Below are 72,089 nucleotides of genomic sequence, written 5' to 3' on the forward strand. Positions count from 1 at the left end.
TGGAAAGCGATGATCACACGGCAAATAAAATCGTGAAGACTGTAGCAGCCACGTCTAAGGAGGATGAATCCACATTCAATATTTTTTATTTATTTTTTGTTTGATATGTAAAAATGCACGTCAATAAGGTGGCAAACTATTATTAACAGAGACCGGAATTATTGTGGCATTCTTGAACTGTCATAGAGAGTTCTCATTTATCGACTTCGGGTACACATATATCGATACAACGTAGAACACAAAATATTAAAAAGTTATAACGTTAATGGATATTTGACTGTAAAAGAAGTAACTGCTTTTTTGCATTTCTTTTTACTTATTAAAAAATAGCTCTATAGTTAGGGAGTACAAGTCCAGTAAGGGTTGCTAGATAGCATCTCTCCAGCAACTCTTACTGAGTTTCAACATAATTACTTATATTTTCAAGAAATGAGAGGAGTAAAAAATTATAACTAACCATATTATTCTCAAAATGTTGGATTGTTTTAAGCATGACATCAGTGGAATACATTTTGAGCGCTGGGATTCGGTGGTTAACAGTCATAGTCGGTCTTTCGCATGTATTGCCGTTATTCTTTAAAAACGGATGGGAAAGTTACTTACATTTTATTCACAAGAAATGCAAAGTAATTTAATCATTCAAATTTTGAAATATTTCATCACCTAGGAATGTAAAATTAACGACGACGACGACTTGTGATGATTTTGAAGTTTAAATATTTTTTGGCGTTGGTGTGGTAATTATACATTAATTCATAACGAGTTCAATTATTCACAACCAGTGGCAGTAAATTAAAACACGATCGAAAGGAGTGTTTTAAATCGAAACGAGTTGCCAATTATCTATTCGCACATATACAACGTTTTACAGTACATATGGCACTTTAAGTTTTCGACATAGGCGCGTAAAGTGCTAATTAACGCCCTAGTGCGGTAAAGTAGTACCATAATGTACTATAAAAAATGTTGTGTTTCAGTTGTTAGAAAAAATTGTTTAACCCTCGTGTCTTCAAACCCCCGAAACGCTCAAGATTTCCACTTCTCTAAAATACATAACTGTTTTAGCCAAAAATATTAACTGTTGAACTATATTGAAGGCCCGGTTCACATTGAGTGGCTGCACCACTGTGCACATACAAAGTTTATTCTAACTGTAACTTTTTTGACCACATTATTTTCAATATTTCTCGATTTTTAGCGAGGTAAAATTTTTTTGATGTCATGTACCAAATAATACAAAAAAGATACTAAAACTGGGAGTAAGCGTCAGGATGTCAGGACCATGATAGCTATTTATATCGTTATAAATAGCTATCATGGTCCTGACATCCTGACACTTACGATACTACAATACAGTAAGGGCTATAACCGCGAACCACTTCATTAGTTCATCTATTCGCCTCTCTATCACTGCGCGATCTTTCTTTGTGCGAAAGAGAGGCACATAGGCTTCCCCTTCCCCCTGACGAAATTATGCGTTCCACGTCTTAATCATTAATTTAAGAACAATAAAACATACGAAGAGTATTATTGTATTATTTCAGTAGTTACAGTAATAATAGGCATAAAATAGGGAATATTACGCAAAACTCTGCGTAGAGGGCGTTACTAACGCACACGGGGCCTACCGCGAAATGGAAAATCTAAATTGTGGTTTCTGCCTCCATCATTCTTGCATATTCGATAGACAGAGAGGCAGATAGGTAACGAAATTTCGTTTCGCGTTAGACCATCTGTAACCAAAACGCCTTGATGCATCAATGCCATAGTGAAAACTTGTCAAAAAACTGTTTAAGGCATAGTATGCATAAGTTACTCTCAGGTTTATAATACATGCTAGTGCTGCTCTACAGCCTGAAAAAATAACGTAGTGATTATATGCTCTTTGGAAAAAATGTATGGCCTATCTATTTCAGGAGAATGCATCGTACGCGAGCAGTTAGCAATAATATCGCCAACGACAGATTGCAAATGAAATATAGGCACCTTTATGAGTAATTCAATAACTGCACTGAAATATGATGTTCGTACTCTCTGCAGGCAGATTTACAGAAGATCAGTTGGACTCTAAATTAAGTAAAAGAAATAGTTTCGCGTAATCTACAAATTTATTAACGAGATATTTCATTATATATAACTTCGTACGAAATGAAAAGTAATACGTGGGAATATGAGAAAAAATTAGTATATTTATAACCTACATGCTCATTAATGAATAATTTTTACAAGCAGTAACATTACTAGATATCTCATTTAATATAATCCGACTAAATTACATTTCCGCAACACCTCCGTATTTCACAAAATAAATCAAGACATTATGCAACTTATATAATTTTGACGTATATATCCGAGTCGCCCGTGTTGCGACCGTTGCGACTATCATGTAGTAACACCTAACATGGAAAAGTAAATAATAAAGACTGAATCTTCACGGATACCGCGTTGTTCGGGAAATATATATAGGTCAAATAAATACTTAACTAAGTCGCTTGTAATAAACCTTGCGTAGATAGATAGATGTATAAATAGAATACTCTTTATTGGAACACCTCAGTAAAAAGATACAAAAGAAAATAAAAAACAAACAATTGATTAAATGTAGAGGCAGACAACAGGCGGCTACGTAACGACTTATATATACTTATAGTACGTTATTGAAAAATGAAAATGAAAATGAAAAATGTTTTATTTGTTAATGATACAGGGTTCAATTGTAAAGGTTGGAGTCTTCTAGTAAGTATAAAATACCTGTGACAGAAGACCCCGCTCTTCCATAACAACACGTGTGGAATTGAATTAACAAATAATATAAACAACAAGCAGTTTTGCTGAGTAAAAAGAACAAATATAACAATCTTGATATTTATAATATCAATACATTTAATTTTAATTTTAATTTTCGTTATTCTTTTGTTATATAATTTATTTCATTGTCAATAATATGATAATCCGACAATATGTACGAAACGGCAGTATTTAGTTCTTAAAGCTCTGCTTCTTCTGAACATTTTTTTATTCCCCTTCATTTACTATTAAAATTGGTAACAAATTCTTAGGCAACTTGTCTGGCGCTATCAACTATCTCAAGTAAAATGTGGAGCCAGCGTGACTAAAATAAATATAAGTACTATTTTTTTATTGCTTTCCACAAAACCTGCAATATGTAGAATTGTGTAGCTTTATTTACAGAAATTTGGTTTCATATAGAGATTGGCAGTCATTGTTAATTAACTTCTCTCTGCGCCGAGTAAAATATAACCCGACCAAGTAATGTATTGGCTATACCATCCATATTTAACAAACAAATTTATGACGTTTTGTAACCTTCTTATTTTGGCAAATATATACCGACACATCCGAGCGTGCACATTGCGAAGGGTGGTATTCTGGTTTTTCATCTTGGTCCAATGTGTATTTGCGTCTGACATTTTGCTTAATGAGAGAGTGAGACGCAATGCACATTGGACAAAGATCTTAGACTAGTGGAATATCACCCGAAAGGAAGAATTGAGTCACCGGGTGGCCCGGAGGCTCCGGGAAGTCCGATTTTTGCTCATAGCATGACCGGCTAGTCTCCGGTCCGAGCCCGCACCGGGCCACTACAGAGCTCCGGTGATGACGTAATGCTTTCCATAGAAAACGAAGCGCCGGAAGCTCCGGCCCGGCCCTGCCCCTGTGTAGCGTGAGTCAACCTTTAGAGTAGACTTACGATCGGTCTGGCCTAGTTTGTAGTGACACTGCCTATGAAACCGATGGTTCCAGGTTCAAAACCTGGTAAGAGCAAATTTATTTGTGTGATGAATACGAATGTTTATTCCTGAGTCATGGGTGTTTTCTATGTATTTAAGTAATATATAACACAAGCCTTAATGAGCTTACTGTGGGACTTAGTCAATTATTTATTTATTTATTACTAAAATAAAGGAGAAAGCTAGGAGCTAGGAGGCCGGAGAAAGCTAATTATAGACCTATCTCCTTGGCCACGATAGTAGCAAAGGTACTTGACAGTGTGCTCAACTCGCATTTAAAAAAACACATTAAGCTCCACGATGCGCAGTTCGGCTTTGTACCTGGCCTGTCTACAGAAGCTGCTATTCTTAGTTTAAAGCACACTGTCAGGTATTACACTGACCGGGATACGCCAATTTATGCTTGCTTTATGGATATCTCGAAGGCTTTCGATACAATTTCGTATGACATACTTTGGCGTAAACTGGAAGGTGTGGGGCTGCCACCAGAGTTGATCTCGCTGTTTAAGTACTGGTACTTGAATCAGGAAAATCGAGTGAAGTGGGCAAACGAGCTTTCGACGCCATGTCGGCTGGAGTGCGGCGTAAGGCAGGGAGAGTTAAGCTCGCCCTTGCTCTTCAGTTTGTACATGAATGCACTGATTGAGGAGTTCAGTAGCACTCATGTCGGCTGCTTTGTTGACGGAGTCTGTGTTACGCAGATGACATGGTGCTGCTGGAGCATTGCGTCAACTTATTGGTGTCTGTTAGAAGTACGCGACATCGCATGGTTTGTCTTACAATGTGAATAAAACTAGCTACATGGTGTTCAGGGCGGGAAATAAATGTCCTTTCTTTTTTCCACCAGTGACACTTAATGGTGTTCCCTTAGAAAGAGTGACACAGTTTAGGTACTTGGGGCATTTGATGACTGACGACCTGAAGGACGATGTAGATATGGAGAGGGAGCGCAGGGCATTGTCAGTTCGAGCGAACATGCTAGCCCGCAGATTTGCTCGATGTACAGTTGAAGTTAAAACTACACTTTTCAAGGTTTACTGTACATCGTTGTACACGTCAAGTCTGTGGGTTAGATATACTCAACGTGCTTACAATGCCCTGCGCATCCAATACAATAATGCGTTTAGGATGCTGTTGAGACTCCCGCGGTTCTGCAGCGCGTCTTCCATGTTTGCGGAGGCGCGCACAGATGGCTTCGATGCCGTCTGGCGCAAGAAAACTGCCTCACTGCTTGACAGGGTGCGCGGGAGTGGCAACAGCATTTTAAGCATGATAACCAATAAGTTTGATTGTCCTCTTATGTGCAAAATGAGCCAGAGGACTAAATCACTTTTATTAATTTATTATTAGCGTTAGTAAACTAACATGTAGATTAAGTTCAAAACTAACAATTATGTGGACCATTATGTTGTCTATAATTAATAAATAATAATAATAATAATTACTTATGTTACAAAAATGCGGTCTTACAAATATATGTATGTATAATTTTCTATATATATATATATATATATATATATATTTACTGTTTCGGTTCCCTTTTAAAATAAAGCACGTGTCGGAAATGATTTGTAGATACATATCAATGAGAAGATAACATTTGCGTTTTCTAAATTTAAATTGAAAGGTTCGGTCGCCCTGGGGCCGTAAACTGACCCGATCGGCATGATTAAACACACAGCCAATCCGGTATGCAAATACCGTATCTGTACCTACGCAAACCTCTAGTGTTGGTTGAAACCCGAGTCTTTGAGTCTAAATTTGTAATGCTCGTCTCGTTTTTACGTGTCTTAGCGCTAAATAAACTTCAGAAACTTTAAATCCGGAGCCGAGTTCTTTATTGAATCTTTTTTAAGCACAATTCAAAAGGACTCTAACTTCGCCAACGATTTTATAGATTTGCCTAAATAAAACAGTATATAAAATAGGCGTTATTGTATGATTTGTTAATATTGTCTATTTCTAAAATTTTGTTCTTTTTCAATGACAGTTCTCTGAAAAGGACTCAAGTCTTTACAAAGGTATCAGTACCCCTAGTGTAACTTTGATCGACATCATAACGTGACGAACGCGTTTGCGTTAAGTCTCATTTTGTATAGGATTTTGAGGTTCCAAAACGTCCCGCTTGGCGCGCTCTTTCGAAATCCAATACAAAATGAGACTAAACGCAAACGCGTACGTCACGTTTGGAAATCGAATTTATTTACACTAGGGGTACTGATCTCTTACAAGTTGGAAACTCGAGTCGAGAATAGTTATTTGTACAACAAGAGAGCAAAGTTTGATATTTCTTCGAGTGCTTATTTTGAGTCCCATGCAAGCAAAAGATTCTATAATAATCTAATTTAGAATCTTGAGCGTAGTAACTTGAAAGATAATCGGGTACCTTTGCGGTTCTACCTTGAGTTTTATCGGGCGATTCTACTTTTTACTCCTATCTTACGGTCAGCTTTAATAATAAGAGCCTGTGCCTATAGATACAAGCTTGTCAGGCTTTACCTATAAAGCCTGAAAATATTATTTTTGGCCCTGAGAATGACTCCATTTATAAAAAAAATATTTATTAAAACAACAAATTCCTGCGATAACATACCCTCTCACCAACTGGTTACATGTCTGTTTCTTTCTCTGTTCAGGCAGCTCGCCTTTGGAATAGTCTCCCTGTCACAATTAAAAGTGTCCCAACAGGCAGACTGCGTGAGTTCATCTGATTTCATATGTATGTTAGTATATGTAAGTATATATATTTGTGTATATATACATATACATGTTTTGCACCGCCTACAACTTATCTGCTTTGCCTAAAGGTTGAGTGGTAGAGAATGCCTTATGGTTTACGTTCGCCTTTTGTACAGTAAAGATAATATTATATAATGTATGCTTATGTGCAATAAAGATTTAATAAATAAATAACTTTGAACGTGACTTTAATATATCCAATCCATTTAAACAATATACGCATGACACTGAAGGAAAACTCATAACTTGTGAGACAGTAACCGTAAGTGAGATTTTCACAGATATATCGATTACATATTGACAGCACATTAAAATGTCTTTAGCGAATAACGTTTGTTTTAAAATACGTATTCGCGCTACAAAATACTAACTTCCTAACAAAATACATAATTGAGTCAACTTTACCCATAATTATTTTTCTATTATAATGGTTTTTTATTTATTGCAAAGCAGCGCTCATAGCCAACATACCATAACAACAGATAGGTATCTACGAGTATTCAAATACCTTCATACCATAAATAAATCAATAAATAAATAAATATTATACGACATTATTACACAAATTGACTAAGTCCCACAGTAAGCTCAATAAGGCTTGTGTTGAGGGTATTTAGACAACGATATATATAATATATAAATATTTTTAATACTTAAATACATAAAAAACACCCATGACTCAGGAACAAATATCCATGCTCATCACACGAATAAATGCCCTTACCAGGATTTGAACCCGGGACCATCAGCTTCGTAGGCAGGGTCACTACCCACTAGGCCAAACCGGTCGTCACAACAATAAAACAATGAAGGCCAACTAACAATAATGTGTACGGCAGCTCGTCAAACCATATTAATAAATTGATATCAGCACGGGCAGTGAAGCTAATAGCGGTATTGTGAGGCTTGAATGGTGTAGTTATTAAATTCCGATTTTAAGCTTCATGCGTCAGAGCGATAAGGGAATTGCGATTCCCGCTCGGTGTCTGTTCAGATCGGCGGAAAAATGTCAGCGCCGTCAGCACGTTTGTGACGATGCCAATCTTGCTGCAGGGAATATTTCAACTACCGAAAATTTGTTTAAAAAATGTGCTATGGCGTAAACCCATTTTAAAATACTCAAGGTAAATACTTAGCATATGAATGAACAGTTTATATTTACCATGCAGTGGAATTAAAATTAAATCTTTTAAACAGATACTCTTATACCACGTATACGGCATTTTTGTCATATGTAATGAACTTGATTAATATAAATATATTGACAATAACAATATACATAATGGATATATACAGATGATTACTATAACTAGCTTATATCTAAAATAGGCCCTTGAGGCATTGTACCAAGGATGCTGGCGGCATTTCCTCGTTGTATCGCAATACTGATACGTTGTGCGAGGAAGCCGCCAGCTCTTCGGTCACCAGTTACGTCAAAATAACAATATATTTGTTAACATAATAATATTGTTTATTATCTGTTAATCAGCCTACATACATTTGATAACATTTATGAGAGTGTTGAGAAGTGTGTGTGGTGTAAAATTACAAGATAGAATTAGGAACAGTGTGATAAGGGAAAAGTGTGGACTGAACGAAGATGTAGTGACAAAAATTGAGAAAGGTATGTTGAGATGGTTTGGACACGTGGAAAGAAGGAAAGTGAAAGAAGGTTAACAAAGAGAGTGTATAAGGGAGAAGTAGAAGAGGGAGCTGGAAGGGGTAGACCTCGGCGGACTTTCTCTGATCAAATCGGGGAAATCCTGAAGAAAGGCCAGGTCAAGAGCACCCTAAACCGACGAGCGTGTATGAGGAATATCATGAAAGTGAAGGAAGCGAAAGAGGTATGTCAGGATCGTAGCAAGTAGATCCGTGGTCTCTGCCTACCCCTTCGGGAAATAGGCGTGATTATATGTATTGTATTGTATTGTAGTTCGGGCGATTTTCCGCAACTCGACGACTGGCGCCTATTTTGCGTGATTATATGTATGTATGTATGTATAAAATAACTAATATTCGGGTTGGATTTTAAACCTGTGAACTGCTCGAATATTCCCCTGCTACTAACACTACTGTGGGTCTTTCGGGGTTATATTAACTAAACAAAGTTTGACTTGGATGTTTAAAAAATTGGAAAACAAAAAATCGCATTCACTGCTTGGAGTACATTTTCAACCTCTTCATCTTAATGATAAACAAGATCAAGTGCGGGTCGTTCAAGAAACTCGCGCAGCTAGATGTTGATGTGAATGGTCATTCTCAGAGACCACGGGCCCAATGCCGTTGCCATACACACACACTTGCTTGTTGCTTACACATTGGAGGTAATTTTAAAGTTTATATACAAGTACGCGGTAAAATCTCGTTGAACTAAATAATATTCTGTGAGAATCGGGAAAGTTTAAATCAGTGCTAAATTTGATTCAAAGTGTTATTAATATTAACAGCCAGTAACTTTATCGGAAATATTGCCCGCAAGTTTTCAATAAGCGCGTCACAGCGCGTTCCGAGGATTACTGTGTCGATGTAAACAAGATCAGTGAAAATATTTTTCGCGCGAGCAGCGCAAATGGTACTCGTTCCATCATTTTCCTCCATCTTCGTTTCGCATGCTAACATTTTTTTTTTCCGTGGGGGTAAATTTCATTTCATTGTTTTGTTATTTTACGCCAGAAAATATTCGTGTTTGTATTGTTACTTCATAATGGGGAGGCTTTTCTTTTAAATGGACGGAGATAAGTAGGCGATAAACGCGTCCGACACTTCAGTTTTCTGTACGAAAAGACGGATATTTGGCCCCGGATCCGGACCGTTCTAACGTAAGCCATCCTTTACTTATTAGGTATCTAAGATACAGTACTATCAATTACCTGCAGCGCAATTATTTGTTCATGAAAATAGATGTCAGTAAAAACGACAAATAATGATTGCCATACATTCGAAAATAATGATTGTGTGGAAACACGGATTGAAGTTTTAAATTAGCCAAAGTTTATTGAACCATTTTGCAGTTTTAAGGACGACTCACGCTAGACCGAGCCGAGGCCGGGCCGGAGCTTTCGGCGCTTCGTTTTCTATGAAAAGCGTGATCATCGATCAGCCGTCATAGAAAATGACGTGTCGGACGCCTCGGCCCGGGCCCGGCCCGGTCTAGCGTGAGTCATCCTATAAGCTTCGTTTGCAAATTACGAAGCCTGGATGATACATAATCGGTCGGGTTTTCTAAACTAACGTTTTGATTTAGTAGTTAAATGCTGACACGTTTAGTATACTTTAGTACTGCCCTGGCTATGGCTGCTAACTGATACATTTATCATTTATCCAATAATATGCTAGATCCGCGTCTGTAACAAAATGCCAATGGCCATTTCGTGGCACTTTATACTTCCTTTGTTTTTGTTATATCATGTAATTTAATGTGTCTTGTTTGTGTCTACGAATAAAAATTATTCTATTCTATTCTATTCTATAAAATACTCGTCAAGTGAAGATTAATTATGATATCATATTATAAACTTCCTATTACGTACTTAATATTTAATATTAATTAACATGTCACTTGCAGTCTAATTTATTAGATCTTTTGCGAATTACATAGACGAGTTAAAAATAAAGAATATTAGCCCGCAATCAAGCGGGCAAACGTTCTCAGATCGTGCGTTGTTTCATCTGGCTAGTAGCTGCGGTCTTTATCGCAAGCTGTGTAACTATACAACGATCTTCAAGTAACCGAAGTAATGTCAACATATACTAGTTCTATATACTAGTTCACGTTCTTAGTCGCGTTAAAAAAAACACTAATAAAGGGAAAAATGAAAATGCCATTTTGTATGCAAAACTCTTAACAACGTTGCCCGTTTCAAGTGCGCATGAATGTATTCTAGTTAGTGATACAACATAAGCGATGGCGGTTATAGCATCTATCAAATTAATACTACAAGAGCAAAACCTTGCTAGGTGACACTATCTATCCAGAAAAAAAACATTCAACGTTATAATAGTAATCATATGCGGACTAAGACTTTGTCAAGTAGCCCCCTCTACAAAGAATCAGATTCATACATAAAGTTTGCCAGTCTCTACTACTTACCATTCTCTGGTACGCATCCAATTATTTTTCCCGTTTTCACGACACATTGAAATGGATCGATACTAATTCGGGAAGGCGCATCGGTAAATTAGATCATCACTGGGCTGTTCACTCCCTTCAGAAGAGCCAGAATAGATCTGACCTCTAGGTCCATAACAGTAACGTGTTATTGGAGATCAATAATGTTGGTGAGCGACATTCCCATCAAATAGGTCCCATGGGAACCAAATGGCGTCGCTCAAACCTATTTATGTTTATTTTCGTTTTTATTGACTTCTGACCGACTGAAACACTATATTCAATATGATTATTGTTGTTCGATGGGTCAAGAGGGTGTATTGATGGATATGGGTCCCGTAGCCTTAATATGGTTGGCTTTATGAAGAAAAAAACTAATAGATATAATAGTTGCATTGCTTGTTTAGCAAAATTAGTATTTTTTTTCAATTACGTTAACATCTCATAAGTACTTACGATAAAATATCTCTAGAGTTGCAAGCGTACATAGGGTACGGAGACTACTTACCATCAGGCAGGCCGTATGCTTGTTTGCCACCGACGTAGTATAAAAATATTCGTCACCGGGCTGATTATTACACTTAATTATCCCCGCCCTGGCGTAAAACTGGCTAAAGAATAAACAGAGAGCTCCCGAGCTGCATAATTTGTTAATTAGCAACAAATAACTTCAACTTGCTTCACTCAGACAATGTTCCTGTTGCTCTCGATTGCATTGGCGAGACGAACCGACCGCCGCAACTGAGGGCCTATCTCGCGGATGGCCGAATTTACAAGTGCCTCTCTATCGCACTTGTAAATTCGTACGTATATGCGAAAGGGACGCAACACGTCGAACGTGGTTCGGGTAGACCCCCTGCTGTAAATGTACTTATGTGCGTGCGTTATTGGTACAATCTGTTTAGTATAATCGGTTCAGCCGATTGTTTACATTGCCGAAAACTCATTTCGATTCCTTCTATTTTGCATAACTTCTATAACACAAAACGCATGTCATAAGATACATACCTACATGTGGTAGTACTATTTTTCGACAAATATTAAAATTTAAGAAAGCGTCAGTGTGTAATGGAATATACTTAAATGATCAGCCATTTTTAAACTGATTTGCAATAAATAACCATTCAATCAAAAGGTCACCAAAATGTCAAGGTCATCTAAAACCGAAACAGAGCACCCCACTATCCACGAGGTCTTGTCTATCCTACCCCTAGAGAGCATTTGCTAAAGCGGAGGCGCGGATGGAGGGCAGCCCTTGCCCGCTGTGACGGAGCGCGGGAACGAGCAAAGTGAGCGGCTGAGGGTTGTCGCCGAAGGCGACCAGCAAGCCAAGTTGCGGAGCCGAGTATAGTGACTGTGCTTCGTCACGCGAGGGGGGAAGGGCTGCTCTTCCCCAGCGCCGTAGCTACCACCATCCAAGAGCTTCATGTAGTCATGAATTGCTAAACATTCGTCAACTTTATTTGTGCCAAAATATATTTACTTATATATTTTCTGGCAAAAGATACTTCGATCAATTAAAAACATGCGTACTCTACGTACGCGCAACTATCCAGTACCAAGTGAGTTTATGTTTGATGACAAAAGATATTATGCAGGATAGAATTACTACAAAAAAAATATGCCAAAGAACCCATTAAAATTACTGTGACATATGAACACACAGACGAATGGACAGACGGACATGACGAAACTACAAGGTTTCCGTTTTTGCCACTTTAGGTTCAAGCGTTCGACTCGCCAGCTACTTGTGAGCGATAACATCTCCTGGCTACAACTTGGCAGGAATATTTTCTTCGCCGATGAGCTCCGACACTGTTTAGATGCTGGATTGAAGTTCTCCGACCGACCGATTCAATTAAAGTTTCATTTGCAAACTATTGTGGTGCTGCTTTTGTGCTAAGCTTTGTTCATCGTGCTGCAGCTGTTGAAGTTTGGGTGCAATTCATTTTTTATAATTACTTTTCATATAATTATATGAGCGGGCACCATAATGGGGCAACACAAAATGTTAAAATACAATAAACTTAGAAATTGTATTGGGCCAAGTTCAGTCGGCTTTAAATATTTCAACTATGGAAAATCCAATCGGTCCCATGGGAACCAAATGGCGTCGCTCAAACCTATTTATGTTTATTTTCGTTTTTATTGACTTCTAACCGACTGAAACACTATATTCAATATGATTATTGTTGTTCGATGGGTCAAGAGGGTGTATTGATGGATATGGGTCCCGTAGCCTTAATATGGTTGGCTTTATGAAGAAAAAAACTAATAGATATAATAGTTGCATTGCTTGTTTAGCAAAATTAGTATTTTTTTTTCAGTTACGTTAACATCTCATAAGTACTTACGATAAAATATCTCTAGAGTTGCAAGCGTACATAGGGTACGGAGACTACTTACCATCAGGCAGGCCGTATGCTTGTTTGCCACCGACGTAGTATAAAAATATTCGTCACCGGGCTGATTATTACACTTAATTATCCCCGCCCTGGCGTAAAACTGGCTAAAGAATAAACAGAGAGCTCCCGAGCTGCATAATTTGTTAATCAGCAACAAATAACTTCAACTTGCTTCACTCAGACAATGTTCCTGTTGCTCTCGATTGCATTGGCGAGACGAACCGACCGCCGCAACTGAGGGCCTATCTCGCGGATGGCCGAATTTACAAGTGCCTCTCTATCGCACTTGTAAATTCGTACGTATATGCGAAAGGGACGCAACACGTTGAACGTGGTTCGGGTAGACCCTCTGCTGTAAATGTACTTATGTGCGTGCGTTATTGGTACAATCTGTTTAGTATAATCGGTTCAGCCGATTGTTTACATTGCCGAAAACTCATTTCGATTCCTTCTATTTTGCATAACTTCTATAACCCTGTAGTGTTTATAATAAAGGGTAGTTTTAAAACTAGTAATGCAAGTCAGTTTGTAACCGACCAGTACACGCTATACTGCTACTCCTGTGTTTTATTCTGAAGTCTATCCTGAAACTTCTCAGTGGCGACGAAAAATTAACACACGCGTATAATAAGTGAAGTTTTTTTAATAAAAATCAGTTAATCACAAGTGAGAAGATGTTAGCAACGAATCTGGTGTTAGGTAACAGCCCGGTGTTCGACCACCGCACGCAGGAGTGGGCCATATTTAAAAGTCGTTTTGCTCAGTTTTGTTTGGCGAACAAATTTACGGAAGAGACCGATAAATCTGGTGCTACACGTCGAGCGGTACTACTTTCTGCCTTGGTGGAGGACACTTTCCGCATCGCAAAGGACCTAGTGTTTCCAGCCGACCTAGAATCGGTCAGCTATGACGACCTTATTGCGAAGTTGATAGCGGCAGCGCAGTGTCCGTCTTACCCGCCGATGTTTACGTAAAAACATTTAAAGTAAATTATGCTTTATGCAAGTGTAACGTAAGGCTCAATTGTTACGATGGCAATAAAATAACACCTGTGGGGTATATCTTATTACCTGTTAAGTTTGATAATCGTATAATTGAGATTAAATTTTTTATTATTGCCACGATTGATTCGCTAATGTCGCCATTGCCGTTGCTGGGACGCGATTTTATTAGCAAATTTGACTTACATTTGTGTAACCGTAATTGTCATAACATAAAGGAGGATCAGTTGTTTAAAAAATTGCACGAAAAGTACTCGGAGGTATTTTCGGGGGAACTTGGCACATTTACTCCCTATCAAATTCATTTAAAAATTAAAAAAGATGCCGAGTTTAAGTTTTGCAAGCCGCGGACGGTACCTTTAGCGTTAAAGCCTAAAGTTGAAACCGAATTGCAGAGGTTACTAGACTTAGGCATTTTGGAGAAAGTCGAACATTCCGATATAGCTACGCCCATTGTTCCCGTGTTGCGTTCGGATGGAAATATTCGTATCTGCGGAGATTACTCGGTAACCTTAAACAATATTTTATTTATTGACAATTATCCGTTACCGCGAATAGAAGATTTGTTTTCTAGATTGCATGGCGGGGTGGAATTTTCAAAATTAGACCTATCCCGAGCTTACAATCAGCTGGTTTTAGACGAACCGTCGCGCAATTTAACCTGCATAAATACCCATAAGGGATTATTCCGGTATACCCGTTTAGTTTTTGGTTTATCCAACGCTCCCTGCATTTTTCAGCAATGTATGGACAAATTGTTAGCTGGCATTGAGGGCACGTGTATATTCTTAGATGATTTATTAATTACCGCGCCAAATAGGGAATCTCACGTGGCTAGGCTGGAACAAGTTTTAAGTAGACTAAAGGATGCCGGGTTACGCGTCAAACAGGAAAAATGTGAATTCTTTAAGGATTCCGTAGAATATTTAGGATTTGTTATAGACAAAAATGGGTTACACAAGTCTAAAAAGAAGGTTAATGCTATTCTAGAATGTCAACGACCTAGGAACGTGACGGAATTAAAATCTTTTCTAGGTATGCTAAATTATTATAGGTCGTTTATTCCGGATGCTGCCAGTATGTTAAATCCTTTAAATTTGTTATTAAAAAAAGATTGCAAATGGCAATGGGGCGTTGCTCAGAACGACGCGTTCGAAGCTATCAAAAAGGAGCTTGCGTCTGATAAGGTATTGGCTCACTACAACCCTGATTTGCCAACGATTGTCACTGTAGATGCGGGCCCCAAAGGTCTGGCAGCCTTATTGGCTCAAACGCAAGCGGATGGCACCGAGCGCGTCGTGGCTTACGCATCTCGGTCATTATCTAAGAGTGAGCAAAATTATGCTCAAATTCAAAAAGAAGCGGTTGCTATAATTTTCGGAATAAAAAAATTCCACCATTACCTGTACGGTAGACCTGAGCCTTTTATTTTAAGGACCGACCATAAGCCTTTAATTTCGATTTTTGGCAGCAAGAAAGGGGTACCGGAGTTCGCGGCCAATCGTTTGCAACGATATGCTCTGTTTTTATCGGCGTACAATTTTAAGATCGAGTACATTAAGAGCGCAGATAACGTAGCCGATTTTTTATCACGCGCAATAAAAGATTCGCAACTGGTTGCTAATGAAGATAATTTAGTGGAGGATGAAGCATTGTTTATAAATTTTATGTATCATGACATTCATCCTATTTCTGTGGAAAATATACAAGAAGAAACCCGTAATGATCCCGTGTTAAGCATAATATCAAAATATATTTTGCAAGGTTGGCCTAGGAAAGTAGTTGATAGCGATCTTAAGCCATATTTTAATTGCCGTTTGCAGTTATCTTTAGAAAAAGGCTGTCTAATGAGAGGTCATAAAATCATAATACCCGTTATCTATAGGGAACGTTTATTGAATGAACTGCATAATTCACATTTCGGAGTGGTTAAGACAAAAAGCAACGCGCGTAAATATATGTGGTGGCCAAATATTGATAAACAGATTGAGGAAAAGATAGGTTCTTGCACTATTTGTTCATCGATCCGCGCTGCGCCACCGCGCGCACCGCTCGCGGTGTGGCCGCGACCGCGCGCGCGGTGGCAGCGCCTGCACCTCGACATGGCGGAGCTGGCAGGCCACCGCGTGCTCGTAGCAGTGGATGCGCACTCCAAATGGGTGGAGGTTTATTTTATGTCGAGTATCGACTCGGCGAGCGTTATAGCGAAACTATGCGATATGTTCGCTAGATTCGGTTTAGTTAGAACGTTAGTAACGGATAATGCTACGAATTTTACTTCGGCGGCATTTGAGGACTTTTGCAAAAGTAATGGCATAAAGCACGTAACAATTGCGCCTTACCATCCCGCGTCGAATGGTATCGCAGAGAATAGCGTTAAGTTTATAAAGAAGGGTTTAAAAACAATATTAGCACAAAATCTGTCGAAAGTCGATTTTTATAATAAAATAAATTATTTTCTTTTTGAGTACCGAAACTCTGTCCACGGTACGACTGGACACTCGCCCGCCGAGCTGATGCTAGGGCGGCCGCTGCGCTGTCGTTTCGATTCGCTCGTGCCGATATCCGACGACGCACCCGACGTCAGTCCGTCAGTATCCTCGGCTGATAAAAATGTGCTCCAAAAACAGATCTCACAGCGTAAATATTACGATGGAAAGAGGCAAATTAAATTTAAAGTCGGAGACAGTGTTCTCGTAAAATCATATTTTAAAAATGGCACAAAACATACGTGGTTACAAGGAACAATTTTAAGTACCATCGGCTCGTCAATGTACAATGTATACATTAAAAGTCTTCAAGTAACTGCTAGAAAGCATATTGACCAGCTGCTTATGTTCAAAGGCAGTAAGGCTTTGGAAGACGACGGCTACGACGGCGATGTGCCCGTCCTAAGACCCAGTGAGCCGAGAGAGGAGGTGCCTTCAGAAACGGCAGCACCGCCGCCGGCGCCGCTGCCTGCGGCTGCGGGGGAGAAGGTCGACAACGCCGACATGTCTGATGGCTCGTTTTCAAGTGTCGTCTCGCCAACGTCATCGCCGCAACTTCAGGGTACCACGGCTGTCCCTGACGTACCACCTTCTTCTATTACACCCCGCGGAGTAAATAATGACGACGAGCCGTTGGAATCAGATGTTTATGTACGACGATTTCCATTAAGAAGCACAAGAAATCCAAAACCCGATTATTAATACTCGTACATAACGATGTGTTTTACTTATAGCTTGTTATTAGTTATATGGATTGTCTTATAACTATTGGTGGAGGGATGTAGTGTTTATAATAAAGGGTAGTTTTAAAACTAGTAATGCAAGTCAGTTTGTAACCGACCAGTACACGCTATACTGCTACTCCTGTGTTTTATTCTGAAGTCTATCCTGAAACTTCTCAAACCCAAAACGCATGTCATAAGATACATACCTACATGTGGTAGTACTATTTTTCGACAAATATTAAAATTTAAGAAAGCGTCAGTGTGTAATGGAATATACTTAAATGATCAGCCATTTTTAAACTGATTTGCAATAAATAACCATTCAATCAAAAGGTCACCAAAATGTCAAGGTCATCTAAAACCGAAACAGAGCACCCCACTATCCACGAGGTCTTGTCTATCCTACCCCTAGAGAGCATTTGCTAAAGCGGAGGCGCGGATGGAGGGCAGCCCTTGCCCGCTGTGACGGAGCGCGGGAACGAGCAAAGTGAGCGGCTGAGGGTTGTCGCCGAAGGCGACCAGCAAGCCAAGTTGCGGAGCCGAGTATAGTGACTGTGCTTCGTCACGCGAGGGGGGAAGGGCTGCTCTTCCCCAGCGCCGTAGCTACCACCATCCAAGAGCTTCATGTAGTCATGAATTGCTAAACATTCGTCAACTTTATTTGTGCCAAAATATATTTACTTATATATTTTCTGGCAAAAGATACTTCGATCAATTAAAAACATGCGTACTCTACGTACGCGCAACTATCCAGTACCAAGTGAGTTTATGTTTGATGACAAAAGATATTATGCAGGATAGAATTACTACAAAAAAAATATGCCAAAGAACCCATTAAAATTACTGTGACATATGAACACACAGACGAATGGACAGACGGACATGACGAAACTACAAGGTTTCCGTTTTTGCCACTTTAGGTTCAAGCGTTCGACTCGCCAGCTACTTGTGAGCGATAACATCTCCTGGCTACAACTTGGGAGGAATATTTTCTTCGCCGATGAGCTCCGACACTGTTTAGATGCTGGATTGAAGTTCTCCGACCGACCGATTCAATTAAAGTTTCATTTGCAAACTATTGTGGTGCTGCTTTTGTGCTAAGCTTTGTTCATCGTGCTGCAGCTGTTGAAGTTTGGGTGCAATTCATTTTTTATAATTACTTTTCATATAATTATATGAGCGGGCACCATAATTTTTTTTTTTTTTTTTTTTTTTTAATTAAATTATTTATTCACGACCAACTTGGATCATTATGTGTTAGTGACAAATTTTATCTTAATGCTAATGTTAATATATAAATATGTATTTAATTATAGCAAACTATATACTATATTTGAGTTTCTTATAAATAAATAAATAAGCGGATTCAAGAAAATCCGCCTAGGTACTCACTTATTCCTGCGCACATGAGTCATGCAGCAGTTATTTAAATATAGGCCATCAACCCTGTCCGCAAGCATGGTCAGGATGCTGTTGGAGCTGGCCCGTACTCTGCGCACCAGGGATGTGGCTCGCTTGCGCATCGTGGTGTAAAAGCAGTCTACCCGCGCTTCCGCGAACATCCCTGACGCGCTACAGAATCTAGACAACCCCATCAGCACCCTGTACGCGTTGTTATATTGAACGCGCAGAGCATTGTACCGTTTATACGTGTAGTCTGCCCACAGGCTGCTTGTGTAAAAACTAGTACAGTAGGCTCTGAATAAACTGACTTTAACTTCTTTTGAGCAATGAGCAAACCTGCGGGCTATCATATTCGCTCTGACGGACAACGCTCTGCGCTCGCGCTCAATATCCGCATCGTCTTTAAGGTCAGCGCTCACCACATGTCCTAAATATTTAAATTGATCAACGATAGTTAGCGGTTGGCCATTTAATCTAACAGGTGGGAACACTGGCGGGCATTTACCCTTGACCTTAAAAATAACGCATTCGCTCTTGCTGACGTTGTAGACCAACCCATGGCTCGCTGCGTATCGTTCACAAATAGAGATAAGTTTGGCGAGCCCACACGCCGAGGCGCTGAGCAGCACCATGTCGTCGGCGTAGCTTAAATTGTTGACGCACACTCCATCTATGTAACACCCAACACGGGTACTGCTCAGCTCCTCTATAAGGGCGTTTACGTACAAGTTAAACAGTTTAGGCGAGGTCAGCCCGCCCTGCCTCACGCCACATTCGAGGCCGTACGGTTGCGAATATGCGTCCGACCATCTCACGACATTGACCTGGTTTTGGTACCAATATACATACTATAAATATACCTTGCACATCAACTGGCATTTTTAGCTCATCCAGCTTTTGCCACAGAATGTCATAATGAACCAGGTCAAATGCCTTGGATAGGTCTAGGAAGCACGCATAAATCGCCGTTCGTCGGTCCGTATAGTACCTGACGGTCTGCTTCAGTGCCAAAATAGCACTCTCTGTAGATAGCCCCGTTTTGAAACCAAACTGGTTGTCGTGGACCTTTAAATACTTGTCTATTTGACAATTCAGCAGACCGTCAAGCACTTTTGCAACTATCGTAGCGAGCGAAATGGGTCTATAATTACATTTGTCACTAACATCGCCGCTTTTGTTTTTGACTATTGGGATCACCACAGTCCTCATCATGTCGGCGGGCAAGTAAGTGTGTTGCATACAAAAGGTGTATAACATCGACAGTACCCTAGCCAGGTGTGGGCCGGCATGATGCAGGTGCTCGATGCTGAGGCCGTCGTGGCCAGGAGACTTCCCTCGCGCGATAGACCTTAAGGCACTCCTAACGTCCTTTACTGTAAATGGAGTACTCATCTCCTGTCCACACGACCCAGAGCCTCCAGCACCAGCTGTCTGTGATGGTCCCAACGGTGATTTAACCGTAAAATGCTCTTTAAATAATTGAGCTATAGACTCATTTTCGCCCACTCCATCGATATTTACAGGCAGACCCGGCTTACCGCTCAACTTGTTGGTAGACTTCCAAAATTTACAGAAATCTCGCTTAGAATGGTGTTCCGCAATAATGTCCATTTTAATCTGCTCTTCGTGTTTCTGACACCATTTTAGACGAGACCTGAAAATCCTTCGAGTCTCACACATTTCGTCATAAATCTGACCCGACCTAGGTTGGCCATGCCACAACCACAGCTTAAACTTACATTTAGCGTCCATGTGAGCATTACGTACATATTTGTTCCACCCTACTACCGGTTTTTTCTTTTTAAACAACTTAGGGTCGTGGTCATAGCTTATAGTTGCGGCGTCGCTTAGGGCCTTTATGATGTCATTATACAATTTATCTATAGCAGATCTATGACTAGACTCGTTACACATTTTGCCACAACAATTGCGAAATAAATCAGGAAAATTTATAACTTTTAACTGTCTATTACATTCTTCAGTATAAAGCTCTATCTGTTCCCGCTTTCTATCGCCCCACACAATTTTGTTAACTATTTTGTTTGGCTGACATAAATATTTAGGCCTAACAAAATTTAAATCACATTCTATTATTAAGGGGAAATGATCGGACCACATTACATCCAGTTTGACGTAAATATTAACAATAGAACGTGCGGCTGCTTTTGTTACCACACAGTGGTCTAACCATCTTCTGGACCCGTGCGCGTCACTAATAAAAGTATATGTTCCAGAATGTAAACCCAACTCGTTGACGTCAGCACATGTCCATTGTTGATCCGCGCAGAAACAAGTCAGTTCATTGTAAAAAAGTTCACCTGGGTGCGCGTTGAAATCGCCGAGTACGTATACAGACTCCGCAGTGTTATTATTAGCAATCGCACTTACCACAGCTAAACAATCCGTAAAGTCGATTAAGTTTTCCAGCTTATCCGTCGGCATGTAGACGTTTAACACCAATAATGACCTTTGACCTATAGTAATATTAATGCCACACACTCGCGGATTACCACACTGCACGACGGACACATTTTTAAACACTGTTTTGTTCCATAAAAGTGCGACTCCCCCGTGTGGTCGCCCCTGTAGCATACCGGCCGCTGCATCCACTGCCGATGTTCCTGTATAGCCAAAAGAATTGTCGATACTGCCGAGAAACTGGATATCCCACGGCGTCAACCATGTCTCTTGCAGACCAATAATGTCAGACGAAAGACATAACTGTCTTATACTGTCAATCGATCTCTTAATACTCTTACAATTGAAGCTAACTAATTTGTAATAATGGGGCAACACAAAATGTTAAAATACAATAAACTTAGAAATTGTATTGGGCCAAGTTCAGTCGGCTTTAAAGAACCGTCGACATCGTTTAAGACTTTTGGGTCGTAAGAGACCTTAAAAAAGTAACTCTGCATACGTAGGTGGTAAAGTAAGCCGGTGAAATGACGCGACAGGGAGGTCGTAATCCTTTGGAAGGATTATTATTCGCACCGATTTGGTTGTGTCGTCCTCTTCGGCGCCCGCCGAACGAATGCCGCATCATACCTTTGGGGATTGTCCGCCACCCAACAGTATAAAAGATTTTTGCCTGCGTATTCGCTACTCGTTCATTTCATCTTTGGAGAACAGACTGGACTGCATCATTCGCTGGAGTATCCGTATATATTTTTCTGCCGTTTCCTGCACGTGCATCCTCCAGTCACCTATTTCTTTGTTGCAATGGTTTTGCTAAAGCTAACGTTCTAACCATTACACCATTTGGCTTTTTATCGTTAGAGTTGATTTTAAAATATGTGTCGGGGATTTTTGCCCGCGTTAGCCAACGTGCCTATCGTTCACGCTCCGTGGCGAACGAAACGCAACTGTCACACTCGCACTAATATGTAATAGTTATTTACGATACAAGTTAAATAGGAAGACGTTTTAAATGAATGAATGAATGAATGAATGAATGAAAATCTTTATTTTCAGGCAACTATGGGCTCAGAGATAAAAATACCTTATAAACTAGCACTATAAAATATGTCTAAAAACTAAAAACACACAATTATGGTTGCGATGCAGTTCGCAACCCCGCAGCGTTTGATTTGATGTCGCAAAGTGACTTTTATTTGTATATACATGCGTTGCTCCTAAGCTTCGCATTCATATTTTTACATTATTATTATGCTTGAATCAAAAAGATAATATTCCAAACTGATGTCTCTGTCCAACCTTTTCCTTCTGGATATCTGTTCAACATAATTCGAAGCGTTTCGAAGCCTGGAACCCGACTCAGATTTAAGAGCTTGTTACTGTGTTCAACTAGTTTTGATGCAAGCTTGACGATCGTCTTATGATTGGCGCGCAGCTCACGCACGGCGACATGCACCAAACAGCGTGAGCGATCTTAAAATGTATCTAAGGATCTCTAAGGTTGTTAAATCTGATTCGGGCTCCAGATATGTTTCCTAGCTAACTCGGTAAACAAGCCATTTCAGGTAGCAACACGACAGGAGCGAGGCTTTCCCACCCTCCTAACGATCATCCAAGAAGCTCTGAGATTATCTAATCTTCCTACTATAAAATTCCCAGGAAATGTTCTCCGCTCGACAGTAACCGTGGTTACAGCGTGGTACATATCGCAGCCGCGACGCCTCATTAACTCCCAGGTTGACGCGTCTATATAGTCTTTGATAAGTTTGAAATTTTACGGCGCTCGCTAGAAGCTACGTTTTAATGTAAGCAACCCTAATGAAACAACGGGTAACGATGCCTATTTGCGCTAATAACGGGAGTTTGGAATACAAATAAACCGGCAAATAATTGGTAGACGTCGGTTATTAGGATACTTGATGCTGCTGATGTTTGGTTTGGATGGAAACAAAATTGTGTATTTGGGGTGTTACTCTTTACTAAATATGATAACGCAGTAATTAAACTCTACCTACATTAAACTGGTACAGTCAGCATCAAAAGTAACGGATCAAATAACGTTTCATATGTATCTACCATTCTGTAACAGCGTAACAAAAAGTGAAGTCTTTAATATAGACCAACTAAGACTGTAAAAGATATACTTTTGAGCGCGAATTTTAGATTTTTATCTATATTTGGAAAAGTTAACCGGAATATCAGATACATTTGGCGCGTTGTTTCATCCGCTACTTTTGATGCTGACTGTACCTGGTTATTTCCATGGAAATTATGTCTACATTTTCGGTGCATTACGTTAATTCCTGGTACTAACGAATACGGTAAAATGTGTTCTCATGCTGGGGCATCCCGATATTGAAATATACTACGAAAAGTTACCTAAAAGCACACCGTCGGTTTTAAGCCGGAGTGAAATTTGTTTTTGAAAAGATTTCAGTGCACAGCAACAATAATGACGCTAAATCTAAAAACATTATATCAAAGGTTTTATAAGAAAAGAAAGAAGTGCGTAGATGTATAGTGAGGGTCGTGATAAGGGCCACGTTAGAATTAGAACCTAATGAATACTCGTCGCGGATTAGCCCCTACAATATGAGCACAATTTCACACGAGAGGGTCTAGGGTGACAAATAACGGCATGAATGCTTCGCAATTTTTCTGCGGTCTTCATGTGTGATGTTAAGTGTATTTTCAAATAAAAAATGGCAAAAGGCGTTCATTGGACTTTAGCTTTTAAGCTATTACCTTAGGGTTTAAGTGAGCTTCGGCTATGAATCTCTATTTAACCGCTAGAAAATTAACTGTTTACAAATATCAATCAGCTTAACCAACTATGAGGTATCACACCTATTTGAAGAACGGATAAGATTGAATGGATAACAGAGAGGGAATCTCATTACGAACGGTTGACTACAAATTGGATTAGTTATAATGGCAAATAAACCCTTGAACGTTCATTGCGTCAGCCGTCAGCAGTCAGCAAATAAAAATAAACCAAGCTTAAGTTGCCTTGCAAGCGAATTAAAAGCCAGAATATCATTTCAAGTTCGTGATGTTGACGAAAACGTTACGCTTGGCAAAAACTTTAGCTTTTCAAATGGATGCGTCCCGCCAGGATGACCGGGAGTGTCATTCCAAACCTCCAGGCACAAGCGAGACGAAGGCATACGAGAATCGTGCTTGATAGGTAGCTATTATAAAACTCGAGGCCAATCTTTTTTATTCAGCAAAAGTGGCCAAATACATCGGTACACACCTTTGCTTACTATAGAAATAAGGCTGTGCTCCGATATACACGTTTATTTTATTAGGGGATGGGACATGGGGCCAGGGATAACCTACTGTGATATTTAAACATAAGGCTAGACCGAGGTAAATGCAACATTGAGATTATTGCGTCTATTCCTTATTTCTTGAATATAATTGGTCGAAATGTCCTCTATGTTACATTTTATTCTCCATGTAGCTCAGACTTTTATCAGTAGATAACGGGAGCAGCTCTTGTAATTCACGTTGTTAAAAAAATAACTTAATGGACCCAATAGTTTCATTTATCCTGCTCAATCTTATAGAAAACATCTACAGATATATACCTAGTTATATTGTTTTTATGCTAAACCACGTTATTGCCACGAAGAAACTCAGACCCTACATCTATATACCTATAGATAGCTACCAAAGATTTATGCCTTCATGTATTTAAGAGCCGGAAACTTTAAACGTATTTCGCAGGCGTTGTCTAAATCAATACAAAGGCTCTACTACCACTTTTAAATGATATATCAAATATGAATTTGTGAATGTAATAATATCGTCAAAGTACCATCACTTCATCTACCATCGAATACGATTATTGATAGCTTATTGTCCGTATAATGTTATATTAAGTTGAAATACAACGAACTCGGTTCTCGATAACAACAAAAATGTCGTCGTCAATGCGTCTCCCCTCAATCTTATATAGAGGGCCATAAATTAATTAGACATTGTTGTTCAAATTCAAAGGAATATAATGATATTATTCGACGGATAGGTACGTTAAGTATTGACCACATTGAACATTTTCATGATTTATTTTCTATAATGCAGCCGTCGCAAGTGTATGGTTTTAAAATCAAAATCTATACAATCCGTAATGTACAAAAATGTCATCGTCAACGTGCCTCTAATCAATCTTCTATAGAAGGCGATGAATTAGACTTTGTTGTTCGAAGGTATGCTACTACGTTTGACGGATCACGCTCGGGGCCGATGGATGGGGCTAGCACGTGCCGCACCGTGATGAATCGACGACTTGTAATCGGCGGACTAACACGGATCCTGTAATTTGTAAAGAAAAATTCGAAGGACGAAGGGACCTGTGATATACTGCGCCTCTTATGAAGCACCCGCGGTGTTTGATTTATCGTACACGTTGAGTTATGATACTTATGATAAATATAGAAACACGTCACTCGTTTAATATATTGTTAAGCAGTAATGAAACTAACCACAACATTTTACATACTCATCTTTGTAATGATTGTATTCATCATTTGTTCTATTTATTTCAATTGAACCTGGGTATAAAATTTCACGAAAAATGTATGTAAACTTTTTCTCGATCGATATAGGTAATAATGTGGCTACTAGTAGCAAGGGCCCATGTTAATGCAGCTGCAGTTGTTATATGAAGTTCACCTTTATAACCGTCTTTAATAGCTATTGTTTTTATTGAATCCATATAATTATTTCTCACAAAGAACTTCTGTACAGTTGACCATGAAAAAAAAATTCATCACGTGACACGTGATTTTAAATTTAGATCTTTCAAAGAAAGATATCTCAGTTACTTTCTTTTCCTATAAGCTACGTATTGAAAACGAAATATATTTGGTCATATATTTTCACGAACTGACATTTATAGGTATCCATATTTAAAGAAAAATCCGCATAAGGCGAGCATGCCGAAGAAGCATATACAAGTTATATCAGAATATACGGGACATGAATGTAACGTCGGACTACAAAAATCTTGCATGAGACTATTTCGGGCTATCGGAATGTTCATAGATTATACATACATATATTACCGGTCAGTACAGGGTGATAAGTAGTAGCCGAAAAATAATCATAACGATTTTTACCTTAGTGGGTTGGCAAGTAAGGTTTCAGTTTGCTTTCTGCCCAAGTCATCTCCGATGTGAGCATAAAAGGTATCAATGGATTCAACGGAACGAACGCACGGAATGGAATACGATGTCCTGCATACAAATATTTGAGACGACTAACGCACAAATTGTGGGGTTAGTCATTGTGACGTCATAAAGTCAGCAGCACAAAGAAAAAAATGTTTTTTTCTTTTAAACATATCGTGTGGGGTCTCAAATGAAAGAACTTAGTGATGGAATAATATACCTCCACCATTATTAAGGTTTTAAAACACGGCTTAGGCGACAGCTACAGATTCAAAATGCACTACCTATTGCGTTAGAGCAATACCTTCTTATCTTTGGTAATAGCCCAGCCAAACATAATATATACACTATATTTTTAATAAATACGTATGCACTTCAAACTTAACTATATATCCTACCCTATATACAAAAAAGTTGCTTTTAAAAATAAATAATTACATATATTTTTTAAATATGATATTGTACACCAACAAAAAAACACATGAAATACACAGTGGTTTCACAAATATTTTTATAACTTGCACTCCGTTCCGTCACACATATACGTATACACCGAGCAAACGTTTTTATTTTCTCCTCTTTTTCCTACAAAATCTAATAACAGCAAATGGCAGCAGCTTGACCATATCCACTGAGGCCTGAGGTAATGTCATCGAAATGGGGCCGATGCTCACGAGAGGCATCAAAATTGGAGGCCCTCTCAAGCCAGAGATTTGTGACATTTTGCACGCTTCGATTTCTATACCCTATAGTTAAGCTGCGACTGCACTGCAACGTTTGTCATAAGAGCTAGCAATATTTTTGGTAAATTTCCCAACTATTAAACAAATGCGAACTGCAGCAGCACGACGGTGTAGGCGGCGAGTAGCTGCAGCAGCCGCAGCGGCAGCGCCGCGTCCACTCGGAAAAGGCCGCCCGCGTGCACGCCGCGCGTTATGGTCCAGGCCGCGTTCAGGCGAGACACTTGCTTGGACAGGCGTCGGACACCCACTAAACAAAACGAATTAAAAGGTTAGGCCGGGGACTGGACGCATGGACGGACTGGGTGAATCAAGACCGTTTATACATTTCGAGCGCAATGTATGAATGGCCTTGATAAGCCGCTCGCCGCGCCGCGCGCCACTTACGTACAGTCCACGGCCTTAAGGAGCATCTAGCGGCAAATATTGAAAAAATTCCTAGGAGTAGGAAAAAACCATGATTGCCTATCGGTGAGTTGTGTGCCTGCGCCTTCCATCTCCGGTTGACTTTCATCATTTAATATTTAGGTACCAGATATTCGGTGAAGAGAACATCAAGAGAAAACCAGACTAGTACCTAACAAAAAGGTCTTGTACTTACTACCAGCGCTGAAACGCGCGAAGAGGGTTTTCGATTTTTTTACCATAAGGACGAGGGCACTCGGCACTGCATCACGCCATACGTGCCCCTAACATCGTACAACACCTTTTTGTGACTAATAACGCGATGAACTTTGTAAGGGTACTTAATAATAACTTTCACTTACCCCAGCAAAGTTCGTCACTAAGTTTAATAGCATTAGCTGCGTCCACGTCTCTGACGGCGAGGTAGAACTGTTGGCACGCTGCGCACAGGCAGCACAACAGGCCCACGCTCTTGCACGCCCATATGAACCAAAATGCCTTCGCAACAATTGAAATGACCTAAAGATAAAATATAATATAACTTTAGGAAATTAGGAGAATTATTCTAAAAATATAAATGTTCGTTTGGATTTTAGTATCGTTACATTACTGTGTCGGATATAGAACCATCATTAAAAAATAAGACACGAACCTGGAAAATCCAAGTTTAGAAACATCTTAAAACACTTGTGGCAAACACTCAAAAGACACAACTTTTTACAGGTTATTATGAATCATGTATCACTTAAGTGTTCTCAATCAATTAGCAGCTGACATTATATTCTTATTCCTTATTCAAGTTATTATAAGTATAATTTAGCTTTAGTTATTCTTTATTATAATTATGTGTAGAAAATTATACCTGCGCTCACACAGTACACACAGTTTTACCCTTAATACTCAATATTATATATATATATTCATTTCTTTTATAGAGTCCGTGAGTTAATTATATATTCTAGAGGTCCCGATGACAGTAGGTTAAGTGTACAAGAGCTTGTTACGGATCGATCGTGTAGAAGGTAGGTCCTCTCGTTTCATATAGAATTCCCTATGCTTTCGAACGAACTTACACATTTCTACTACTATTATATATAGTATAAATGTAAGGGTCAGCAGTCCAAGTTCAGAAAAATAAGGTTTGTGGCTTTCGATTTCATCAAGTGTTTTATTTATTAAGATGCGAACAAACTTTTTCTGGAGGTTAAAAAGTAATGGAGCGTTGGTACTATTACTCCACAAAATAATACCGTAATTTAGCCAGGCATATGCATACGCGTAATATATTGTTAGGGCTAGCCCAAAACACAACAAACACACACCTCAACCCTAGGGCTGTCTCCAAAATTTGACATAATTTTAACCTCCCGAAGCGCATAGACGAATTGAGATATTTTTTTCCTAATTTTCTCTATATAGGATTTCCAATTCATGTGACCTTTTCTGCTTTCTTTTCTTGCAGCTTTTCCCTTTTTCACCCTTTGTTTAATAAAGAAATAATAAAACATTTCCTCTGCGTAGAATTATGATGATGAATATGATGATTGCTACAAAATATCCAATGTCCCTCCCCGGGTTGCAAACTATCCCCATACCAAATTCATAATATGATAGTAGTGATTGTTCGTACATCTAATACTCAGCCATTTTAGAGAGCTCTATTATTATTTGAATGCCAACTAAAGTATGTTTAAAAATTTCAACTGTAAACAGAAAAGCCTGCGAAAAGTAATTTGTACATTATTATTTTATTTATAACTATACATATAACTCGATATTAACACTACACATACACTTTAATTTTTTAATAAGTATCTTCTAGTTGTTTTTTTTATTATTGACGACCGGTTTGGCCTAGTGGGTAGTGACCCTGCCTACGAAGCTGATGGTCCCGGGTTCAAATCCTGGTAAGGGCATTTATTCGTGTGATGAGCATGGATATTTGTTCCTGAGTCATGGGTGTTTTCTATGTATTTGAGTATTTATAACATTTATATATATCGTTGTCAAAGTACCCTCAACACAAGCCTTATTGAGCTTACTGTGGGACTTACTCAATTTGTGTAATAATGTTCTATAATAATATAATATATTATTATTTAATAACATCTTGAAAACTTCTTACTTTGTCATCAACGAAAAATATTTTTACAAATGTTTGCAGTTTTTTCCGGGAATGGAATCTTTAAGTGGCACCTAGTGCCTGGTAAAAATTTGGTAAAAGATAACAACGTCACCCTGTATGTACATACTAACCGTCTTGTGAAAAATCTTTTCGAAAAGTGTAGACGCTTTCAATATATTCAAGTATGTTATGTACAGTATTTCACCTCGGGTCTCTGTATATTTCTTTATGTATTTGTCATTCGTGTTCGAGCATGATACTCGAAAGTTTTCCATCTCGAGTCTCCAGAGATTGATTTCCAGCGTTAAAAACTTAATTATTTGCATGGCAAAAATTATATTTACATCCAAATATACTATAGAAATCCCACATAAAATATTCATGCTCTTTACATTACCTATTAAAATACTAAGGACTGCGAAAAATAAATACGTAGAAAAAATTAAGCAAAACCAAAACCAGTTATAATTTCGCGAAACTTTCACCACATGCGGGCAAGCCAAGTATCGGTAAACTTCATAAATTTTTATTATAAGCTCAACATTTATTTTGCCAAGGATAAGATTTTCAGTGAACATTACTAAAGTAGCAAAGATATAAAAAACAGCGTCGAAAATAGATGCCAAGTGCAAAAATGTATTTAAATCTGATTGAAGTATTAATAGTTGGTCTAACGCTTTGGTAATATGGAGAAATAATATCAAACATATTCCTAGAATACACAGTACATAATTAAGAAATCCGTTTTGTACGACGAAACCTCGCCGTATCCTGTATTTTGGTTGCAAGGTAATCGTTTGCATCAGATTCAAGGGAAATATCGTTGCTTCGAATTCCTTATTCAAATTGTTATCAAGAAGACATCCCGTTAATCGTCTTTTCATTTTAGAAATCAAAAACTTCACACAGTATAAGTACAACTCAGCAGTTCCTGCGACTGTCACAAGAAGTATCAAGAAGTGTAAGTAGTTCAGAAGAAATGAAAGTGGCCTAAAATCCAGTTATTAAAGTACACAATATTTTTTATTGATACTGTCAACATTTACAACTTTGCCTTTCTTAGATCACTTTGCACAACGCGTCACATTTCGGTAAAAGTGAAATTTATCAAAACTAGTTGAAAGTCCATTTCCTTTTTAATATATGTATGAGAAAAACCATTTACATAGATAATAAGCAACTTCCATTGTTAGATGGACACGTATCTAAGTAAAGTCACGCGTGTGCCTGTGAGTCCAAATATGTTTTTTGCAGGCTAAGCACTTGATGGTATACCGGTGACTGAAATTTCTACAGGTTACTATGCTTTTTTGACTTTATGCTTTATTATTTTTAACATTACAAAAGTGGGCAGTGTTATATACGTAGGTATTTAAATATTAATTTTATAACTTTGCCCAATCTGCACTTAAGACTGTAACTTGTATGTTTTAATTATCTTGAGAGGAAAGGCTGAGAATCAGCATACAACTTTATCCAAAAAGTAAATTTCAGGATGTACAAAATGATACCAATACGACATGTATATTATGTAAGTTTATATCAGGAATCACCGAGAATATCCTGTAATTCCGAAACGACGTATATAACGATGCAAATTATAATTATTAATTATTTTCAAAATATCTCGACAGCCTGAAGTATTCATAATTTTCGGAATTTGCATATTAAAAAACTTATTAGTTTGTCGGTAACTCAATTCAGGCATTCCTCCGGTAAAATTCAATTTATCTTAGTAAACAGCTGAATTAAAAAATGCATAAAACATAGTTACTGGTACTAGCGGTAAGGGCGTGTGACTTTTAATCCGGAGGTTGCGGGTTCAAACCCCGTCTCGTACCAGCGAGTTTTTTGAAATAATATATAGTTTATCTAATATTGCCAGTAGCTTTTCAATGAAGGAATGCTTCGTGAGCCTTAGTATCCCCTCTAGATTGGTTATACAGCAGACGCTATCTTAAAAACTAGTGCCTATGCTAATTATTTGGCTTAATTGCCAAGCGGATCCCATCGGCGGATCCAAGCGGCAAAAATCCGGGAAAACGCTAGGGAGATAACACACGTAACATAATACCAAAACCAAATTATACAAAATTAATTTAAAAACTCGAGGCAAGTACCAAACCAAATAGCGGGCAAGTTGCCAGAACTACAACTACTTCATTCTTGGCAACTTTGCCCACATATAAATAAAAAAAACCAATTGAGTAAATTATTCAGACAAGGAAGCGTTTGTACTACCCGTAATCAAGTAGGAAGTTATCAAAAGTAAGTGCCTACGTAAATAAAATAAGTACAATCAATAAATTACCTAAATAAATTATAGTTTTAGGTGACGTGTGATAGTTTAATCAAAAGGCAACTACTGGAATCCGGAATGTAATGTTAAATTATACCAATATAAGAGATCGTATAAGTACAGTCAAGTTGCTCAAAAATATCTGAACATGCACTTATTGATAATAGAGGTTTTGTTCAGATATTTTTGACCTACTTGGCCGCTCCTATTTATTAGACGGTGAATATACCATTGATCAACGTTTGTATTCAGTGAGCGAGTGATTATTCTTCGTTGTTGTACATTATTGTAAATTAATGTGTATGAGGCGGAACCAACACGACTGACCGGAACGGACGGACGACCGGTCTGGCCTAGTGAGTAGTAACCCTGCCTAATTGCCTATGAAGCCGTCCTGGGTTCGAATCCCGGTAAGGGTATTTATTTGTGTGATGAACACATATATTTGTTCCTGAGTCATGGGTGTTTTCTATGTATACAGCGTGTATTTTTGATACTAACACATAATCAAAGGGCAGTTAGTTTAGGCTGTACTTAACACATTTTCATAGGTTTTATAAAAAGTGGACGAGTCTTATTTTTTCATACAAAATAATTCAGCAAGCAATGTAATCACGACTTTGTTTTTACTCAAAACGTCTCATTAATGACGCGACGTCACAATTGCCACAAGTAATCATGATGTACGAAATACATTGCTGCTCGAAAAAAAATCAAAAATTAATTATGCTCTGGTAATGAGGACTAAAGTAAAAAAATCTTTCAGAATTGTTTTGTAGCACTAAAACCTACGTCTACTTTAAGTTTGAGGTTATATCAAAAATACACAATGTATTTATCTATATTAAGTATGCGTTTAACGTCGCCTAGTACCCATAGTACAAGCTTTACTTGCTTTGGCGCTAGGCTGTGTACGATATCCCCTGATATTTATTTATTAACACATCTAAATCAAGGTGTCATTTGTTCGGAAGTCGACTGCAGCAGCATTTTTGTAAAGTTGCAACGGATGGTGGCATTCGGATGGCAACTGCAGCTTCGTTACTGTTGCGGCGTCGTTGTTGCCACCGCCGTCTCTGTCAATTGCCTTGATAAAATGAGCGACGGAACGAACGTCATAATCGCGGCAGTAATGCGGCGGATCAAGGTGTCATTTGTTCGGAAGTCGACTGCAGCAGCATTTTTGTAAAGTTTCAACGGATGGTGGCATTTGGATGGCAACTGCAGCTTCGTTACTATTGCGGCGTCGTTGTTGCCACCGCCGTCTCTGTCAATTGCCTTGATAAAATGAGCGACGGAACGAACGTCATAATCGCGGCAGTAATGCGGCGGCGCACGTCACTCATTTTATCAGGGCGGCAACAACTTTGCCGCAAAAAGTAACGCAGCTGCAGTTGACATCCGAACGTCACAAATCATTGTACCAATTGACATTCATAAATAATATCCATACATTTAATCTAATACCTACAAACAATCAATCACCTTGTTATATTAGCATTACATTTATCACAAAACATGCGCAAAACAACTTTAACAGAGAATATTAAGAAAAATAGGTTAGTAGATTAAGTAAGGAACGAGGAAAAAATACCAACATTTGGTGTTATAATTCCACGTGAATCTATGTAAGATTACAAGAATAGCCGGCATAATGGAGATAAATGACATAATGGACCTCCACGCGGTAAATAACCTTAATTCAGAAAAAATCGTAACAGATGCGCGAGGGGCATATATTTATATTACGAAACAGACACTAACTAATGGACATGGTGGTTTTTTAGTGAGATCGACCATCTTCTTTTGCACATAAAACGATCTCACGATCAAATCGAACACGTCCAACTATCCAACAATTCTAAGAAGCTTACGAAACTGACTTCACAAGTAACCGCGTCTCACACTCAATTTCCTTTTAGTTTTAGGTATTCCAGTAGTGCTTGGAAACTTGGAAAAGTGGGTCCTTAAAAACACCCTCACTTGTTCTCACTTGAGCGTTTTCTGCTATTTACATTTACCTCATCTAGGAAAGGCAAGGGCTGAAAATGAAAGGCGCATGTCGCCGGCCAGAATCCGCAATGAGCTGAACAATGGATCATCCGGATATTGCCTGTCAACGGAGCCACCGTCGATACGCGAGGTCTCCGCTACAAGGTTGCTGAGGTCAGACAAACACATACTCGGTGTTGCATTTTGTGATTTATGTTTCTACGACTGTCGTGCAGCAATTTTGGAAAGAACAACAATACGACACAACAATATTCTAGCCATTCTTAATGTAGTCATAACTAAAAATAAAAATATTATATATGTAATTGCAAATAAAATATAATATTTAAGTCTTGTGTTGGTGATCAGATATTCTATTTTCTTGAAAAATAACAATGAATGTGTCGACAATCAGTATTGAAAATGTTTAAAAATTTCGTTCTCCACAAAGTAGATAATGAAATAAACAATTTTATTTTTTATTCTTCAAAAACTGATGAGAAAGATTCCAAGTTTTAGTAGCACGAGAAGTGAAACTACAACTTTGCCCCATGTAAACCAATTAACTATTACTATACAAATTCTATAGGTATACTTTTTGCCCCTTTCCGAAACAACTATCGGAAGTTATTTTAAACAAAGACTTATCTTGGCGTTGTCAGAATGAGCTCCATCCGTAAATTTAGTCAAATGCTGAGTGGAGCTACACTCGTGGAATATTAGACGGATTACCGAGCTAGCTATCTAGACAGTAACCTGCGTGTAATTAACCACTACGATGTTTGAAACGACCCCTTCGACCTATCTAATAATGTATGTTCCTGTTAGTCAGAGTAATTATTTAAGGTGATTATTAATTATTTTTTATTCAAGCACCTACTTTTGGTAGATAGAATTAGGTAGATAGACATAAATATACACTATAATAAATACCAAATTTTGATAGCCTTAACTTCCTAAATGCCGCTTTTAACATTACTGTTTAAATAGTAATATTGTGTAGCAACAATCTTATTAAATGAAATTACCTAGCCTAGGTACTTAACTGGGGTAGTACTACTTGTTCAAAATGTCAGCTTGGCCTTAGAAAACGGGCCATACGTCGCTAGAGTAGCGTTTAGATAACAAGTGAAATATCACGCAGGCTATAAAGGCATGTATTCTCCCTATAGCTAGCAAGTAATTTTAGTTTTTATATAAGCAAAGAGATAGGTACGGGCTGAAAAACAGCGCTGTGCAGTCACCAGACTCGCGGCAAAAGCTGAGTCCCGAGCCCATTGTCGCACTTAAGAGTTTGAATGTAAACAATAGTTCTATATGGTATATTATCATAGTTCTCAAAAGCTGTATCTATTGCTACTGTGCTGTAATTAATGCTTAGAGAGTGGTTGATTGTTTAGTCGAATCAAGTTGCTCAGTCAAAACGATTAGTCAATCATGTTTGCTGCTGCTTGCTGTATGTACTATTTATTTATTTTTTGCGACAATAAATGACTTTTTATTATTATATCAAAATCAATATTTACTGCGCTTCTGTATTTATGAACTGGTATCATGATTCATGATATTTAAGGTCATCGAGGACAAACGTACGAGGTCGTCTCGGACACAGGAAGAATTCACAATGAGCGGGTCGGAATATATCATCCGTGTCCTGATAGTGTGACATTTACAGGCTCAAATCATGTTGCATGTTAATGCTTGGCGGCTAAACGGTTTAAGATAAAAAGATCGGCTCAACGCAGAAACGCTTTGCTTATAGTAACTGCACCAATCCTGAACTAATGAACAGAAAATTTAGAGTATTTGATATTTCACTAATACCTGTAAAAACTTAATCGCTTTCCGCGTTAACAGTTGAATATAGGTACTTTTCGTCTTTTTTGTTTTCATGGCGTCAAACGAAATATTCTACATTATTTCAAACATAATTTAACAAATTAAAACTATGTATTTTTGTCCAGTTATTAAAAAAATGTATGGTTTATATCTCATTATTGTTATACATTAATTCAATTCTGCTGGTTTGTAAACAGATTTTTGTAGGTTTGATCCTTTTCCTTCTTCTCTTCTTCCTCGCGTTGTCCCGGCATTTTTGCCACGGCTCATGGAAGCCTGGGGTCCGCTTGACAACTAATCCCAAGATTTGGCGTAGGCACTAGGTTTTACGAAAGCGACTGCCATCTGACCTTCCAACCCAGAGGGTAAACTAGGCCTTGTTGGGATTAGTCCGGTTGCCTCACGATATTTTCCTTCACCGAAAAACGAATGGTAAATATCAAATGATATTTCGTACATAAGTTCCGAAAAACTCATTGGTACGAGCCGGGGTTTGAACCCGCGACCTCCGGATTGCAAGTCGCACGCTCTTACCGCTAGGCCACCCAGCGCTTCCTTAATTACTAATAATTAAGTGTGAGATCACATTTTCTTTTCACTTTCACATGAAATAAATAACATCCGTGTCCACCAAAATAATTTGATAGGTCACTTCCGAACTCGTATATAGCAAGTAAAGTTAAAAGCGCCATCTCTCGCGAGCAGAATACAACCGATGTTCTTCAGTAAAGGTGGCGTACTACAATCCCAAATCATGTCCCAGCTGGTGATAGGAAGCCTTTTAAATAAAAATATACAGAGGTCGCTTTAATGCAAAGTTTAAGTTTATTTTGTAAGTTAACGTTTGAAGTTGTTCGGGTCAAATAACTAGGTGGGAGTTTTCATAAATGTTGTAGTTACAAAGGGCCTTGGGATTTGGATAAGTTTGATGTTCATTCAGGCTTGACTGTAATGTTGGCAAGTTTGTTTTTCCTTTTATTTATACTTTATCTCTCCGAGGTCATCCCATGTTGATGTCATAAGATTATTTAAATTGTTCTGTTTGTTTGCCCGATTTGTAAAAAGAAAACCTATTTAAATTGTCGGCATGCAATGGATACTTACATACAAGAAAAGCACTATAAAAGGGTCTCCCCAAACTAGTCGACGCCGTTTCGGCAAATCGCGTACGGAAAAAGCTTTATGTCAACGCAATAAGAGCGAATAAGTCGTAAATCGGCTCGGCCCACGCGAAACGACGTCTTTCGACGGGAAAACGGCGTTTTGCCGTAAAGCTGTTCGCATTCGTACGACGCTGTTTGCAGCCTACCGCACACGTTCGCATTCATAAATCTCCTTATACCGCCGTACGGTGCCGGAAAGAGTTGAACGGCTCCGATCACGGCCGAGTACCTACGATAAGGACCGGTCAGAGCTGGCGGAAGCCGATCAGCGTCTTCGACGGCCGAACATAGCTGACGACGGCCGAACAGAGCCGATGACGGCCATAATAATCGTAAAACATTTTTGGATCGAGTCTCAAACGAGGATATCGTAAATTAAATTCACCTTCACTTAATCTATATTGCCACAAAGAATCAACCCACGGTCGCCTCCGCTTTTGCTGCTGTTCTATCTCTTCCAACAAGTAGGCTACGATAAAAATGCTGGTAAGCCTTTTTTTCCATGCCCGTCTACGTAAAATATCCATCATCACAGGTTATTATATAATATGTAACAATTACCAAGGAAAATAATCTTACAGGTCTGTTCAATTTCAAACTCAGGTTGTTACTAACAACCAGTCTCCAAAAATGAGATTTACGATTGCCGATCACCCGCTGTCCTACATCTGTTCATCGGACTCAACGGCTTTACGTGTGCTGTCTGACGTCTCGACGGCAGGACGGAGCACGGGAGAGCCGACCGTCGCTTTACAACTGTTGCGATAGCAAGTCGCAGGCGATCGGGCGTCTCTACGGCCGCAAGGAGGATGAGACTGCTAAACGCAGGTGTCCAACCGCGGAGACAGTCGATCGGCTAAATGCGAATAGTGTGGTGTAAAACACTCGGCGAAAGCCGACTCCGCGTCGACTGGTTTGGGGAGACCCTAAGGAAAAACATCGTAATGGAGTGACTGAGCTTAATGAACCACAGTTCCGTTGTCGTACCTCCGAATTATGTAATGTTTTTGTATTGTATTTATTTATGTATTTAATTCACTGACGAAACAAAACACCAAAACCTCTAATAGGTACAGTTGACAAAATATAATTTGCACCGATTCGACCTACAAGTTGTTCGAGAGGTCGGTACAAATTTTATTCCGTCAACCATACATTTAAAGTGAGCAAAAAATAAGGAATAAACAATGTTTAGAAGACACGTCCACTCTATCACCTACACGATGGGCCATCATACTGACCCGCTAAGATGGGCCAGAGGGTAGTGGTGTTGGATGGCTTTTGACGCGGCGGGATGGCGATGGGATGGCCATCTCGCTGGTCGAGCGCTGGGCCATCGTGTAGAGGAGACAATACCCATTATCTCAATCATATCTTGACAATAATTTATTTCGCCTTCAACACTCACCATGTTGCTTATTTTCAATGGTACTAATTTATTTTACTGGCAAGGAGGCTCTTTCACAACATAAACGTTGAAAGTCGTCGAATGTGACCGATGTAAACAAGAATAAATATTATGTTAAGATTAAGATTATGTGTATATTATCGCAATTATGTACGAAAATATTGTCAAAGTTACAAAAGAAAATTATTTTAAATACAATAAAACATTTACATCAATTAAACGACGAAGGACTGCGTAGTATTCCAATAAACAATGTTTTGAAATTAGTTGTTGGTATGACACACATTATTGCCATACTTATGTAATGTAAGCTGCTTGTAGCGATGTTGTTTACCGTCTGCTTTTATTCGAGATGGTGTGAAATATAGGGAGACGAAAATGCACCTACTAGCGCTAAAATACAATAGTTCAGTATTATCGTCAAACCGGACTAGGGAAATTCAATCATTTGTGACCGCATCCGGCAAAACGTCCCACTTTGTCGCTTGCCATAAGGACGAGATTTGCTTGTATATTTACAAAGTTTTTGTACAAAGCTCTCCTGGAGGGTAGTTGATTTAATTTAAGGCCCTTTGTGTCGCACACTTCTAATTTCCCAATAAACGGCTTCGTCTAAACACAACCATCTGAGAACAAAGGCAGTTCTTACGGATAAAAGGCCCGCAATGTCGAACCCGCCTTGTATGTATTATTGTCCAAAATGACGAATATTACGCAATATTGTAGGGTCTCGTCCCCTATTTAAGCTTTGTATCCGGGATCATAATTTAAAACGACCATTGGGGTTGGGTTTTGTTGTGGTTTTGGCAAATATTTACGATCTAGGGGAACTTTATTATATTTCGATATCCAATTTCCAGGCTTCCCATCCAGGTAATCCCATCGCAGGGAGTGACAAAGTTACGATTGACCAAATCCAATTATGGCAATAGTCCGAATAGATCATCCAAGACGAGAAGATAGTTGGATGTACACAACACGAGAAACTATAACAAAAACATGGAGTTCGTTCGCGGACCCTTTCGGGCTATGGAGTAACAAATCAATTACAAACAATTCTGCGCAACAGGCAAGGGGAAATTGCAAAGGATAAGCCTATTAAAGTGTAGTCTGGTAGAATAGACACCTACGATCCTGGATAATAAATGTCCACGGTATGTTAATTTGGGATGAGAACATCAGTTTATTGCTAATAGTACGAGTACTAGTAATTAGTAACATTTGGTACGAGTAGCCGATGTCGCCCTTTAGCCGATGGCAGGTACCGGTACCTATATTACCAATAACCTGGATTGGGATTCCCATTGACCCTCGTATTTACAGTGAAATATGAGACATAGCCTGTTATACAAATTTATTTAGTAAGTACCTGAAACTTCATAAAGGTGACGTTTGGATTCGTCACGGAACGTCACCTTAAAGGTACGAACTTATGATTAAGATGTTACACAGACACTCAGGACAGATCTTCATTCAGATGGATACGGGGCACAATTTACTTACAAAAGATTAAGTATGACCTTCTATCTTAGTTTTCCTCGCATTAGGGTCTCCCCAAACTAGTCGACGCCGTTTCGGCAAATCGCGTACGGAAAAATCTTTATGTCAACGCAATAAGAGCGAATAAGTCGTAAATCGGCTCGGCCCATCGGCCGGCGAAACGACGTCTTTCGACGGGAAAACGGCGTTTTGCCGTAAAGCTGTTCGCATTCGTACGACGCTGTTTGCAGCCTACCGCACACGCTCGCATTCATAAATCTCCTTATACCGCCGTACGGTGCCGAAAAGAGTTGAACGGCTCCGATCACGGCCGAGTACCTACGATAAGGACCGGTCAGAGCTGGCGGAAGCCGTTCAGCGTCTTCGACGGCCGAACATAGCTCAGGTTGTTACTAACAACCAGTCTCCAAAAATGAGATTTACGATTGCCGATCACCCGCTGTCCTACATCTGTTAGTCGGACTCAACGGCTGTCTGACGTCTCGACGGCAGGACGGAGCACGGGAGAGCCGACCGTCGCTTTACAACTGTTGCGATAGCAAGTCGCAGGCGATCGGGCGTCTCTACGGCCGCAAGGAGGATGAGACTGCTAAACGCAGGTGTCCAACCGCGGAGACGGTCGATCGGCTAAATGCGAATAGTGTGGTGTAAAACACTCGGCGAAAGCCGACTCCGCGTCGACTGGTTTGGGGAGACCCTTAAACTAGTTGAATACGTAAACAATTTGTTTAGGTATTAGGTAGAGTCGACACGAAGTGAAGATGTCATAAATTTACGTAGATTTTTATATCAACCTTCCTGATATCTCAATTTTAATGAAGATTAAAATAAACTGACGGATTTTTGAAATGGCGACAATTTACAGTTTGCTTTAAATTGTATTCCATCTTGATTGGTCATAAAAATGTTTCTCCGCTATCGGAGTAATATTTAAGCTTTACGACTCGGCGATTGCCATCAAGGGTGTCATTTTAATCGCTTGTTTCAATCGAGGCTGAAACCAATCAATATTAGTGGGCTCTTCGATAACGCTAACTTGTTAAGGTTCTAAAGGTCACTTTACAGTGGGCCCGAGCACTAGACTCGCCAGTACTTGCGCAGCCTATCAGAATGATTGACCAGTTTCATCGGGCGCATACTAAATGGCAATCCAAGCAATAATTCCTCCCAAGGTGATGATCTTTCATTTCGAGGGAGACTTATTCCCCGATCAATCTATCGAGCAGTCGTGCTGCGCTTTCTGAAAAAATATTTATTATTGAACGTAACTCTGAAGGGCAGATTGACAGGCAAAAGTAAAAGCAAAGTTTTTTTGTCAAGAATAAAGATTTCTCTATAAGCGTGGGTAGTTAGTAGACAGACCATTTATTATTTATGATTTCAGCCTTTACCCGATACTCGTATGTAATAAATAAGTATGTGCTCTTAAAGGTACATAGTGCAACTTCTCTCTGTTCGCTAAGCGTCGTAACATCAGCTGTCGAATTGTCGTCGTCATCGCACGATCTGTCTCTGTCACCGTGACGAATGTGCCGCTGACTTGACGGAATCCGTAACCCCCTCCCCCCTCCTGCGGAGACAAACTTAGTGTGGGCACCTACTTTTATGTGAGGAGGTAGTTATCAGCTAAAAAGAGACTAGCAGTTAAGTACCTCCCACCGATTCTGTAGAACTGAAAGCGGGGCCGACAGTTCTAGGTATAAATAATTACCTAGTAGTATTAGTAAAAGTAATTAAGGTATAGGTAGGTAGGTGGGGTCGTTCTCGACAGACGCGGGCGCTCTGTCAGTTTCCTTGATAAAATGAATGACTTTCGTAGCCATGTGGCATGTGGTGGAATCGTGGCAGTAATGTTACTGCCACGATTAAAACGTTCAATCCGTCATTTATTTTATCATGGTGATTGGTGACAGATTTTGAAAGTGACAGCGCCCGCGTAAGTGCCGCACCAGTAATGTCGCAACAGTAAATCCGAACGTCACCATAGGTCAGACACAAATAGTAGCCTAGCTAATCGAAGTCAAACTCCCGCTTAATACCTAGTTTTTCTCGTGTAGTTATTACGTGACATATATACGAGTAGGAGAGCCTAAGTCTCCATATTCAAACGCTATCTGCGACAGTGTATGTGCAATTACCTAATTAGTGTGAACGTCATATTTGATAACGTCCTCAAAAGTCTCTTTCCTGATTTTCCATCGAAGGTGGCCCGCAAATGCTGTGATAATCTTTGATGGATTTACTTACCACAAAACTGTTCGAGTAGGTAGGGTTTTAAATCTATACAATAAGCCCGCCATCATTCTGCATAATTATCTTTAAAAGCTCCGCCACTTATTCTTAAATAAATAAATAAATATTCATTTCCCTCGCGTTGTCCTGGCATTTTGCTACTGTTCATAGCATGGACTCCGTTTGGGAAATAATCCCAAGACTTGTAGTTTTTACCAATCTGACTGCCATTTGACTTTTCAACCCAGAGGGTAAACTAGCCCTTATTGGGATTATGCCTGTTTCCTCACGATGTTTTCCTTCACCGAAACATAAAAAGATATTTTGTACATGAGTCCGAAAAACTTTGGTACGAGCCGGGCTTTGAACCTCAGACCTCCGGATTGCAAGTCTTACTCTTACTGTTAGGCCACCAGCGCTTCTTAAACATTATAGGACAAGTCTAACATTACAAAATGTAGTTATATAGTTTATCAAAGGTAGGTTGATTTAATTTAATGTGTATATAATCGAATATATAATATACAATTATTTAGTTCACAGCTACCATGCTCAATCTTCTATCGACCTTTGTTGTTCATCCAAGGTGAGCGACGATTTCATTTGACGGATCACGGGTCAAATGGATGGAGTAAGTTCGTGCCGCGCCGTGCGGGCGGTGATGAATCGACGACTTGTAATCGACGGACTGACATAAGTCCTGTAATTTGTTAAAGGGAAATTCGAAGGGTTTCCCCGTTGTGATACTTATGAAGCACCGTTGATTGATTAATTGTGGTTAAAATAGATTTCGGTTTGCAACACTTATTTAGATAATCAGCTCAATGCAGCAGCAGCAGCAGCTTGTATTTGCCAAATACATCGTGCCTGTTATAGGGCTCTGAGCACACTTTATTTCTATAATTAAGTAGAAACAGCAGACGTTCGAAAAACATCTAAGTCCCTAGAACCTGTCTATCCCAGCGGTCATTGGCCCAGCAATGTACCCCGATCACTGCTTACAGTCTGCCAGCTCTCTGCTAATGCCCATTCATCTTACGAGTATATTTTCTTATTATAACCCTTTTGTTCAAAAACGCTACTGATAGCACACCGTTTCTTATTTGATTGAGTGTTTTACTGCATATTGAACAAACACAGGTGGTGGTATCATAAGTTGAGTAAGCATACCTTACTGAACAGTAGGTATGTGTCATCTTTTGATGCACGCCCGCGGGTACCATCGCGGGAAAAATCCCTCGCAGGCGTCTGCGCCAGTTAGCGTTCCTCATACTATTTTTCAATACCTAAGCGTACCGTTTGTATTCAAACTACACTAGTCAAAATCCGGGCAGAAACATAGATTTTATCATTTTCGACAGTAATGTCGTGCTGCAATACTAGGCAGTACTCTTAGGTACTACCAAATCAATGCCCGAATTTTTGACATTTGCGGCAGCACTGCAGCAGGCAGTAACATCGCGCTGCAATGTAATGCTGGTGTCTGAATCCTAAAGGTTTTTTTTTATTCATCTGCTTATCAAACTGGCTGACACTCGCTAAGCTTTTGGAACACATGGTCTGAGTGAAGTAAGTTGGAGTTATTTGTTGCTAATTAACAAATTAAGCAGCTCGAGAGTTCTCTGTTTATTATTTTAAAGAACCAGCCTTTTGGCATCGGAGATAATTATGGTAATCCGCCCAATTACGCTTGAAGGAAAATAATAAAGGTTCTAACACTTTGCACGCGAATCATAAGCCCAATGCTTTTACACATGACTGCAAAACTACCCCTTTTCTCGAGAGTGACATTAATAGGCTATAAAAAGCCAGGGGTAAGGATAGACAGACATGAACGATGAGAAATCTCCTTAAGGGCAAGTATGGACAACAGTCTTACTAGATAAAGACGAGATAATATTTTCTGAAAGAGAAGATCAAAATTACTTTTCAAGACATTAATATTACTTTGACAGAGATATGAGTTCCTTCCTAAAACTAATTGATTTTGCAATGAATAATTATTTGGTACCCAGCGAATTATATTAAACTAATATTAAATTTAAAGGCACAATCGGTATTTGTTTTACAGGGGGGCAATTGATACCCGAGCAAGCGAGATGGCCGTGCATTGAACGTAGCCTGGGTTTCAAGGCACGAGGTTAAAAGAAACATAGATATCGAGTAAAACACAAAAAATCACTACACCTACACGAACGAAAAAATATTGACTATTAAACGTTACAAGTCAAATCCAAATGAACATTATTATATATTTATCATTAAAAATCATCCCTTAAAACTCAATTTTACCAGCCAACACGAGGAAACAACTCAAAATGTTTATCAAATTACTTTGCCAATCTTGTGGGTAAAATGCAGCTTATCATCAGTTTTTAAAGAATAGGTACAGAGAGCCTTTGTGGGCTTGTGTGGTGAACACCAAGTTTAAACTCCAAGAATATGAAAATGAGGTAAGGTGTTGCGTGCAGGTGATGAAATTATTGTGTTTAACAAGTAATTTTTAAAAGCGTTAAGACGGTTAGTTGTGCGGTGCTGTTGCAGTTTCTCTCCGTTATTTATGACTTGACAAGCTGCCTGGAAAAATAGCAACGATTAAAAGTTTTGCAATTTCATATAATTTTGCAACTACGTTAGCTACGTAAAGTAAATAATATATCTTATTAGCCGAAGGTGGCGAACGATTCTGGGTGTTTTTAATAAGATTATCTTAAATTAATATTTTAACGTTATACATTGTAATAACTGCACTTTCAGAAAGCTCTTCTGCTCATTCGAAGGAGGATGTTCTCAGATTCACATCAGAAATATTTTAAACATTATGTTCATCATGTTTAAACCATAATTTTCATATTTTCCGAACAAGAGAAAATTATTAGCTGTCATATACTAAGAAAAAGTGACCAAGGCCTCCAGTGCCCTAGCCTGGAATCGAACCAGCGTCCTCTGCTATCGTGGCTGGTGCCTGAGGCACTCGGCCACCGGGGTCACGGCGGCATTGGTCGAATTTTTCAAGTATATGCATTTCTTACTGAAGGCTTACGGCACCCCCTAGCAATCTCTAAGGTAGAAAAGTATGGTTCAACCTTCTAACTGGATCAACTCGGGTGATACCGAGCTAGCAAGAGAGATGGCGCTGCCTGCCTGCTGAAATAATAACGTCTACGAACGCTTAGCATTTGAGATGTACCCGGACCCGGACCCAAGTTTGTCCTTAAACTACATCCAAAGGACCCAGGTATGTCCTTAAACTACGTCTGAAAGAGAGGTATGGGCACTATGAAGTGTGAATGTCACCTTTTTTTTGTGTGGTAGGGCACAGCACAGCTGATGTCAGTGATCTAGAGCAGTGCCCAACTGAGAAGTAACTCCACCTTACAGAAAACCGCAGCCAAATAACACTAGACCCTACTCATAGTTTCGTGTTCGTGCTGGTAAGGTTGCCAGAGCTCAACAAGGGTGCGGAGTGTTAGGGTCTGGCTCTGGAGTTGCAGGCATCCATAGACTACTGAGACTGCTTACTATCACGCCGTGTGCTTGTTTCCCACCGACGTAGTATTAAAAAAATGTATAGGTATCTAATCGGTATACATTTAAATATGTTTGGATATTTACGTTGTGCTAAAGTTTTTGTTTTATGTGCGTATGTATATGTATGTGAAATTAATAAGCCCTATGCATGTTACGCCGCTAGCTATTTTTTTTACATTCCATCGGCGACAGTCCAGCGAACCGAAAACATATTGCTAATGGTATTATCTTTTCCTTTGACTGTTTCTAGTGAACACGCTTGATTTGTTTTGCTTCGATCATGAATACGTATCTTAGTCGTTTTTTTCTTGTGGTTTATAATTTGCGGTAAAAATAAAAATATATTTTGCTATACGTTTCATGATAATTGGGTTGTCAAACGTTAACATTTGTGAACATAGATACCACAAAAAGTACGAAAGCATGTAGCGCAATCTAGTTTATATTTAGGTATTCGTTAAGGTACTTAATACAAATTAGTCCCCTTTGTGAGTCTTACTATTCGTTTGTATAAATAAAGTAATTTTGCTGTAAATAGCCAGTTGAAGATATAAAACTCGATTGAGAGTAAAATAAACGAATCCTTGGGGGATGCTCGAGGGCACTGAAGTAAAGCTTTCACTCAACTATTTTGTCGAGTCAGTGGCTGATACTTATAAATCCCAAGCACGACCTGTATAGAATCCGGACTAAGAGGCCAACGAACGTGCACTTGTCATCAAAACGCCGTCTAAATTATGTTATTTAGCTATCATTTGCGCGTTCATTTCTGGAGGACACTGACCTTTGCATCAGGAACGACTTGAAGCAACTACCTCTAAATTTGGCTCCGTAGGTAAGCGCCACTCCACTCATTTTATTTGTTTAATTTCAGGATTTAATTTACCTCCACGCATTGATTGCTTAGTTAGTCTTTAAAACAAACAAACATAGATTGATAGGATGGGTCTAATCAAAGTAATGTTCAACCTGCTGGGGCCAGTCTTGAGACAGCGTTTTTCGTCAACGACCACGTCGCGACATTGCCTAATCACGAATGACATGTTTATGTATTCAGGAAGCTCGCTCGCGCTAACGAGAACTTTGCAAACCTTAATTTCTTATGGTTATGGATTTGAATGTACCTTACATTTAAATTATGACTGAAATCGCTGCTGCAGCTTTGCAGAACAACGAAATATGTGTACTCGCTTTCAATTTCCTAGTCAATTGTATTGCTGTCTCGATTAGAAAGTTCAATAAGTCACTAACTTTATCAAGGAGATTGGTAGTGACACTAGTGCCGTAGCAGGTTTATCGATGCTGCAGAATTTATGCGGGCGATGCCACTTCCCGTTACGTTGCAGCTACGCTGCATTAAGGTGACGTTCGGATGTCAACTGCAGCTGCGTTACTATTGCGGCTTTATTGTTACCGTCAATGTATCTGTAAATTTCCTTGATAAAATGAGTGATGGAATGGGCGTCAACGTCATAATCGCGGCAGTAAAGCGGCGGCTAGTGTCACTCATTTTATCAAGGAAATTGACGAAAGCTGCAGCAGCAATGCTGCAGCAATGACACTGTTGCATTCGGCATCCGATCCTTAAAAGGAGTGTTTCGTATTAACAGACTACATTAAGATAAGATGATAAGATGATCGCTTTTCGGTGAAGGAAAACATCGTGAGGAAACCGGACTAATCCCAACAAGGCTTAGTTTACCCTCTGGGTTGGAAGGTCAGATGGCAGTCGCTTTCGTAAAAACTAGTGCCTACGCCAAATCTTGGGATTAGTTGTCAAAGCGGACCCCTGGCTCCCGCCGTGGCAATATGCCGGGACAACGCTAGGAAGAAAGATTAAGATAAGATGTAAGACAAAACGGTGCACCTGCGTTTGTTTGAATAGCGGATTGAGCACTAACGTTCCGCGCCTGCCTCATAAACAATGGGCGCCTTACGAGTACCTCGTCCCGGCGTTTCTTGTGTACGCTGCGCCTATACACGGAGAAACACGCTTTGCATAAGGATGGCTTATGTTTCCACGGCGTGCGGCACAATCATTATGACGCAACTGTAACTAACCGAGAGCTAGCGAAGGTCTCCGTTTCAGTTTGGGCAAAAATGCTTACGTATATCCGGATGTTCTCCTCTGCGAGTCGCATATCTAAACCGTTTCTAATGATATTTTTGAGTAAGTTAGGTATGTAGTTAGATAGAATTTATTTTGTCGTTTCGTTCTTTGGAAAATTTTCAAAATGATAGAAATTGGCGTCCTTCATGCCAATTCAGTGCCAGCAGGGTCTATTGACCATTATGAGGTCTTCATTCCATCTTTATTACTTAATTGATTGGCAGTCCTCAACTGTGCGCCTCTCCCTGTGATATGATATGACCATCAACCTTCAAGAAAAGAGCGTACTCCCATCCCACGAGTTTTACATTGACATAATGTATTCGCTAACGTCTGTGTAATTTACTTTCTATACATTTCGTTCGCACTAATATGCCAGCACGTGAGAGATTCATAGACAGTAACGTACGCACACGCTAGCGAATATGTCAGTGTCAGGTCTCTCGAAGTAAGGCTATCGTTTTAAACTAATTTTAACATAATAATAATTAATAATAATTTTTTTATTATTGATAATTAGTACAATTAAATGCATTAGTACAAGAACGAGTAAGTCATCAAAATAAGGGTATCTACGCATCTGTAATAGAAACATTAATAATCCTGGTTAAATAATTTAGCAAAAGCCCTTTTCAATTATCGGTAGGCCCGACTAAATTAAATCCCGTTGATAACCTTCCCGCATGACCTCGGGATTAAACCAGGGTTCAAACACGATTATAAATACATTACTGCTTTGTTTGTGTTTGTTTACCGAATGCTTTGTTGATATCTGACAATTACTTAGTCGAATAAAAGTTTTTAGTGCATTATTTTTATTAGAGTCGAGGTTTCTAGATTATTATAGATCGGATAATATAAGTTTTTCGTTAATCAGACATCAAAGGCAAAAATAATCCCTCCATACTATTATTATTATAAATCTGTCTGTTACCTCTTCACGCTTAAGCCGCTGAACCAATTTAGTTGAAATTTGGTATAAAGATATTAAAAAACCCGAGGAAGGACATAGGATAGTTTTTATCAAACATAATCAATTCATCATCATCATCATTCCCCGCAGAGAAAGTCACGGGCAGAAGGTAATAATAATAAATAATGACGCGCAGCCACTGGGTAGAAAGCGGCGTACACCTCTCGACACCCCTGAGCCGCTCACACCGGTGTTGCCCTTGAGCCATCCTAGATGTCGCTTTTTGCGGGGGCCCATCTTGTGGGGGCGAGTCACCGTCTGCCGGAAATAAAATTTAATACCGTTTTATTAGGCAGGCGTCCGATTTTTTATCCCATAGCCCAGTATTTAGTCCATCGCTTTCACCCAATAGCCCAGTTCATTTTAGATTCCATCAACTCTCAAATACACCCTGGCGAGTGCTGCCTCTGCGTGCGTCCCATGACGCGGGCAAGGGCAACATCCGCTGGGTGTACCCCTTAGATTTAATTAAAGTGTCAAAAGGGCCTCTACGTGCTGGCTTCGGCTCCGCGCACGCCTCCCAAAGGTCCGGAACAGCATGGGTTCTGTGATGGGAAAGACATATAAATAATTAATCATTGAAAATTTCTTCGGGTCGATTCTTTGCTAGAGCCTAATTGATAAAGCGATCGTTCGGTTGAATTAAGTCTTTCAAAGTCCCACCGAATCGATTTTAAAGTATTGCATTTTTTTATTAATAACAAACGAAAGCATTGCGATTAATTCTATGTTAAAAATAAATATACTAACAATTTTGATATTCAAATAAAGTTCTTCGTAAAATACTTTTCTCCAATATGCTCTGAAATGTTCACCTTATTGTTACAAAAATAGTACGAGAAGTTTTTCGTTACGGTCTTCGGAATGATGATTGCTATGACTTAAAGTTTCTTTTGACTGGCCTTAATTTAAAACATAATTAAAGAAATGATTTTTCCGTATTTTTATCAATTAAATGTTACATTACTAAGTAAAATTCTACCAAAAAATGACTACACACATTTTATGTGACAGCTACGTACTTCATATAAAAACGAACAGTTATAGGGACCTCCATTCGAAAAGAGAGACGTGACAACACTGACTGACAATGACACCCATTAGTGCTCTAACAAGGTATAAAAACAACCAAAGTACAAACAAAAACACTAATCTAGAGTCTAGACTGTCAATTATGATCCGTCCCGTCTACGTCTTTGTTCTTTAACGTTACAATACATTTGCACCACGCCTTACTGCCTCCCTAATTACGTTATTTACCTCCTTTCTCCAAGGCCCCATTTTCTATGCCGTTGTTTTGCTTCATAAGTGTCCTTATAACTGTATTACTGTGTGTGTGCTCTGTACTCAGTTGGCGATGTCCGTAGATTCACACAGGCAAGCCGATTACACAGGTCGATTGTGAGGTGTTTTATATAAAGTTTGAATGAATCTGCTATGGTGTGTGTAACCTATTAACACTTACATGCGAAAAAGTGTCTTATATTCGGTGCATTATTTAAAGTCGGTCTCTTTTGACCGAAATATATTACAGTTTAAATCACGTGCTTATACTTCCCTAAAATTTGTCCTCTAAGGCTGTCCGTAACAGTTAATTAACTTGGAAATCATCGCGTGACTTTAACTTTCGAGGTACAAGTAGGCCAACTTTGAAGCCTTTTCAAAGGATTTGTGCGGCAACTTCATCTTGGGAGACGTCTCCTTTGGATAACTTAAAACGAATTTTGAAGCTTCAGCGTGTGGGCCAACTTTGATATTTCTGTGTGTACGAGGTCCAAAAGTAACACATTTTATTACTGTTTACAATAGATACTATACCGTTAAACTATATCGTACGGTATTAATGTATATAACACTCACACTCATTATTTGATTTGATTTTGAACTGAAAACACCGCGTTGTAGAAAATACGCGTCGGAAACAAAGTGCCATCTTTTGACTTATTTGGTAATTAATTTTTTTAATGACAAATCGCTAAATTGTGACTTTAAATGCAAAATATTACACGTTATTCCAAATAACACAGCTCTACAAAAAACATATTTTTTTTGTTACCTGGGTATCTCTGCGAATTTCTATATTTTCAAGTGCACAGTTTACGAATATATTCATAATACTTAGTATTGAATGTGCTCTATTTTTTTATGATTTTAGCGTATTTTATATCATATATTTTGATTTTTTTATGTAAAATTCAAACAAAGACTCAAAAAAAGTAGAGCAAATCTTCCAAAATCATTGATAGTTTCATGAATTGGAAGCATAAATACATCGGAAATCAATCTTATATCAAAGGCAACAAAACCACTGTTGACCAGTGTAATTTTACAACTATTTTAGTGTTAATCGCCAACAAAATAAATTTCCAAAATCGCTACTACTAACGCCATCTATCGGTGAATTAAGTCAAACTATGAAGTACTAAAGAACAAGATTTAAAAATATACGGTTTCAACACCGTGTCTCAAAGACAAAGAGAGTTTGAAATAGAGGTGGATTGTCAAAGAAAACTTTGTAGCCAAAGTAAATTTACTGCCATCTTTCTTTCCCACGGGAGTTATGGATTGCGAAAAAAAGCTATAACTCCCTAGGCTAGGGAGTAATAGCTTATTTTTTAATTGTGTCACTTATTCATACAAACCAAGTAGCATAAATGAGTTTGACTTTTAAAAAACATATTAAACTATAAATGTCAGTAGTTTATAGTTTAATAAGTTTTGTTTATGTTTCATAGTACATTGTGCAACGAGGGGATAAGAGAAATTTTGGATACGAGGGTGGTAATTCCCGACAGCCACAGGCACGCATAGCTTTTTTCACAATCCGTAACTCCCCTGGAAACAATATAGGCCTTTGTCCTTCAGTACACCTGCATGAAATAAGATCTTTTTCGAGCAAGTGTCATGAAAAAATATTTATTTGGTATAATTTAACAGCCGTTTAAAATATTTTTTATAATTTTCAATCGTGGCTGAATGCCGAAAAGGTCTGTGCCTTCGATGCCTAACCTGTCAAGAAATTACCAAATTGCGGACGAATGTTTGATATGTCACCGTACTTAAGAATTGTTTCGCTTAAAATTAAGTTTTTTCTTCGCAAGTGTGATGAAATCATTATGTGTAACTACGGGAGTAACAGTATCGCAAACTCGGGTCTCCACCACGCTCGTTTCCAAAATTTCACTTACCCCCCTCGTTGCACAATGTACTATTGTTCCAGTTCACCTCAAGGTAGTAAATCGCACCGAATTTGAAATTTCTTCATAACCAACTAACTGTTCAACTCGTAAGTTAGTTTTCGCTCGACTTTAATTCTGTAGGGGCTGTACAGCAACCATTAAGGAACGCTCAATTAAGTGCCGCTTACTCTTTTCAGAGTGCCGCGTGCGCGTGTAAGCCGCCCCAGTAAAGTACCTCGCGTTTCATGTTTTTTTTTTTTCAAAGCTTTTAGAGAGAAAAACCACGAGTTCAATTTAAACTGCCTTTGTTGTTACATTTGGGGATCTATATATTATTATGTATCGCCATAATTTAGTGAGATTTATTTTACACTATTTTATGGTATTCCTGGTCTGGGTGCTAAATGGTTATGAAATTTGCTATCAGATGATACAGATTTCGTAAATCTTATTTCTAATACAACAGAATTATTACCGAAAAAATAAAAATTGTTTCAATTCTCCTAGGTCTCCCCTACATAAAACCTCACAACGTCCTCGCGCCAAGCTCCCTTCTTGTGCGTCCTTCCATTTATGACAATTCATTTTGTTGAGGACCTCACGTTTTCTTTGAAGAAACGCGTGCTCTTGGCTATTAAGATCCCAAATTAAGTGGCCCTTTGCACAATAAACGCGGTAGACCACTGCGGAATCGCATTTCACTTCTTTTAAATAGGTACTCCAGTCTCAAAAGCATTTTGTTACGGAAAAGTGTGTAGGGCTCCGTATTTTTTTATTTGCTTTAATAAATGCATTTATATTTTAGGACTCCGTAGTTAATTAATTAGGAACTGGCTTCGCCATGTCCGCCTGTCGTCTGTCCGTCCGTCCGTCCGCGGCTTTCCTCCGTGATCGTTAGTGCTAGAAAGCTAAAATTCAGCATGGATATACATCGCATTAACTCCATAGTGGTGGATAGGTCTTTCAAAATGAATATAAGTTTTCAAAAACTATTTTTTTTATAAAATAATCGCTCCGAAAGAAAAAAAATGCGTGAGTGTGTTACGGAAAACTCGGTTGGAACGAAGTTAAGAAAGGAAGTTGACACATACTGCTTATGAGGAAATCAAGAAACTTATTGTGACAGAAGCGTAACTACGGAACCCTACACTGAGATGGCCCGACATATGTCGGTGCATAGCCGATTTTATTTTCACCCGTCGGTTTTTCCAAGGTGGTGGAGTTAAAGAATACAACCCGCTAAATGGAACAGGGAGTACGTGCGTCGACAGCTGCAGTATTCACGGAGCGCGGCAGGCGGCTGCAGTATCATTTAACGAACTGGAAAACTGCGAACAAATTTTTGACCAAAGCCGAAATTGTCTGGAAATATATTTCCCTTGTACATTTTGTGATATTGATTAGTTTCTTTTATACTGTGTGTGTAATAAGTGAGCATTATTTGAATATTATCATCCCTAAAATTATTTTTATCTACACACATATGATATACCCTATTTGATGCCTTCAAAATCCGTAAATAATGATCAACATTACGATAAACTGTTTTGTTACAACAAATTTCTTATCTGTGATGATGTTGTAATTGCTTCATACGAGTAACTACATCAAAATCGATTTGCTTATGACTTCAAATTTGGAACATCTCTGAAAAAAAAGAAATTACATTTGACCTCTATTCTAATATCAGTCGGAGATGCCGTTTTGCTCGAAATGAAATGTCAATTGCATACAATTTTGACATATTTCGCATGTTAGTTTGTATTGAATGATACGAAAATAGGCCCCCGACTCTAGTTTGTCTCTGAATTAAATAAAAATACTACGAATGCGTGACATGCGTGAAAAAAGTTTTCATTTGCCGCCATTTGACGTACAGTTTGTCTTTTAATTAGTTTTAAGTATAAAATGAATATGTTTTGTTGTTTTTAAAGTAACTATAGCAAAAGTTTCGTGTAAAATGAGCGATAAAAATATTTCGGTGACGCCACCACATATCCGCCAGTTCCGCCAAGAGAGCAACGATGCCCTGTAATTTGGGTTAGTGAATATGTCATATAAAGTTTATAATATATGTGTAAGTAGATAAAATAGTGTATGTAACTGTACATAATTAGGCATTAAAACACTCGTTTGATCCTATTAATAAACTCACTTCGTTCGTTTCTTAAGTCCACACTCGTGTAATATAATGCCTTTTATTATGTAGCAGTCACATAATAGTACATTAATATACAAGTGCGAAAAATAGGAAATTCGAAACGAGTGGCGATAAATTAAAATACGACCGAAGGGAGTGTTTTAAATCGACACGAGTTTACCTATCAACCATACAAGGTCTAAGTTTTTCTATGACTTCTATTAATTAAAAAGTCAAGCAATTGCTTTATAGAGTACGCAATCTTTTACAAATACTATACCTATATTTGACACCTGGATCTTTTAGAGTACGACTAATTAGAGATAAAACTATAAGACACAATTTGTTGTGTCCCTATTTATAGTAAGGTTTTAGTATAGTTACCAAGAAGTAACTTTACACGAAACAATATTATGGCCATTAACTTCGTAAGTTCCTGTTCAGTAGCTAGTTGTTCGTCCACAAAAATTCCTAGCGAACGAGCATTGTTCATTGTACATTTCGGATTCCCGAGAGACCCCCCCGAGGTCCTACTCAACATTAAAGGTTTGATAGGATTCCTCGAGGAGCTGGGCTGGCAGGACTAGCCCACCCGCAACATTTTATTTTTTTATTTTATTTTATTATGGCAACAAACAGTCATTACATGAAAAGATACAACAAATGGACTACGGAGAAGACAAACAGTGCCGAAACATTTTTCAAGTTATATTGTGTAAACATAGGAGTTGATACTGAATGGTAAATAGATTCATCGTGCAACACAACGTGCAACATGTCACGCAAAATAGGCGCAAGTCGTTGAGTTGTGGAAAATCGCCCGTATACATACAATACAATACAATACGACCATTGTTGCTATTCCTAGAGTTCTCCAATAGTTAAATTCTTCAAAGTTTTCTGAATCTTATTGAAGGCAGCGAGTCGCTATCGATTAAGTTAGCGTTTTGGAATCGAGTTAAGATCCATTAACTGTTCGCGGTTTAATTTTCCCGAGAGATGAGGTTTTAATTACACTTTTAAGATGAGTCTCTTCATAAAGAAACTTTTAAATAATAAAAATGGGATTTCTCACTGAAAACTAGTTCTCTCATTTATTTATAAATGAATATTTACTTCTACTTATTTATTTTCATCCAGATTTAAACCGCTTTATTTATAAGGTGCCGCGCCGTACACTTTAAAGGGGAGATTGTAAAATAAAAATATTATTTTAGTTTAACTAGTACCTCTACCTAAGTAAATAATACATATAACAAAAGCAATAAAGTTTGTATTCAGCACTTATGTATCTATATAAAATTACCTAATTTTAATAAGTACCTAATACTTAATTTAAGGAAATGTTTTCCATATACTATTAGTGTCCGTGAGATACGATTATTAACTTACTTTTTCTTACTATGGTAATTAAAGCAAACGATATTATGATTAGGTACAATAGTTTGAATTGTTTAACAATAAATAATATTTTACAAGCGGCACCTATTTGAATAGAAATTAAATAGTTATAAACGACGCGTAAGTATTGATTGACAGAACCTAATTGACAATTCCACTACAATGTTGCCAGTCATAATTTTTAGCAGTAAAAATATTTGTATAACTATAAAGGCAGCGTAGTAAACATCGACACAAATAACACAAACGCACTCCTACCTGCATTCTGCATGCACTACGAAGCGCCTACGGACCCTTAGCATAGTGCTACGCGCTACTCAATAAAATAAATGGTGATCTACTACAGCGGTTACTAAACCTTATTAGTATTATCATAAGCTCCAATATGAATAAAAGCGACGTACAGAAACACAAACCATATTATTGCAAACACTGCAAGAGTAATATAGGGGAGAAACATTTTCTTACTTGCTCACTGTGCACATTATCTTTCCATATTACGTGCACATTAGTAAGTGACAAGCTACTCGTATATGAATTAATGTCTGTTGAAAACCGCAGAGCGTGGAAATGCAAACAGTGCATAAAAAGCCTCTAAATCATAAGACTACAAATATAACTATCCAACCTAGTTCGTCGCACCTGGCCTTAAAAAATTACCTATAAATAAATTAATAAATAAATATTATAGGACATTATTTATTACACAAATTAACTAAGTCCCACAGTAAGCTCAATAAGGCTTGTGTTGAGGGTACTTAGACAACAATATTATATAATTATAAATATTTTATAAATACTAAAATACATAGAAAACACCCATGACTCAGGAACAAATATCCATGCTCATCACACGAATAAATGCCCTTACCAGGATTTGAACCCGGGACCATCGGCTTCATAGGCAGGGTCACTACCCACTAGGTCAGACCAGTCGTCAAACCACCTATTCTACCTATCTTCGAGAAATTTTGAATGCAAAACCAGCTTTAAATGTAAGGACCCGAAGAGGTCTACGGTATGCATCGCAAGGCAAAGGAAACTTATGAAAATGATGCCTGCCACCTGGGGCCGTGGAGTCATGATGCCCATAAACTTTTCCAGAGCCTTAAAAAAAGGCTGATTGAGACTAGGGTGACCCTAGGGCTGGCTCATTCCTAGGCCAAAGAATACGAGTAGCCATAGCTATTCAGCGGGGGAATGTGGTCAGCATTATGGGCACCCTTCCGCAGGGGTCAGATCTAGGGGACCTAAGATAGGTGAGTATAAGTTTTATTCTTTTTTAGTTCATACTTAATTTTAGTAGTAGTTTATAAGTTTTGTTATTGTACTTGTTTTTGTTTATAAATAAGTTAAATGAAATTTAATTAAATAGTATGTGTAAATGTTTAGGTTGTATTTTAGTTCCCCGATTGTATTAAAGTATGTACCTATTTTTATTGTTTTAACCTATGAACATTGTTTGTAATTATTTTAATTGTTTTTGACATGCCTAGAATTAAGGATTATTTTTAGAATTAGAATTGCTGTGCCCTTGCCGGGTCCATATAACTGTACTAAAAATTATATTGTAACAACGTGGAAATGCAGTACACAATAAACAATTGTTTACATTCCCATTTGATAACAATCTATCACGTTCTGAATATTGTAAAAAAAGAATCAACATTTAATTTAGCATTTCGTCCGAATTCAAAAGTTAATTTGCACACTGTGTCCTGTAACGCAATATCGCGTAATTTGCCCTGTTGATTTACTCGAATCACTGATTTCAAACAACCAATTTACCTCATAAAGTTAATACGATCTCGTTTTATAAGCCTGAACTTCATTTGCGGCGTTCGGGTAATCGAACGAGCCAGCTAAGCGAAGCGAAGTTCTTACATTCAACTTGGAACACACGGCTGGCTCCCTAGCCCCCTGCCATGCCTTGCTCCTGCACGTCCCGACATTTTGACGTTTTTTAACTGAGCTATCGGAGGATAATTTGTTACGTATTAACTTCAGTAAATTTGTTCAAGGCAAACCAGAGGCAGAGAATTCTGTATCGGGTGACAGAATTCCCCTGGTGTTCTCTAGTACGTGGGATCACTAGTCCCCAACAGTTTGCCACAATTTTATTATTAGTATTTCCTTTATTTATTTTTCGTCTTAGGCTAGGTCATTTATAATATGAATATAAAAGTAAAATATAAAAACACTTCAAAAACAATACAAAAGATTTAAACACATTATAAAAAACCTAACCTAGGGTGCCGCCAGTATTATTATTAGTATTATTATTATATAGACAATTCCTCTTCCATAGATTAACAAGTATGAATAACTCATTAATGTTGAAACGTATGAGGAATTTATTCATGTTGCTATTGAATTAGTGATAAAATAAAATATAACCTCTGAATATGTTTTGTCGCATTCATTATTCACAGAACCCCGCATTAATAATCCGTATATAAAATTCCCTTTCTTTTTAAAAATAGAACTGCTTTATAACTAAGTAGGTTTCGCAGCGATGTTGATAGCCCAGACTGTGCAAGTGTTATTTAAACGTAATAATTTCAAAGAAGTTTGATGTTAAAAATAGTAATAGGTATATATATGTACCTACATACTAACAGAAAAATTCTCGAGTTATGTCTGAATCGTGTGCAGCTCTTCTCTGGTCCCGTGGGGTACTCTCGACATGAAGTAAATTAAGAAACGTATCGCCGGGACGGTAAAGATTAAGCGTCTACAAAATCTGTGAAATCTTGTATGAAATATTAAAATCACGATGCTTATGAAAGAAAATTCAGGGCAGGATAGTCAGTAATTTGGTTAGAATTCGAATTTTTTTAAACTTTAGCCGTTTGAAAATTTTCGTTTTTTAGAAAGTCAGTTTTAAAAAGACAACAGAATATATATAAACGTTTAATCTTACAAAATATTCCTTTAAGCTTCAGAGTTAAATTAATTTTCCAATCAGAAATTTTTCATTTTATATTCTAGGATTATTAGAGAGTATAATTCACCTGTCAAAAAGAGAAATTTGCTATTAAAATATGCAAATGTCTACTTGCGCACTTGTCTAAACTTAAATATACCTACACCTGCCTTATCTGTCCGTGCTCGGGATAAAACTAGAGAGGGTTGTAAAACTTAACGCGCCTTGACTTACAAACTTACTCAAAAATTTGGGGCTGAGACTGTTGGCCACTGATCTAGTGTTATCTATTTCAAACGGATGACATTCGAAAGGTTTCAGATCAATTCTTGATAAGATTATATGAGATGAACTCAGGACCGGGATAACTGGCGTACTCGAAGAATTTGCCGATTTTTTGAATAATAATACTTTTAACATAAACATGAAAGCGGGCGGAAAACGCCGAAATTTTGAAACGTTATAAATATAAGAGCCTCGGTATAGAGTACCATGTTGTACCATTTGACGTTGAAACTCTAGAGGTCCCAGCACGCACAAGTTTTTTGCAGAAATCGCAAAGCGTCTGGTTGACGTAACTAGTGACCATAGAGCTGGCGGCTTTCTCGCACAACGTATCAGCATTGTGATACAACGAGGAAATGCCGCCAGCATCCTTGGTACAATGCCTCAAGGGCTTATTTTAGATTTAAGCTAGTTATAGTAATAACTCTGTATATATATTATGTAAATTAATTTTAACATGATTAGTACTGAAACTTTTAAAACGCCTACGATCAGATATATATAGTTTTATTGCATCTTAACTCAAGACTTGTATAATTTAAATAATAATTTTAATTGCAAACTCCATAACAAAGTGATTTGAGTGTCTTGCTGAATCTTCCAAATAAATTAACAAACTTCAATCGATATAACGAGAGTTTAATAACAAAACAAGCTTCTTGGTATATTCCACGAAGTTGTTACCATTAAAGTTACATTCGGTTGGTTACAGCAGCAGAGTTGCTATTGCTGCGTTAGGCTACATGCACGAGTGCATTGTGTATTAAGTGAAAAGCGGTTTACCGCCAAGAATTTACTAACAAGTGTTAATTTTAAGCTCGAAGCCGAAGGCCGAATGTTTGCGTAGTAAACACGTTCTACAACTCGAAATTAATCCAATAGTGTGAATTCCGTTATTTTTTGTAACTTTTTTGTAAATATATTCAAGTTTAAAAGCGTTAAATGATAACATGTTTTTTTTTTGGTATAACGAACAAAATTTACGGTCGAGGAAATTGATTATTTAGCAATTTGCGGTTCAAGTAATTTTTTTTTTACATACTTATGCTAAGAGCTGTCCAATGTAAAGTGAACCGTAAATTGCTAAAGAATCAATTTCCTCGACTGTACTTATTCCAGCTAAATAAATACAAACGCGTTTTTTTACGCCGTATATAACGAAAAACTTATTTTTCAATTTTATGATCGTTTTGCATACACATTGGCCGTACGGTACAATCAGCATCAATAGTAACGGACGGAACAACGCGCCAAAAGTATCTCGTATTCCTAATAACTTTTCCAAATGTAGATAAATCTTTCATATTCACGTGCAGAAGTATATCTTTTACAGTCATAATTGTTCTACGTATTGAACCATCACTTTATGTTCGGCTGTTACAGAAAGGTAGATACTTTTGACATCTTGTTTGATCCGTTACTTTTGATGTTGACTGTACGTGCCGCAGCGCGGCGTGCGTTTTTTGTATGGGGCGTTTATTGTGTACTTGCGGTGAGCGCAACAGATATATTTTCGAAATTTGCAAATTTCTTGGATACAATATATAGCAGGTTTATCAAAAACATTTGTATCTCACGGGAAGTAGAATCAATTGTCGTTGTCCCATTGTTGTTGCGATTATATCGTTCATTTCGTCCCTTATTTGATCAAGAAAAATTACAGGAACACCGCCCTCGTCACCGCTGCATCAACAACGCTGCAGCAAAGTCGCTGCAGTCGCTATCTAAATGCTACCTTAATACCCAAGGCACCGGAGTATTTCGAATTCAAGAGATTTCCAAGGATCATCAGGAATAGTTTAAATGGAATTAAATGTATATCCGAATAAGTAGTTTACTCCACAGTTTGGGAACCAAGTATCTATAAAATTAATTGAGACGTGAAGGACTTAGAAAGTTACTGAATATCAATTTCGAGAACAACTTAACCCCAGTGCAGAGGAAATGAGAAAACATCATAATGCTAAAACCCATTTATAAAGAGAACAGTATTCTGGCAAACATGTACACATAAGAAGTGTGTCGAAGTAGCCTACATCTTTCAGGCACCAAATTACCTCTTACACTTGCCAAAAGCTTTAAAGTTATACTAAGAAGTCTCTTGGTCCCTCATTTCTCACATTCATTATTTTACGAATTTATACTCAAGAAAGAACCTCATAATTTTGTAAAATCTTTGCACAAAACTTTTTAACTTACATAGATAATAGGCAATTAGCCGATTCTCAGTTACAAAAAAGTAAAAAGTAAGTAAAGTAGAATACTGCATTCAAGGAGCCCTAAATGTAAAATTAAAACTTATACTCGTATTAATTAAATACTTGTATTGGTTTTACGTTTTCTGTAAATATCGAAATTAAAATAATATAGTATTATATTCTTTACTATATCTGTCAGTGTCATATTGAAACATGGATCACATCGGCCATTTCTTCAACCAAAAACGTCACCTTTGACTCTGACAGATCAGTATCATATCGGAAACAGATCGAATCACGCCTCGTGATTAATTTCCTTGGTCTTTCCTCATTCATATTGTTTAAAGGGTAATATCGATAGCTTATTTTACAGTAAACTAATGTAAGTAGTGTGCAGTGAATGGAGTATTCATCTTGAAACGCGTTTAACCACCATTTTGGAGTCAACGTCTGGTTAGTCCACGTGCTACATAGCTATCACTTTACAAGAGCTGATAAAATCACCGTACACAGTCTTGTATTAACCATACAATTTTAGTCGTATTTAAAGCTCCTTGATACTGGCGAAATAGTCCAACTGGACTGAAGCCATAAATTAAAAAAAAATGACTTAACTAAAATTCGAATAGGTACGCCTGCAAGTACATTTATTTGACTTTTTTGCGCCCTTCGTAATGCGAATTATTTTAGTTTACTTACATCATGAATTCGTTTTGACGCTTTGATATTAATATGGGCCAGATCAAAAGGCATTACGGAATCGGGTGATTGACGCATTAGTTAGAGCCCATAACGTTCGTTAACCGGTGAACTTGCGTTGCGTTCGAAGGGTCTTTTGAGGTTGTGTTATTGGTGTATTACCTCAATCACCTATTGTTAAGCAATTCTAAGGAAGTGGGTAAGTTGATATGTTAAGGTTAATATCTAAAGATTTTGCATGTGGTGGTAAAAATTTTCAAGCCATTTTCCAAGATGGCTGCGATTCTTCGAGGCTTCGTTTTAAGGACATAATATCATAATATAACATAATATCAAGTATAATTTTGGTGCGGAATTTTATAAGCTTCCGTTTCGCTGTACACAATATTCACTTTAAACTCATAGATCCTGAGAAAAAAAGGTAAAACAAAAAAGACGTAGGTATACTTCTCATGATGGCGCCTGATCCTCGTGGTCCCCAAACCTCAAATTTTAAGGAACGTTAACATGGATCCCAGAAATTATATTATGTGTCAAATTTTATTACTGTCACCATTTTTTGATTATTGATTGATTTGAACCCCATTTAAGACCTAAACACTCTTTTGCAAACACTATATTTAGCCCCAAACATTTTTCCTCAGTTCATTTTAGTAATTTTGTATTGCATATCACTCGTGTACTAATATGGATCTACTGATGCCTGTTTTATTGAAATCCGCTCAATTATTTAGGTGCTAAAAGAAAAAATATGATTTAATATTCTGCGTCCTCTCAAGGCGGCTCTACCGAATTTTCTTGAATAAAACAAGTGTAGGCTGTAGAGGGCACGAGGAATCTACCAATATGTCATTTTTTTTTAATCCGGCCAGTATCCTACAGGGTGTACTGAATCATCAGTACTTAAACCCATAACCTTTCTGGTGAAGACGCAGTCAACTAATAAAATGTTGATATTGGGGTAGATCATGTACAAATGTATAGACAAGAGTGGAAATAATATTCTTCCGAGTTTCCTATTAAGAAAATGTCCTCTGGAAGTGTATAAGCGCTTAACCTAGATTCAGCAAGTATTTTCTATAACAAGATGTAATTTTTTCGCAAAGATATCTCAGAGTTTTTGGTGTAGAATTTAATAAGCTTGAATGTTGTTTTACATCATAGAGTAAATATATTATCAGAGGTCTTTTGACTTATGACAAACTGTGACACTGGAATGGCGGATGGTTTGAAAGTGTGCGCGTAGACGAGTGATATCATGTAAAGCATATTCTCCCAGATGTAATCATTATTTTTAAAATAAAAAATTGCACTGTTTTATGTTTGACAATAAATATGTACCTGATGTAATAGGTCTTGAAAATGCGTAATGTTGTATAATTACTTTGTCCAAACATAATTTAAAATAATAATATTTAGCATCGGAATGATATCAGTTCGTTTTTTTTTAATTACATTCTACTTGAAACATATCTTTAAATCATAAGTTTTAAACAAAAAAATATGTTGCAAATCGGAAAATATGATAAATTATGATTGAAAATTGATAAATATCGATTATTTATAAATGTATAAATAATCCTGAAATATGTTTTAATCAAGTATAGACTAAATTACAAATATCTACGTAGGTATATGCTTTTATAAGTCTTAACACATGCGCACCATATCTACGAACTCAAATTACATGCACCGCGTGCAAACACTTATAAAATCATAATATTTAACATTAGATGGATCCAATTGTTAAAAGACATTAGAGACATCTGATTTTGAACAAAAATATAATATACATAACAAACAAAGGTCAAATATTAGTCATAAAAGTGTCTATAAACTCATTATTTTCAGGAAATTACCATACCGACTTATTTTGAAATTCGCAATCAATAATTTATCCATATACCTAAATAATCTCTTATAAGTACATAACGATTTAATGAGAAGGGCATCAATTACCCTACTTTCGGGAAATTACCCTATTCAACATACTGGTCATACTCTTGTTCCGCAGAAATTGAAATTGAAATATCTTGATTTTACGTACGATAACATGATAATCGATAAACTTACCTGTGATAAGTTATCCCATCTCTTTTTTTCGTCTGATCTGTATAATTCTTGTAACACTTGACCACGCATGTCGGCATATTTTATATTTTTCTTCCACCAATTTACTCAAATGACATGTCGATCCGACTGACGGCAAATTGGTGGATGAGGGCATAGAGATAACTGTCAATGTCTGTGTGTCGTAAATACTAGGAAATTGGTGGATGATGGAATCCTAGTTGTGTTTTACCGATACTCCGTCCACAGTATTATTAGTCCAAGTTTTACACCATATTTTCCTAGATAAGGTACAGTTTGAGTAAAACGCGAATTTCTCCAGGATGGTACACATTTTCGAAGATGGTTGCGATTCCTCGAGGCCCCCAAATGTCAAATGGTATGGATGTGAAATAAGGGGCCTTTAATTTACATACATACCAAATTTCAGAACTGTCCAAGAAATTTTGAGGTTTGTTCTATTCCGATTGTGCTATAGGTACTATTTGTATCTACAGAATTTAGTTTGGACTGAACTTATTGAATTGAATTGAAAATATTTTTTTCAGATTTACATCCATATTTGTTAGTATAACTGAGGAACTAATGTTAATTTTGTACATAATATATGTATTTTTAAGGTAGAACTGCATAAGTTCAATTACTTGTAATCTTTATCAAAGTTAAAAAGTCTTGGTAGATAAGGACTTTCCCAATCCATTATTCGTCGTCGCCATATCTGTAATAGCCTTCTTTTAATGTTCTTTGTTTTATGGACGTTCTTTCGATAATGTATTGAAAGGAACCACAAAAGAGTCCCAGATAACTTAATTTCCTGAGTACTTTTATATTCCTCCAACAAAAACATTAATTCTACTTTCTTTTCACGAGCGTAACATGTGTACCTAGTTGGTTACTAAATTCTGTTACTGCAATAATCTTTATCTACATAAAATATACGAACTAAAGTTGAATAAACTATATATTAAAATGAAGTACACAAAATTAGGAATTACATATGACAATATCATTCAAAATGGCCTCCTCTGGCCTTGACACAGGCCCTCAAACGACGAGGCCAGTCATCAATAGCGGCACGCACGATTGTCATGTCTAATTCCGTCACTGTCTTAACTATGGCCCGCTTGTGGGAGTCAAGATTTGTGTGGGGTTTAGGACAGGCTTTCTCCTCAATAAATTGCCATATGGCATTATCCTGGGGGTTAAGGTCCAGGCTGGAGGACGGCCAGTCTTCGTGGGTAATAAAGTCAATTTTGTTCCTTCAAAACAAGGCTTGAGTTGTTTTTGCCTTATGTGCAGGAGCTGAGTCCTGTTGAAAGACCCATGGCTGGTTTTGAAATAAGGTGTGGCTTAAGGGCTTCACTATTGATTCGAGAACGGTTTCTTGGTAAACTTTGGCCCCAGTTTTCACACCTTTTTCACAGAAATGAACCTGTTGCCCTGAGTATGACACACCCAGCCAAATCGTCACATAAGAGGGATGATGGCCTCGTTGCACTCTCGGAACAGCCGCAATCGCCTCTTGACTGTTTTTTGCATACACTCTGTCATTCTGGCGGTTACAACATTCTTCAATGGTAAACATTTTTCCAGACCTCTTGCGGTCATCGAAGCTCTGAGTACTATAAAGAGGTTGCAAATCGAGTAACAGAACTCGTACTTAACACTTCGGGTTTCGGAAGTAACATGTGCGACGAGGTGTTGCTGAGACGGCAAAAAGAAAATGGGGAGGGACACACATTAATTTATTTGATGACATTAAAATTTTAAACAGCTCTTAAAACAAAGAAATATGATTTGCCCTCATTTCTTGTATCAGTAGATGGTTAAGATGGTAATTCTCCTGTTGCAGATTGGGTCGCAAATGATGGATTATAGTATTTATACACAAAAATTGATTAGGTACATATTTTTAATTCAATACACAATAAATCACACTACTACTAATACTGTAGTTAAGTAGCAAAAAATAACTAATTCAACTAAAATACCAACAGTTCCGTTCAAGTGCATCAAGCCGAGGAATAGTTATGACTACTACTAATATTAAACACAATGTTCAGCAAACGACGAATTTGGTGTAATATCATCAGGCGCGCGCGGATTACTTGATCGGATCTTGTTTCGCTTCAGCAAATGTTCTTTCATTTTCTAATGGATCGGCACTGTGGGAATATTTGTTAGCAAACTTTCGGCACAGATATTTACATAACAAAGAAAGGAGGAAGGGATGAGTGTCCCGAAGAACGTGCTCTTGTCAGGAGTCCGGATTTTGTAAAGGATTTGTCGGTCAATTTCGCGTACGTTTTTGTTGTAGTCAATTTAGCGCATAATCAGGACCGGGGTTTAGTGACGCGTGTCGGCGCCTCGTACTTTATTAAGCGGCGGGATCCCATTGGACATTTATTAGAGTCCTTCTTCACAAAAATATATTTTTCTGCCCTCCGGCGGAAAAATAGTATGCGCATCACGGGAGGAAACGTAGGACATTCCATCCTGCGTGTTTACCACCCTCGCCTTCGGCTCGGGTAACAATTTTACACGCGGCGCGCCATATCCTACTTTTCCTCCCTTGGGACACAAATAACTATTGTAGGGAGCGTCTTCATAGATTAATTTGGTAACTTAGCTGCGTTATGCTTTTTTTAATGTTTTTTGCTTTATTATAAGTTATTAGTTATTAGTGGCACATCCGCATTCACATTTTTTTTAATGAATGCGCAAACTATTTGTTTGATTCCGATATAGCTATGTTGAAAAGGCAAAGTTGCCTTCTGATTTTAATGTCATTAGGTGTACCTACGAGTGAGATATTAATACCAAATAATAATAATACCTACACATATGAATACTCATAAGTCTTAAATAGTAGTCGTCAAACAAAGATTCGTGCCCTGCACACGCATTACCTACATTACTTATAGCTTTGATGGACCTACTTACACGAGAATATTCAAAATCAAGTTCCCACTTTGTTATCAGTGAGTAATCTACTTTTTGAGTTAATATCATTGTCAAGATCTTCCTCCCGCAAGATGAAAAGTTAAGATACTTTCGTTGATTTTCTTTCTTAGTATATTTTGTCCTAAGAGTAGCACCATTTGTTTTTTAAATGGTTTTGATTACCTATTTATGAACGTAAAATGGAAAATGATTTTGTAAATAAATTAGCTAAGGTACACTTGCACCATTCCACTAACCCGGGGTTAACCCGTTAAACCTAGAGTTACCATGGTTACCCGTACAATTTGGCACTAGGTTAACGGTTTAACCTCTTAACCTTGGGTTAGTAGAATGGTACAAGTGGGCCTTAGAGTTAGGAAACTATTATTTTTCATTTATATACTTAATAGAACTGGTATCTACCTAATACATAAGTAAACATCGCACGGCAGGCATCAATCCCTTTCTCCTCGGAAGGGACTTCGGAAGGAAAGGAGGTATTAAACAATAAATTATGAAAATTTCTTCAAATATAATGACCACATAAATAATGTATCCTAAAAGTTGCCGAGTGTCGTTAGACCCTGATCCGTCCTAATTTTATCAAACTCTCAGCTCGTCCTCAGACAAATCTGACGTGACATCGGTCGTGTTTACTCAGGCTTCAGATTATTTGCTTATTTATTATTACTTAGGTGATCCTTTGTGTGTTCAAATATTTTACTTAGGTACCCATTATCCTATGTCTGGTCCAGCAATGTCAGTCATGCCTTTTGCGAACTAGTATACGCAAATAGAATATACTTACGCGAAAAATGGTCCGTTACTAAGATTATTTTGTACAAGCTAGAGTTCGTCTAAGCTAACCCTGCACTGAACTGGACGTGCCAAATGTCGGAGTTCCGCGATAAACGTCATATTTTATATAAAATCCACTTCCACGCTTTGTCATTGCTAAGTCTGGACACTATGTGCAGAGTTTGCTTGTGCCGACTCTAACGAGATAAAAAACAATCATAGCTGCAATATTATTTGTTACATTAATAGACATAGTGAAGATTACGTCAAGCAGATAATGAACTATAGCCCGCGATATTTCCGGACCGATACAACCTTCACACCTTCAAAAAAACCGGTCAAGTGCGAGTTCGTTTACCTCGCGCACCGAGGGTTCAGTACAAACTTTCAATTTTCTCATGAAACACTTTTGACCAGAAGTATACTATTAGTATAATTGTGTACTTTGCAAGAAACCCGATTACCCGACGAAGGATCACTGCGGGAGACTTTCTATACGTTCTTTTGGAAAGGAAAAGACTCTGCTGGTGTTCGCGAATACGGTGTTGGTTTTGCGGTACGGAACGATTTATTGCCTGCAATAGAGACCCCGCGCGGCTTTTCCGAACGCATAATGACCCTTAGACTCAATAGCAGCCATGGTAAAATAACTTTAATTGCTGCATATGCTCCAACATTAAAATCTTCGGAGCAGTCTAAGGACTCTTTCTACGACCAACTTGCCGAGGCCGTCAAAGCCGTCTCCAGGAATGATCGCCTTTATATACTAGGAGATTTCAATGCCCGGGTTGGCGCAGATAACTCGGCTTGGCCTGACTGTGTTGGTTACCATGGAATTGGCAAAATGAATGACAACGGTCAACGCCTACTAGAATTTTGCTCTGAACACCTACTGTGTGTAACCAACACATATTTCATGGGCAAAATGTCTCACAAAGTCTCCTGGAAACACCCGCGATCCGGCCACTGGCATCAGTTGGATGTAATACTTTCTCGAAGGAAGGATCTCCGCGACTTTCTCCACACACGCACGTTTCACAGCGCCGAATGTGACACCGACCACTCTTTAGTAGCAGCACATGTAGCCATAGCTCAGAAAAAGATACATTCGTCCAAAACACCAGGTAGAAGAAAAATAAATCTTTCTAATACTAGGGATGACGAAAGGCTCCGAGAGTATGAGTGCTTGGCGAAAGCCGAACTTGCTGCTTGGGACTCTGTTACTCCTATAGACGTCGAGTGGGAAAACGCCAAAAAACTGTTAACTATGAGCGCAGCTATGGTATTCGGTCATCAGAATACCAAATCTCAGGACTGGTTTGCAGACAACGTCGAGCATCTGCAACCCCTACTGGATTCAAAGCGCGCTGCCGCCCTGAGACACCGCATGGACCCCGGTCCGGAGACCGACAAAGCTCTTCGTGCAGCTAAAGCTGCACTACAACGAAGCGCACGGTACTTTGCCAACTCGTACTGGTCGGACCTCGGCCGCTCCATACAACGGTGCGCGGACTGTGGGAACATAGGCGGCGTCTATGAAGGTCTGAAACGTGTCGTTGGCCCTGTAGCAAGGAAGACAGCTCCTCTTAAGGACGCGAACGGTGCTATCATAACAGATAGTCAAAAACAACTTGACCGTTGGGTGGAACACTATACCAACCTCTATTCGAACCCAATAGACATACATCCGGATGCAGCATTGGGCATGCCCAAACTAGATGTAAGGTCCGAGTTAGATGATCTACCGTCCGTTGAGGAATTTACCAAGGCTATAGGTAGGCTAAAACGCGGCAAGAGTCCTGGAGGCGACGGTACCCAAGCCGAAATAGTAAAGCTCGAAAGCGTGAGAGCAGTCTTGTACAATCTGCTGTGTAAATGCTGGAATGCGGGATTTGTGCCTCAGGATATGCGTGACGCTAACATCGTCACATTATATAAAGGGAAAGGCGACCGCGGCGACTGCAACAATTATCGCGGTATATCCCTTCTGAGCATTGTTGGGAAGCTTTTTGCCTCAGTCGTTTTATCCAGACTTCAAAAGCTTGCAGAACCCGTATATCCTGAGTCACAATGTGGCTTCCGCTCAGAGCGTTCCACAATAGATATGGTTTTTACACTTCGCCAAATTCAGGAGAAGTGTAGAGAACACAAAACTCCCCTAGTTGTGGCTTTTGTAGACCTTAATAAGGCCTTCGACATGGTCAGCAGGGGTGGCATGTACACAGCGCTAGAGTGCATTGGATGTCCGCCTAAACTCCTGAGCCTCGTCAAATCGTTCCACGAGGATATGAAAGGCGTGGTTGTTTTTAATAATAACTCATCGGACCCGTTTCTTGTCTCCCGAGGTGTGCGACAGGGTTGCGTTTTGGCCCCTACCCTGTTTGGTATTTATTTTTCGCTTATATTACATGCAGCTTTCGGCGATAACCAACAGGGTATCCATCTGCATACGAGGGCCGACGGAAAGTTGTACAACATCTCACTCCTCAAATCGAAAAAAAATCGCGAGGACCTTTTCGTCGACAGCCTTCTTTATGCCGATGACGCAGCTTTTGTTGCTGCCTCTGAAAGTGAGCTTCAGTTGATGATTAATCAATTCTCTGAGGCATGTTCCCTGTTTGCCATGTCTATTAACACTAAGAAAACAGTTGTGTTGGCTCAGGGCATGGCTGTAACCCCAATAATTTTGCTCAATAACACGCCGTTAGAGGTAGTTGATCGGTTTTGCTACCTAGGTTCGACAATAACCGACAATCTTTCGCTCGACGCAGAGGTTGACGTTCGCATCGGTAAGGCAGCTACTACGTTCGGGAAGCTTAGTACTCGTGTATGGCAAAACAGACTCCTGACTACTAGCACCAAGATGCTGGTCTTTCGGGCTTCTGTGTTGAGCATACTCTTGTACGGGGCTGAGACCTGGATCACGTATGCCAAAGTCGAACGCCGCGTCAACTCCTTCTATATGCGCTGCCTACGAAAGATATTGGGCATATCATGGCAGGACAGGGTGACAAACCAAAAGGTTCTAGAAATCGCACAGCTGCCCAGCCTGACCGCGCTTCTCAAAGAGAGGCGACTGCGTTGGCTGGGGCATGTGTACAGGATGGAACCTTCTCGACTGCCACGCCGTGTTCTTCTAGGTGCGGTAGCGAATGCAAAAAGAGATGTTGGGAGGCCATTGCTTCGCTTTAAAGACTGCGCCAAGAGGGATATGGCAGCTTTTAAGATCGAGCACCGAAACTGGGAGAAGCTTGCGGAGAAGCGAGCGGAGTGGCGCAAGTGCGTTGGAGATGGTCGCAAGTTCTGCGACGAGGCCTGGTTTGCGGCGCTAGCAGACAAAAGGGAAAAAAGGCACCGTAGAGAAACGTCACAGTCCGTCGCGAACTTCCCTTGCCAGCTCTGTGGCAGAGTATGCCGCTCTCGCATCGGGCTTTTCAGTCACCAAAAAAGATGTTTTGCGGACATTACACTATAGATCGTCTGAAATAGACGCTAAGGCCAGTAGTAGTAGTACAGTGCCATCTATGGGCGAATTGGCTAACTAATTTGTGCGAACTGTAGGTATGTATGTTGGTTTTTCAGGGATAATTCTTTATCGTGTGAACCGATTTCAATAATTTTTATTTTATTTGAAAGATAATGCCTTTAGTGTAATCTCATAGGAATTTCAACTACAATAAACACCCGCAAACGGGATTAAATTGGACTTTAAATTACTAAATGTTTTTTGTTAATAAAAAAAGTTATCAAGATAGAGGTCTGATTTTATTTTTCCTGTATTCCTTATGATAATGTTATTATTATGTAAAAAGTTCATAATTTTTCATTCGTAAACTTCGGAGATAAGGGGGGAATCGTATTTTTTTCACATTTTCACTATGAAAAAATTTAAAACAATGTTTTGTAATGTTCAATTTGAGCTCTTTCAAATGGTACCCCACTTGACCTTGTAACTAGACTTTGAAATTTGGCCCCTCTTTATATTGGGAATTTTCCATAATTAATACAAATATAATTAAAAAATTATACTTCCAATATGTTGGGGTTAGCTTTGTTTATTACTATTCCAAATTTCAAATCGATAGCTTAAGTACTTCTCGAGATATTTAGCAATGTGACAGACGGACGGACGGACAGAGTCGCACCGTATGGGTTCCTTTTGTACCTTTTTGGTACGGAACCCTAAAAAGAGCGCAAGGCACTTGCAGCACGTCGGATGGACACCTGCGATGGTAATCGCTTACCATCAGGCGATTCGTCGGCTCGTTTGCCTCCTATATCATAAGAAAAGTTAAAAGTCGCGGCTAAAGTTTGCAAACTGTGCAACAACATTTCACTTTTCATAAGCGAACAATGCAAGGTCATGCCAGTAGCGAATAGAGATCAGTGAACAAAGCTTATCAGACCCCTCTAGAGGCACGTACAGTCAGTATCAATAACAGCGGAGAGAACATTCTGTAATGGTCTGACAAAAAGAGATATGTCTCTAAGATACGTATAACAATGAAACCCAATTTCGACGGTTCAAGTACTTGTATGTAATATTCGATACATTGCTACAGAGTACAATGAATTCAGCCGATCGACCGAATACCGCAATGTAACTTAAATCGCATGCAAGTTCTTGAACCGTCTAAATGGAGCATAAGACTGTGGCAGATATTTTAGGACTATAAAGACTTCTATATGAATAATTATTAGAGAGTCGCCTTGACGCGTTGTTCTATCCGCTGCTATTAATGCTGGCTGTACAGCGTAAAGCTGCATTACGCGATGGGACTTGATTTGCCCTTATTTATCTGTCCACAAAACATAGTATATCGGACAGATATATCGGTTCACAAATATTTGAACAAAGCCTTTATTATCAAAACATTAACGTGCTTGTTTTGACCACGTTGGCGGCCGATATATG

The 72,089-nt window shown here is 38.5% G+C and overlaps 1 protein-coding gene across 1 annotated transcript; it reads right to left on the reverse strand.

Moving 5' to 3' along the window:
• Window positions 1-26,014: 26,014 nt before the first annotated feature.
• On the reverse strand, window positions 26,015-33,870 carry LOC133521725 (uncharacterized). The gene is made up of 3 exons (XM_061856789.1): window positions 29,620-33,870; window positions 27,726-27,882; window positions 26,015-27,223 (listed from the first exon to the last, which is right to left on the reverse strand). The coding sequence occupies exons 1-3, from the start codon at window positions 30,370-30,372 to the stop codon at window positions 27,039-27,041; spliced, it is 1,095 nt and encodes a 364-aa protein (XP_061712773.1). The 5' UTR covers window positions 30,373-33,870; the 3' UTR covers window positions 26,015-27,038.
• Between the last annotated feature and the right edge of the window lie 38,219 nt (window positions 33,871-72,089).

Source organism: Cydia pomonella, chromosome 10 (assembly GCF_033807575.1).
Source record: "Cydia pomonella isolate Wapato2018A chromosome 10, ilCydPomo1, whole genome shotgun sequence".
Classification (NCBI taxonomy): domain Eukaryota; kingdom Metazoa; phylum Arthropoda; class Insecta; order Lepidoptera; family Tortricidae; genus Cydia; species Cydia pomonella.

Excerpts from the sequence above, each read along its gene's own strand:
- LOC133521725 (XM_061856789.1), bottom strand. The coding sequence starts at position 30,372 with ATGAAAAGACGATTAACGGGATGTCTTCTTGATAACAATTTGAATAAG. Across the intron at positions 27,883-29,619 it reads AAAAGATTTTTCACAAGACG|GTCATTTCAATTGTTGCGAA; the intron begins GTTAGTATGTAC and ends TTTTATCTTTAG. Across the intron at positions 27,224-27,725 it reads TAGTGACGAACTTTGCTGGG|ATTCGTTTTGTTTAGTGGGT; the intron begins GTAAGTGAAAGT and ends CCTAACCTTTTA.